This window comes from Mauremys reevesii, linkage group 20, assembly GCF_016161935.1.
Source record: "Mauremys reevesii isolate NIE-2019 linkage group 20, ASM1616193v1, whole genome shotgun sequence".
Lineage (NCBI taxonomy): Eukaryota > Metazoa > Chordata > Testudines > Geoemydidae > Mauremys > Mauremys reevesii.
In genome coordinates, this window is record NC_052642.1 from 1,633,964 (window position 1) to 1,703,741 (window position 69,778).

At 51.3% G+C, this 69,778-nt stretch overlaps 2 protein-coding genes across 5 annotated transcripts; both read right to left on the reverse strand.

Moving 5' to 3' along the window:
- Nucleotides 1–12,377: 12,377 nt before the first annotated feature.
- LOC120387118 (G2/M phase-specific E3 ubiquitin-protein ligase-like) lies at nt 12,378–33,937 on the reverse strand. Of its 4 annotated transcripts, XR_005590037.1 has the most exons (13): nt 33,864–33,937; nt 32,611–32,753; nt 31,962–32,005; nt 30,876–30,967; nt 28,344–28,445; nt 26,768–26,892; nt 24,833–24,998; nt 23,920–24,026; nt 19,651–19,764; nt 19,114–19,235; nt 17,305–17,494; nt 15,788–15,855; nt 12,557–12,615 (listed from the first exon to the last, which is right to left on the reverse strand). XR_005590037.1 is itself a non-coding variant. In XM_039507333.1 (12 exons), the coding sequence occupies exons 2-11, from the start codon at nt 32,682–32,684 to the stop codon at nt 15,808–15,810; spliced, it is 1,062 nt and encodes a 353-aa protein (XP_039363267.1). In that variant the 5' UTR covers nt 32,685–32,753; nt 33,864–33,937; the 3' UTR covers nt 12,480–12,615; nt 15,788–15,807. The 4 variants fall into 4 exon arrangements, 3 of the variants coding, with proteins under 3 accessions (XP_039363266.1, XP_039363268.1, XP_039363267.1); XM_039507333.1 differs by lacking the exon at nt 19,114–19,235 and having other exon boundaries at nt 12,480–12,615; XM_039507332.1 differs by lacking the exons at nt 17,305–17,494; nt 19,114–19,235 and having other exon boundaries at nt 12,378–12,615.
- Nucleotides 33,938–35,915: 1,978 nt separating this feature from the next.
- LOC120387116 (C-C motif chemokine 3-like) lies at nt 35,916–37,974 on the reverse strand. Its single transcript, XM_039507330.1, has 3 exons — nt 37,810–37,974; nt 37,377–37,491; nt 35,916–36,221 (listed from the first exon to the last, which is right to left on the reverse strand). The coding sequence occupies exons 1-3, from the start codon at nt 37,880–37,882 to the stop codon at nt 36,134–36,136; spliced, it is 276 nt and encodes a 91-aa protein (XP_039363264.1). The 5' UTR covers nt 37,883–37,974; the 3' UTR covers nt 35,916–36,133.
- Nucleotides 37,975–69,778: the final 31,804 nt, after the last annotated feature.

Below are 69,778 nucleotides of genomic sequence, written 5' to 3' on the forward strand. Positions count from 1 at the left end.
AGAAGAAAAGAGAGCCCTCTGTGCAAAGAGCAAAGATAGAGCACATGGTGAAATCAGAATGAGAGAGAGAGAAGCAGGCAGAGCCCGTTTGGTGAGCACAGGGTAAGAAAGTAACTAGAAAAGCATTCAGTATCAGGGTAGGTTAAGAAAAAAAGAGAGAGGTTAAAAGAAAGAAGAGGGCAAGAAAGAGAGCTCCCTCTGCAAAGGGCAAAGCTAGAGAGCACATGGTGGAATCAGAAAGAGAGCGAGAATACTCACCTTTGAAGTCTTTCTGTAGAATGAGGCAACTCTTCTGGTTCAGACCCTCTCAGACTCATTATCACCACCTTTGGATCGGCCCAGTCAGAGGTGGTTTTACAGCAGCGTCATAGAATTCATTTTCCTGAACCAATCCTAGAGTCCCAAGATTTTAAACAAGAGCCAACTCCCACCTTTCCCCCTCCCCTTTAACTGTTTTATTCTTATATAAAGAAACGGACCCCCCCCCTGCATTTTCCCACCATGTAGCCCTTTTACAGAGGAGTGTTTATAGAAGTTAAAACCATAAGCTTTAAGTAACACACCGTTTTAAACAGTTTTTTCCTAGGTTTTAGACTAACAGGTGTTATTTTTTAGTAAGCACAATGTGAAGCTGCAGCAAAGCTCCTGTTAGCAAGGCAGCCTCTGTGAGTCAGTGGATCAGAGATAAGAAGGCTGCTTCTTTCCCAACATTTTTAACAAACACAGGTTAAAGTTACATTAAGTTTTGCAAAGGGAGAATGACTTGAAAAGACAAACCTAAGACACATCCCTTTTGTAGGTGTTGTAATAAAAAAAGAGCAGGTAGAAGCAACCTAGGCTTAAAACCCCAGGATTTTAGTCACAGACAGTTTATAAACCCCTTATTTTGTAAACCATTGAATTAGAAAGAAGATTGCTTCTTCCCCCACTTTTTACCAAAGAGAGGTGAAAGGCTTTCAAGGGAATAAGCACTTGAAAAGACATGCCTAAAGGAAGACACTTTTTTTTATTTAACCCCCTTGGCATAAGTGTTTCAATGAAAAAGAACAGACAGAAACACCTTAGGTTTAAAACCCCAGGTTTTTAGTAACAGACAGTTTATAGACCCCTTATTTTGTAAACCAGTGGATTAGAAAGACAAAGAAGCAAAGCTCCTCTTAGCAAAGTAGCCTCTGTGAGTCAGTGGATCAGAGATAAGAAGGCTGCTTCTTTCCCAAACTTTTTAATAAACACAAGTTAAAGTTACTTTGAAAAGACAAACCTAAGACACATCCCTTTTGTAGGTGTTGTAATAAATAAATATGGAGAAGCACCCTAGGTTTAAAACCCCAGGTTTTTAGTGACAGTTTATATTCCCCTTATTTTGTAATCCAGTGGATCAGAGATAAGAAGATTGTGTCTTTTAACAAAAGAGGGAGGAAAGGCTTGTAAAGGAATAAACACTTGAAAAGACCAGCCTATTTGAAGACCCATAACCTTCATTTAGCCCCTTAGGCATAGGGGTTTCAATAACATGCAAGTCCGCAGAAACAACCCAGGCTTAAAAACACACAAAGCCTGTTTATAAACGTTTTTCCCTAGGTTTAGGCTCGCACTGGTCATAGGTGTTTTAATAAAAAAAAGAGCATGCAGGAACAGTCTAGGGTTATAAAAGTAATGAATAGTGACAACCCCCCCCCCCCAGGTTTTAGACTAGCTCTGGCTATTTTAGAGTAAACACTGTGAAGGTGCAGCAAAGCCCTGCTCTGCTCTTATGTAAACAACCAGGACCCTGTAACAACCCCCCCCCTCTTTTTAACGTATTAAATAAACACATGAATAACAAACCTACCTGAAGACACATTCCTTTATTTGTAGGGGTGTTTCAATAAAAAAAAGAGCATGCAGAAGCACCCCAGAGCTAAACCCACAAAACCCTTACTAAGAATAAGTTTCCCCCCAAGGTTTTTAGTGAGAACCACTTGAAACAGCCGTTTGAAAGTCGAGGATTAGAAAAGAAGACGACCCCTTTGAAAAACAGGCTCCCTGAAGACACTTGTTTTTTATTTAGCCCCCTTGGCGTAAGTGTTTCATTGAAATGTAACAGAGCAGGCAGAAGCACCCCAGGTTTGTAGGAACAGACGGTTTATATTCCCCTTCTTTTGTTAACCATTGGATTAGAGAGGAGAAGTTTGTTTCTTTTCCCACTTTTTAACAGAGAGAGGTGAAAGGCTTGGAAAGGAATAAACACTTGAAAAGACCAGCCTACCTGAAGAACCATAACCTTCATTTACCCCTTAGGCATAGGTGTTTCAATAACATGCAAGTCCGCAGAAACAACCCAGGCTTAAAAACACAGAAAGCCTGTTTATAAACATTTTTCCCTAGGTTTAGGCTCGCACTGGTCATTTTCTTAGCAGGCTTTTGCGGCAAAGCAGCTGTCAGCAAAAACAGCCTCTGTAAACCAGTGGGTCAGAGATAAGAAGGCTGCTTCTTTGCCTGCTTTTTAACACATACAAGTGAAAGTTATCAAGTTTTGTAGAGGAATAAACACTTTAAAAGACAAGGCTGTATGAATACAGAGCTCTTTATTTAACATTTTACATGAATGTTTTAATTAAAAAAAGAGAGCACGCAGAAAATACGCCAGAGTGAAAGCCACAGAACCTTAGTAAGAGCCAGTTTATATCCCCCTGATTTTGTAATCCAGTGGATTAGAGAGAAGTTTTTTTTCCCCTCCCCATATATTTGAAGCATTTTGGTTTTTTTAAAGTTTATTATGAAAAAGCAGTATTGCCTGAGCTGTAACAAAACAAGGCCCCTCTCAGGGATATTTTGTCGAAGTTTAGTGAACTAAAAAGGCTTTAGATACTAGCCTGTTCTTTTAAAAATAGTGTTTTTAAAGTACCAAAACAACAACTGGGTAAGAATATGAAAACTGGCAATTGAGGGGTGTTTACATATGTATTTTAATTTAAAAAACCCCAATATTGCTTTTTAAAGTTCGGATTTATACAAAAAACACAAGACAGAATAGCTTCTGTAAAAAAAGTTAACTGTTTTTTACAGGACCGGCTCTCGGTTTTTTGCCGCCCCAAGCAAAAAAAATTTTAGCTGCCCCCCATCCCAGCCATGGGCTCCCCCACGCACCCCCATGCTGCCACAGCCCTGGGCTCTCCCACCCACACCCCCTGCCGCCCCAGCGCTGGTCTTCCCCCTTTCCCCCCTACCTGTGTCCTCCCCCCACCCCGCTGCCGCACCAGCCCTGGGCTCCCCCTTTCCCCCCACCAGTGCCCCACACACACACCTCCTGCCACCCCAGCCCTGGGCTCTTCCCTCCCCCCGCACCCTCCTTCCGCTGCAGCCCTGGGTCACTGGTAACTCGCTCCCAGGGCGGGTCATTCAGCAGGAATTTTGGATGTGCACAAAACACTGACAGGTTTGGTTTCCATATGGTTACAGAGCTGCAGTAAAGTGGAACAATTTTCAGCTGGTGTGATTGGAGGATATCTGGATGCATATTATAAGACTCTCCTCCATAAAAGAGGAAAAGTTGAGCTGCCTTTATTATTCTTTTGTTCCACTCTTTCTTTCTATGGGGAATTTGCCAATGCAATATCACTGTCTTCCTTTTAAACAAACAAACAAACAAACAAACAAAAGTCAATGGCTGTTGAAAATAGCAATTCCAGTCCTGATAACCACTGGGAAGCATTTCTTGCTCAATTTTATCCTACTTTTTCTACAGCAAGTTACAGTGGATCAGTATATTTGAATTGGGAGAAATGAAGTAAGAGCTGCCCAAACTGAGCGGGAGCACTCCTGAATTTTGAGGTGTTCAAATCTGGAGGGCAGGTGCTGGGGTGAGGGTGGGGCTGTGGGCTCCGTGGGGGAGCACGGCAGGATGTATGCAGCAGCGTGTCTGGAGCTGCACGGAGCCAGACACGCTGGTCTGAGTGGCACGGTAAGGGGGCTGGGGGGTTGGAGAAGGGGTAGGAGGTTCCAGGAGGGCAGTCAAGGGACAGGGAAGGTTGGATGGGGCAGAGGTTCAGGGGGGCAGTCACCGGCAGGGAGGGGAGTTAGATGGGTCAGGGATGTGGGGGCAGTCAGGGGACAGGAGGCGGTTGGATAGGCATGGGAGTCCCGGGGTGGGGTTCTGGGGGCAGTTAGAGGCAGGGGTCCCAAGAGGGGGTGATCAGGGAGTGGCGGGGAGTTGGATGGGTTGGGGTTTCTGTGGGGGGGCAGTCAGAGGAAGTGGATGGTGGCAGGGTGGAGCTTCCCTCCCCCTGGAGTGTCCTGTTCTGTGAATGTTCAAATCTGGTCTCCCTGCCATCCACAGCACTCGCAGCACGCTGCCGCATGAGGTCCCCTCCTTCCTTTCCAGTTGGTAGTGGCCAAGGGAATGCTGGGAAATGTAGTTCTTTCCCTGCTCCAGGGCTGGCTCTATAGGCAGGGAGCTAACCAGGGAACTACAGCTCCCAGGGCCCCCTGTTGGTTCTCAGCTCCCATGCCGCCCCTGCTAATGGGCTGTCCCAAGCAGGTGCTTGCTTTGCTGGTGCCTTTTAGCCACCCCTGTTTTTTTACCAGAAATATGGAGCCTTCCTCACCCCCGCTCAACCTACACGCAAACGCACACACTTTTCTCCCCTTCCTTCCCTCTTTTTATTCTTCTTTTTCAAAAATGTTTTTTTTAAATCTAAACCAAGGACAAACATTTTTTTAAAAAAGCCAGAGCCACAGAGATCAGGCCATGGGGTAAGAAAGCTGTCCCGAGTTTTAGGGGGCATGTTGCTAACTCTTTTAGTGAAACGGTTTGTAGGCAGCCTGGCTGTGTACGTTGTTATGCTTTAGCATGGGCAAGCGTTTATTATTTGAAAACACTTTTCCATTTTATGAGGTATTATCTCCCCCCATCTTACGATCTATTAACAAAAACAAGCTAAAAGATACATTGTAGCAAGGACTGCAAAGGAATAGTTACAGTATTGTTCATTATTACCTTGTCTAAGCGCCTAGAGAATGTATTTTGTTTTGTTTTTATAAAACACTTTTATGCAAACTGTAACCCTGAAATCAGAGGGGCTATGATTAAGTCCCAATGCAGAGGGCCTTGGGGTGGAAAATGAAAAGGTACAGCCGAAAGGGAAGATGGTACGATTTAAGAGGGGTTCTGGGGCTGCTTTGCAATGGTGCATAGGGAGCCTATAACCCTCATGCACAAACACCAGTTAGAGGGTGTTTTGGGAATAAAATAGGCCGTGGTGTAAAATAAAATGTCAGTTGAAAATAACTGTGTAAAGCGTGTTTTTATGGAGTTCCAGGGATGTGGAATTGTGAAAAGGGCGGTAGGTTGCCCCCGTAGTATACGTGCAGTTAGCTTACAGTTTGTCAACAACAACAACAAAAGGTGTACGAAAGGCCTCTTCCTCTAACAAAGGCCCAACCACCTCACACAGCCCTGGTGTTTGTGCATGAGGGTTACAGGCTCCCTATGCACCATTGCAAAGCAGCCCCAGACCCCCTCTTAAATCATACCATCTTCCGCTTCAGCTGTACCTTCTCATCTTCCACCCCAAGGCCCTCTGCATTGGGACTTAATCATAGCCCCTCTGATTTCAACAATGTCTCAGGCCTCTCATCCACTGTTTCATATTATTTAATGCTGTACATCACCTGGGGTTACAGTTTGCATAAAAGTCTTTTATAAAAACAAAACAAAATACATTCTCCAGGCGCTTAGACAAGGTAATAATCAGCAATATTGTAACTATTCCTGTGCAGTCCTTGCTACAATGTATCTTTTAGCTTGTTTTTGTTAATTTTTCTGATAGGTCGTAAGATGGGGGGAGAGAATACCTCATAAAATGGAAAAGTGTTTTCAAATAATAAACGCTTGCCCATGCTAAAGCATAACAACTTACACAGCCAGGCTGCCTACAAAACCGTTTCACTAAAAGAGTTAGCAACATGCCCCCTAAAACTCGGGACAGCTTTCTTACCCCAGGGCCTGATCTCTGTGGCTCTGGCTTTTTTAAAAAAAGTTTGTTCTTGGTTTAGATTTTTAAAAACATTTTAAAAAAAGAAGAAAAAAAAGAGGGAAGGAGGGGAGAAAAGTGTGTGTGTGTGTGTAGGTAGTGCAGGGGTGAGGAAGGCTCCATATTTCTGGTAAAAAAAACAATGGGGTAGCTCTAGGCACCAGCAAAGCAAGCACCTGCTTGGGGCAGCCCATTTGCAGGGGCGGCATGGGAGCTGAGAACCAACAGGGGGCCCTGGGAGCTGTAGTTCCTTGGTGAGCTCCCTGCCTATAGAGCCAGCCCTGGAGCAGGGAAAGAACTACATTTCCCAGCGTTCCCTTGGCCACTACCAACTGGAAAGGAAGGAGGGGACCTCATGCGGCAGCGTGCTGCGAGTGCTGTGGATGGCAGGGAGACCAGATTTGAACATTCACAAAACAGGACACTCCAGGGGGAGGGAAGCCCCATCCTGCCACCATCCACTCCCTCTGACTGCCCCCCACAGAAACCCCAACCCATCCAACTCCACCCCCCCGCTCCCTGATCACCCCCTCCTGGGACCCCTGCCCTTAACTGCCCCCCAGTACCCCAACCCCTACCTGTCCCCTGACACACCCCTGGGACTCCCATGCCTGTCCAACCACTGCCTGTCCCCTGACTGCTCCCCCGCACCCCTGACCCATCTAACTCCCCCTCCCTGCCGCTGACTGCGCCCCTGAACCTCTGCCCCATCCAACCCCCCCTGCTCCCTGTCCCTTGACTGCCCCCCGGAACCTCCTACCCCCTCTCCAAGCCCCCAGTCCCCTTACCGTGCCACTCAGACCAGCGTGTCTGGCTCCGTGCAGCTCCAGACACGCTGCTGCACACATCCTGCCGTGCTCCCCCACGGCGCCCACAGTCCCGCCCCCACCCCAGCACCTGCCCTCCAGATTTGAACACCTCAAAATTCAGGACTGCTCCCGCTCAGTTTGGGCAGCTCTTACTTCATTTCTCCCAAATCAAATATACTGATCCACTGTAACTTGCTGTAGAAAAAGTAGGATAAAATTGAGCAAGAAATGCTTCCCAGTGGTTATCAGGACTGGAATTGCTATTTTCAACCGCCATTGCCTTTTGTTTGTTTGTTTGTTTAAAAGGAAGACAGTGATATTGCATTGGCAAATTCCCCATAGAAAGAAAGAGTGGAACAAAAGAATAATAAAGGCAGCTCAACTTTTCCTCATTTATGGAGGAGAGTCTTATAATATGCATCCAGATATCCTCCAATCACAGCAGCTGAAAATTGTTCCACTTTACTGCAGCTCTGTAACCATATGGAAACCAAACCTGTCAGTGTTTTGTGCACATCCAAAATTCCTGCTGAATGACCCGCCCTGGGAGCGAGTTACCAGTGACCCAGGGCTGCAGTGGAAGGAGGGTGCGGGGGGAGGGAAGAGCCCAGTGCTGGGGTGGCAGGAGGTGTGTGCGGGGCACTGGGGGGGGGGACACGGGGAGCCCAGGGCTGGTGTGGCAGCGGGGTGGGGGGAGGACACAGGTAGGGGGGAAAGGGGGAAGCCCAGCGCTGGGGCGGCAGGGGGTGTGGGGGGGAGAGCCCAGCGCTGGGGCGGCAGGGGGTGTGGGTGGGAGAGCCCAGCGCTGGGGCGGCAGGGGGGTGCATCGGGGAGTCCAGGGCTGGGACGGGGGGCAGCCAAAATTTTTTTTGCTTGGGGCGGCAAAAAACCGAGAGCCGGTCCTGATATGTTCTTTTGATATGTTCAGTTCCATGCAGCTATCCATTGTTATCGAGGGCACTATGCCCTGTTGGAGGCAGTGTGACCTAGTGGATACAGCCCTGGACTAAGCTGCAGGAGACCTGGGTTCTAGTCCTGGCGCTAGCCAGCTGTGTGACTTTGGGCAAGTCACTTCACTGCTGTGTGCCTTAGTTTCCCTGTTTGTACAAAGGGGATTCTGATCTCCACGATAAAGCGCTTAGCGATCTGGGGCTGAAACGTGCCATATCACAGCGAGGTGTTAGTATTCATTCCCTTTCTCTTCCTCCCAGCCGGGAGCCGCAACTACTGCCATAAAGACCACTGTGTTCCAGAAACAACGTCTACCCAATGCTTCCGAAGTGACCTACTCAGGGTGCCGCTTGCCCCCATCCGGCCAGGAGGTAAATATCCGTGTGATCGACGTAGCAGGTGACCAAAACCATCACTTCCCCTTATTCCACAAGCCTGATGATTCTCAGACCCAGTTTTTCATCTCCACCAACCCTCCCGCTTGGGAACAGAGTTTTAGTAGCAGAGGCTGTAGTGAGGACTCGCAGGGCTAAGATCATACTAAAAACGCTGTGGAGCATTCCTATATCAAGCTAAAGGAGCAGCGTGCATTGCGGGATATGGTGTTCTCACCAGGGCCGGCTACAGGCACCAGCTTAGCAAGCAGGTGCTTGGGGCAGCCACTCCGGAGCGGGGCGGCAGGTCCAGCTATTCGGTGGCAATTCAGCGGAGCGTCCCTCACTCCTGATCGGAGCGAAGGACCTCCCGCTGAAATGCCGCAGATCGCAATCGTGGCTTTTGTTGGGGGGGGCTGCTTGGGGCGGCAAAATCCCTGGAGCCGGCCCTGGTTCTCACCTATCTTTATCATGTGTGCAACTTGCTGGGGGATAGGGTGACCAGACAGCAAATGTGAAAAACCAGGATGGGGGGGGGGGTAATAGGAGCCTATATAAGAAAAAGACCCCACAATCGGGACTGTCCCTATAAAATCGGGACATCTGGTCACCCCACTGGGGGAGGGAGCAGGGGTTGTTTCAGGGCTGCCGTGGGGGGGGGGGCGGGCAAGTGGGGCAATTTGCCCCGGGCCCCACAGGGGCCCCATGGAATATAGTATTCTATAGTATAGTTTGGCCGGACAGTTACTAAGGCGCAGCTGGCGCTAGGTGGCGCTGTTGGCTAATGGCAATATCTGTTTCTGCCCATCCACAGCGCTGGGCGAGCAGGGACTGGGCCCTGCAGGCAGGTGCTTTGGCAGAGCTGGGGCAGGGAGCAGAACGGGACTGGCAGGGGATACTCCAGCCTAGGGCAGCAGTGCATTGGCAGAGCGGGTGGGAGCTGTGCTGGGGTAGCTGGGAGCACGGCAGGCCAAGATCGTGGTGCATTGACCGGGCTGCTTGGGGAGGCCACAGATTGCACTAGCACAGGATGTTGCAGGTCCGGATCGAGGTGTGTGTCAAAGCTGGGGGAGGCAGGTGCCCACAGCAACAGCCCCACAGCACCGTGCCTGGGCCCGGGCAGCTCTGTCAGCCTCCTGCGTTGAAGAGAACCGGTTTCACTCCAAAGAGGAGGCATTTTCGGGACAAGCGCCTTCGCTCACAGTAACTGCCCTGGCCGCATGGGTGCCGGCCGCGATCAGCGGCTGTGTGTGACGTTGCGTTTCTCAAGGGAACCTGGCTCACAGCTCTCTCTGTTCACAGGGGAGGTCGTTGGTACGGTTCGTGTCCAGACTGCGGGGCAGACCCAGCAGTAGCTGACCACATCCCCGTTCCTGTAGCATCGCTGGGTCCTTTGTTAAGGGCAGACGGCAGCAGCGGAAAAGGAGCTTTACATCTTGTGCCACAAGAATCTCATTCAAGCAGGAAGACCACGGAAGGCAGAAGGCAAACGCTGAGCCCCCTCTGAACTCTCCCTGGCGCTCTGAAGCAAAGCAGTCACGCTGAAGGCAACTATTCTCCAGTCTTCACTAGGGGCCCAATCCTGGGACGTGCTGAGGTCACTTAACGGCACTCGGGACCCTTCCCGGATCAGGCCCCATAATTCCATATGCCAGGCTGTTGTTATCACGTCGCATTTATACTGCACTGGTGCCTAGACGCCAGCCAGGCCTTGGGCCAGCTGTGCTGGGGACTCCAACAGACAGAGCAAGTGTCTTCCTGTATGCAAACCACACATGCCATGTGCTGAAATCAGAGCACGGGGAAAAGCTAACCTTAGCGTGGTATCAACGCACCACGCCAGCTGTCAGAGACACGGTGTCTGGTGCCCCTTTGTGACACGCTGCAGGCACAGAAGGGTCTGTGGGACTGTGAAGAACAGAGGAGACATGGGGATTTTTTTCAGGAATTGTCTCTCTGATTGCAATCGTGCCGCCTGCCCCAGGCTGCAAAGGGTTAACTCAGTCCTCGGTGGCTTTGTTCTGCGGGAACTGGCGTCAGGGCTCTAGACAGCCCCAGCCCCACTGCGTAACACACAGGACAGGGGCCAAGGCCTGGGACGTGTGGGCTCCATCCAAACTGGACACCACGTGCTGGTGGCTTGTGGCAAGAAGTGGGGCAGTGGGTGGATGCAGCCCAAAGGGCCTGGCTGGTTTTAGAGACGCTCCCTGCAGCTCCCAGAGAAGCAGGGTCTGCAGAGAAAGAGCCTGTCAGCTGCCCCAGAAGAGCAGGGGGACCAGGGCGCAGTCGGGCCTAGCTAATTCTGGAGAGAAATTCTAAACGTAGCTCAGACAGTGTGTGTGCTGGGAGGGGGAGGGGGAGACCTTTTGCCACTTGAACCCCTTTGCCATGGGTGGCAAATTCATAGAAATTTTGGCGGTGCCCAGAACCCGCCCCCCAACTCTGACCCCCCCAAACCCCACCCTCACCTGCCTAAGGCTCTGGGAGGGAGGTTGGGGGGGAGGTCTGGGATGCAGGAGGGGGTGAGGGGTGCAGGCTTTGGGACGGAGTTTGGGTGCAGGCTCTCAGCTGGGGGTGGGGGTGTAGGAGGGGTGAGGGTGCAGACTCTGGAAGGGAGTTTGGGGGTGGGAAGGGTGTGTGGGAAGGGGAGGGTGCATGCTCTGGGAGGGGGCGGGATCGGAGGGAGTGCAGGGGTGAGGGCTGTGGGGCTGAGGATGAGGGGTTCATGATGCAGGAGGGGCTCAGGGCTGGAGCAGAGGATTAGGGTGCAGGGGGATGAGGGGTGGGGCTGAGGATGAGGGGTTCATGATGCAGGAGGGGCTCAGGGCTGGAGCAGAGGATTAGGGTGCGGGGGGATGAGGGCTCTGGCTGGGGCTGAGGGGTTTGGGGCGTTGGAGAGGCTCAGGGCTACGGTGGAAGGGCAGGATAAGGGCAGCCTGCCTCGCCATTAGGGGTTGGGGGGTGCTAGGATCCTGGGGCAGCAGACAGCAGTTCTGCCGGGAGCCGCTCCGCATAGGAATGTGCTACACCGGCAGCACAAGCAGGCCCGGGAGAGGCAGGCGCCGCTTTCTTTCAGGCAGGGAATTGGCGGGGTGGGGGGAGACCCGCGGGGGCTGGGGCCCGATCCAGGCAGGGCCGGGGGAGAGACCCAGCTCCAAATATTGCTGGAGCAGGGCCCCCGGCTCTGAATATTCCTGGTGCTCGGGCACCTCGAGCCCATATGACCTGCCGCCTGTGCCCTTCGCTTCCCGTTTGCCATGTTCCTGTGCAGAACTAATCCTTGGCTGTGATGCAGCTGTTGGGTGTCGCTGTGTTTATCAGCTGCTGGCAGCTTCCCAGGGGAGTCTATAGACGGGGCCGAACCTGCTGGAGCTGCTGAGGGGAACAATGGTGCTGTGGGCTGGGGAGCCAGGGTCACAGTGGGGTGGAAGGCGAGATTCCCTCGCACAGAAGTGCCGGCGCCGGCTCATCGCTGGAAAGGGAGCCCCGGAGAGATGGACGTTTTGTCTCCCTGGTACGTTCGTGCGCAGCAAGTTCGCATGCTACAGCTTCACCCCCTGGCTTGCTGTGCACTAACTCGCCCTGTGGACAAGCCCTGAGAGAGGTGCAGCTCAGCCCTGACCTGCGACAGGAACAGAGTTTGGTTACAGAAACTATCAACTTCCTCCCTTTCAGTTTACCAACGCTGGTCCAACATTTTCCAGTGCAAGATTTTGGGGGGGCGGGGGTTTGCCAAAAACCAAAATTTTGGGTTTCCAGCAACTGAGAGCTCAACATTTTGGGGGTTTGGGAGTTCCTGTTTTTCAACAAAAGCCCCTGAAAACATCAAAGAAAGCAAAAAAAAAAAGTTTGTCTACGTTGTTGCCATTTCCTGAGCAGCTCTACAGATTAATCTTTGCTCTGAATGTCCTGGGTTTCTTAATGGGAGGTTTCCTGTTTAACTTTACCATTCCTGGAGGTAACATACCCATTGCTGCAGGCCTGCAATCTAACATCACCTGTAGGTACCCCACTGTCATCAGGTGATGACCTAGTAACCCCCCTTGGACACCCCACTGTCATCACTCAAGTGCAAATTTGGTGAAGGATACACAAGACCCCAGCTCCCCTCCTATGGGCACCTTGGCTCTGTAACAGGCAGTACAACAGGGTTTTAGACGCCTCGCAGCCGTGCCGCGGATCCACGCAGGACACTGAGCTGTGCAGCATTGACAGACACGTCTCAGAACAAAACTGTACTCCGATCTAATTTTCCGTGGGGGTTTCTCTGCTGCTATGGACTGCACAGACCTACAATGCCCAACAGCCATGAAATCCCTGGGGAGCTGGTCTTCCGGCAAAATAGTGATTTGTATCCATTCTGTGTGTTCTGGGGGGCAACCCCTTGCTCCGGCAGGGCTGGGATGTTACGGAGAGGAGCAGCAGCAGGGAAACCCTGGGGGTCCACAGCTCTTCCCAGCACTGGTGCTGTGAAAGAAAAGAGAGAGATTGCAGCGAACCCCCCAGGGAGCGTTCTCACCCAGCGTTATCTGCTTCCCCAGGGGATTCCATTTGCAGACAAGGCTGAGGGGGGCAGGCCATGTCTGCTACGGCCCTGCACACGTTTTCTCATCCCAGCTCTGGCTTCTCCTGGGAGCCTGCTGCTCTCGACAGGTGCCGCGTGAGACTGTGACGCTGGCAGAGCAGGTGCCCGCTCATGCCAAGGTCCCTGTCTCCGCTGAACAGTGCCAAATACAGAGCTGGAAACAGGCTTCCGCCCCTGTGTATTAGTGTTGTTAAAATAGGTATTTGAATTATAAGAATGTGTTTAGCGTTTAGACTGCATTAAATGCATGTGAGTTGCTGCAGCTTTAATCTAATGTAAATCTCTGTATACTATCTGGCAAAGTAGTATTTGGGCAGTTATATTGTAAGCCTCTGTAATTGTATAAATCACCCGACTGGAGAGAGAGATTAACTAGTGTGACGTACGGATCTGCACGTCCTGCTTAGCAGGACAGGCCCATCGACACCAGATGGACGATTGTGGAACGTTAAAAAGGACAAAAGACTTAGTTGCTCTGCCCCCCCCCCCTGCAATTGGATTCCTCACATCCCTTGAGTTTGCAGCTCAGCGCACGTGAGAGAGGGGGATAAAACCCCTAACAAGGAGGCACTGATTATCTTTGTGCTGCTTGGAGTCTGGGAGGGGGAGGGGGGCAAGGTTTGTTAGGCATAAGCAAGAGATCCCCAGTTGCTTAGTCTTAAAAGACACATAGAGCTTGTTTATTATAGACTTATGTTACCTTCTGAAACTTAAGATTGTAACTCATTTGTGTGTGTATGTTCACCTGCTTTAACCGTGTCAATACCGCTCTAGTTTCTTTTTCCTGTTAATAAATCCCTATAGAGTTTATTGTAGGATTGTCTACAAACATTGTCTTTGGTGTGAGATTTAAGGTGCCATTGACCTGGGGTAAGTGACTGGTCCTTTGGGACGGGGACTAACCTGAATCTTGCCTTGACCCCTGGTGTAAGGGACCATCCACCAGAGGGGTAGCTCCCCTGGGTGGCAAGACAGATCGGAGTATCTACAGGGACTGGCTGTGCCTCCGTGGTTAGGCTCTTTTAGTGCCTGAGGAGTTTGCACTGGTTTGGTTGGTGAAATCTAAGTGTAGAACTCACAGCCAGTGTGGGGTTTGTGCCCTGGGGTTGGTACGCACGCTCCTGCGTCCCGGCAGGCAGCGGGACAGAGATTAGCTGTAGGGGTAACAGTTTGCAGAGGTGCCCAGACAGGGTTTTTTAACCTTAGCAGTAGATGGGGCTGTAACCACAGCATTGCTCAGCCCAGGCATTCCAGGACCAGTAGTCAGCCTGGCTTCAAAACCCTGAGCTTTTTTCCTTAAAGTTACCCCAGTCTCCCATCCCCGTAGTGTTTGGGCATCCCCCAGTCAGCACCGCGTGAGGCAGGGCTGTTATCCCCACCGGGCAGCTGGGGAGATGAGGCTGAGAGAGACTAAGGCCCAGAAGCTCAAAGGTGCTCAGACTCAGTGGAAGTTAGGTCACACAGGGAGCCTGCGGCAGTGCGGGGCCTGAAGCCAGACTCCTGTGTCCCAGGCTAGAGCGCCGACCTTCTGGTGTTTGAACCTCGAGGGGTCACGCTTCAAAGAAAAACGAAAGCCGGGAGTCCCCTGGGAGCACAGGAGTCTGGGAGCTGGGGCTTTAAGCAAAAACACCAAAATCATGAGCTGCCCGTGCTGTGACACTGGGTTTGTAACGAATAGACCCTCTGGTGACATCTCCAGTTGGATTCTCACCCAAGCTTTGCCCCTGCTACGATCCTGCGTCCCAGCGATGTTCTTACACTACGTCATTGCACGGCTGCCCTGGGGTCTTCATTAAAGGGTTAAAAAAACCATTGCCAATTTGAGCTGAACCGCCCCAGTCATTGCCTGGCTGCAGGGCTGTGTGCCGCAAACCCTGCTGGTGCCCGACCCGCCGCAGCCTTGTCTGCACTATTGCTACCGTAACCCACATTGACACGGTGTCTCTGTCCCCCTCTAGTGGCCACGCTTTACGTCCCCTCCAGCGCTTGGGTTAACACAGCTGGGTTCTTTGGCATGAGAAGCGCCTGATCCTGCTTTTAGATCCAGAGGTCTCAAGTCACTACCAATGGTGCCCGTCCAGAGGGATCTCATTACACTGGCACTGCTCGGGCTCCACCTCTCTCAGACAGCAGCTACAGACACTGTTTTCAGCGCCCTCTCCATGATACCTACGTTGAGCAGGGACAGCTAACACGGTGTCTAATAAAAGCCAGCAGCCCACCTACCCTCAAGCTCCCATGGCCGCTATGACCCATGGGGCTGGCCCAGTGCTGGTGCTGGGGGGAAGTGTTTGCAAACTTTCCCTGGCTCAGACAGAGTTAAGGAAGTTCAGAAACCAGGATCTCGACATGAACGTCAATCCTGACCCATTGGGACTTAACCACACTCCTCGCAAAAACGTATTGGTGACCGGGGGAGCGGAAACCCCCCCCCCCCGACAGCTCGTGTCCTCGCAGCTAATGGCTGCTGCGTAAGGACCACAAAGGCAGCAGGCCCGGAAAGAATTTGTACCACTGGTGTCAGAGGTCATTGCACCTGGGAGGCAGCTGTGCCCGCAGACGTGCTGTATTTACACGTGCAGTCACTAGAGGGCGCTGGCGCCACTGTATTGGTGCCTTGCACCTGTTGCCCAAGCACCTTAGGCTTAGGCTGAGATTCATTTCTCCATTGCCACAGGCTGGGTCCTGCCATCTGGGCCCTGCGCTGCGTTGGGGCTGTGATGATTGTGATGCTGGAAGCAAACCCCTCCCAAGCAGCCTGGCACACAGCACGCTCCCTGCACCACCCAGCTGCCCACCCTGCCCCTCTGCAGACCAGCGGGTACAGCCAGGACCCGGTCCCTTCCCCACGCTGGTTGGGGGCTGTCTGCTTGGTCCATGTGCCTCTAGCCGAACAATCTGCTGCCCTAAGCCATCGTTCCTGGCAGCCTCCCCGTCCCCCCCGGGGGCGGACCCCGATCCAGTCCCTAATTAGCAGCCATAAATCAGTCCCCTTTCTAGCACACTGCTCCACTGGTGCTCCCGGGGGGGTCTGCGGCACACCGAGGGGATCACCTGAGCAGGCGACGCCGTTCTCACTCCTGCTGGCGTCGCTCACGCTGTGAGAGCTCGTGGGGACATTTCTGTAACACAGAACAGCCCATCCGTTAGTCCAGTAGCAACCCACGGGAAGCTAACGCCGCCGGGCCGCTCTTCAGCCCCAAAGATTTGAAAAGGACGTCCCGAACCCTTGAAAACCGCCACTGGGACTGGGTCACCTTAACCAACCGCTGGCAAAAGGCCAGTGAGAGGAACCGCGGGGAAGCTGGTCTGGATTACATACGAATCAGCATGTCTGGCCGGGGCATCCCAGCATGTTTAGAGATTAGCTACTGACTTTTTCAACCCAATGGCACGTGGCTGTGAAAAGCCAGAGGGGAAGTGAAGTCCTAGAGCTTGTCTGCAGGGGGAGATTTACTGGATCAGGATGTGAATTGAACTAAACTTGAATTAAGGCCAATTTTATTCCAAATGACAGTGTGAAAAAAGGGGATTAATCCAGTTTAATTAATCCAGTTTTAATTCACACCTTTACTGGATCCAGATTAATTTTCCTGTGTAGGCAAGGCCCAAGATAGAAGCAAATGAGCTGCCACTCTTCAAATACAGTAATGAGAGATCCTTAAAGTCCCTCCTGGAAAATCTAGCTTTGATTTCGAGTAAGAGAATGGCAGAAATAATGCGTGGAGGCCTCAGGAATGATGGGACCGTGAGCAAAGAACAGTGCTGGGGGCTAGGTGAGGCAGGCTGTGCCCGCAACTGAGGCGGTCAAGATTTCCTACAGTGACGAGTGATTTTGAGGGCCCATCTTCAGACACATGCAAGAGGCCTTATTTTCAGTGCTTATTCTCACCCTCTGAAAATCGGGCCTCTTTAAACTGTATTGAGTTGGGGCCCAAAAATCGAGGGACCCAAAATCGCTGGGCACTTTGGAAAGTCTTGGCTGGGTGCCTGAGCCAGTCGTGCCCAGGGCTCTCGTCCCTGCACTAAGGGGTGCCACAGCAGGGCGTGGCATCGAGGGAACCTCTGAACCACGGGGAAGTGCCACATTGTGACTTGCTCTCCCGCTCAGACACCAGTGGCAACATTAACCACCCCGAGCGAGTTCACAGGGTTCTATAGGGATGTGTATTGTCCAGCGTCGGGGCCCATCTCTTTCACCTCCCCCAGTGACACAGCGCAGGGGATAAACGGCAGGACACCACAGCAGCAGCGGGGGCCAAGCTGGGAGTGCTGGGTAGCCCCAGGGAGGAGAGAGAGCGGAAGGAGAGCTGGAGCCATGGGCAGAGAACTGAGATCCCGCCTGAGACAGTGAGCTCCGGCCAGCAGGGAATGCAGGGCGCGCTCTCAGGAGCTGCCCTGTCTCTCGAGGGACATCCACGCCTTGGCAGCTGTACAGCCGCCTTCTGCCAAAGCAGGTGAGCCGGCGGGTGCCAGGGAGAGCCCGGACGGCAGAGGTGGGAGAGGTGAGCGCTGGTGGGGGATGGAGGTTGCATTGCAATAAACCACCAGAGAATGACGGGCTCACAGACCTGTAGGTAGCAGAGCCAGGGACCGGGGCAGCGAAGGGTCTTCACTTCCGGGGACGGGAAAGTCTGGCTCTCGGGGTGAGTGTGGTGGGTCCTGGCCTCCTGCCTCTGGCAGACGCACCGGAGCTGCCCCTGGTTCCACACGCAGCCTGGCTGGTTGCTGGTCTCCCCGGGGCGGAGAGCTGGCGGGATGCTGGAATCAGAGGCAGATGGGTGACCGTCACCACCGTGCAGCCCCCTGCAGAGCCCAGGAAAGGCAGCAGTACCCGGCACTAGGGCAGGAGAGGCCAGTGGGAAGCTAGTGGCCCTGTGCTGGAGGAGCTGAGCTGAGCCGCAGCGTAGCAAACGCCCGATGGCTGGCCAGTGGTGGCAATGCTGCGGAGAGGCAGCGATGGGGCTCTCAGAGTCTGCTGCTCTGCCAGTCAGTCTCTCCAGGGGAGCAGAGCCGTGGATTGGGGACCTGGGTGGCACTTTCTGGCCAACATGGGGTCACTCATACCCCCCACTTCTCCACAGGGGCAGGCACCTCTGTGCATGGGGTTTGCCCCTCCCCCGTGCAGCGCTATCTTCCCACAAACCCCTGTAAAGGGGCACTGAAGACAGGCTTCTGTGGCAGTGGGGGCACAGAGCCCAAGGCAGGTGCCCCCCGTGTCCCACAGGAGCCCATGACCTGCGGGGACTGTCCCATGGAGGTGCTAACCCCGCCCCGACAGAGCAGGGCAGGAGCTGTTCCTCATGGGTGTGGTGCTGGGCTGTCTCCCCTCGGGGAGCGGGGTGATCCGGCCCAGCACTGCCCACTCCCCATGGCCACGTTTCTAACTGGACCCCTCAGGCGGGCGGCCGGGCACGTGTGTGCCCAGGTCTGAGCACACGCCACCTCCAGGCTGGCCGACAGCAATCGACAGAACAGCCAATGGGCCCCTAGAAAGGGACGGCTGAGGTTTTGGGCAGTGCTGCCGGCTGCGCTGCTGGGCGTGTTCTTCCGGCTCGGCCAGGGTGTCCCCGTGCCGCCCGGCTGCCTTCGCCGCAGCCGGCACCGCCCAGTGCACGCCTGGGAGCCCTGCGGCCCCCCCACGCCATTTCAAAGGGCCCAGGGCCATGGGCGGTGGGTCTCAACGGCAGGGGGAGGATGGACCTCCCCAAACAGCCTTGCGTGGCCCTGCCCACACTCAGGCTCCTTCCTGCTTCCTGGGCTGCGCTGCTGGGGGCTCTTCCCCCCAAGCTGGGGGCTAATGGGGGCCGGCCTGTGCTCCGGGGAGGGGGGTGGGGCGCGTCTCTCACTCACCCTCCCTCCCGGCGTTCCGGGACTGGCGGCACTCAGGCGGCCTGGGGGTGTGTATGGGGGGCTGGCTGCCACGCCGGGTGGGGGGCTCTGGCGGTTAAGGCGGGGCCTCAGGCAGAAGGGGGGTCTGGGCCGAGGGCGGCCTCCCCAAACCCGGGGTTCACTGGCCCCCATGCCCAGGGGGCCCCCAGGCCCTTGGGCAATTCCCCCTTTACCACCCCCTGTTGGTGGGCCTGGGGCCTGTCCCACGCTCCCAAGGGTTACAGAGCCCCCCACGGGGGAGGCGGCTCAGGGCCGGCCCAGGATTTAGCCCTTAGGAGCCAGCGTCCAGCCGGGAATCTCGCCGGCCCCGATCCCAAGGCCAGTGACGGACTCCCCTCGACTGCAATGGGCCTTGGGCCAGGCCCTCCCAGCACGGCGCCTTCTCCTCCCCGATGCCCAGCGAGGGAAACGGCCACAGTCGTCAGCCCTGAGCTCCCGCCAGACAAACCCAGGGCCCAGCACTTCCTTCCGTTCCAGAGGCACCTTACCCGCCCCTGCGGGCTCCGCGCAGTCCTCACACTCCCACGGGCCCCTGGTGGCCCCCAGCGAGGAGCAGCGGCGGTGGGTCCCCTGGGAGCCACACGAGCTGCACAGCAGCAGCTGCCACGGGCTGGGAAAGCAAAGAGGTCGGTGTCGGCACCTCTCAGCCGGAGGGCCGGGAACGGCCGGAGCGAAGGTGGGATGGTGGCCCAGATCCTCTGTGGTTCCCCAGGCTCCTAACTCCCTTGGGTTTCAGTGGCTGTTAGGAGCCTAAATACATCTGAGGATCTGGGCTGCAGCCCCGGCTCCTCCCTGCAATGAGATGGCAAAGACCAGAACAAAGGCACCCGCCTCCCTTCACGCCAGCGGGCCGGCACACCCCATCCGCCAATAGCCGGCCATTGCCGTGCAACGCCTGCTGGGCTACGGCTGAGCTGCCAATGGCCAGCAAGGGGCGGGACCTAGACTGAATCCAACCCCACCCCCTCCCCGGCACAGCATGGACCATGCGCCCGGGGCAAAGCCCTGGGAGGTTAACTGCCTACCCGTCGTCTGCGGATTGCTCTCTGCCGCCCACGTACAGGCAGCAGCCAGCATCACAGCGGCTGTGTCTGTGATACTGGTCGCTGAACGCGCCGTCTTCCTCCCAGGCGGCGTCCCTGAGGGAGCAATGGGGGGAATTAGTATTACTCTAGCAGGCATCCACAGGGTGCTGGCACTTCAAATGCTGGGTACCAGGCTGCAAGCTCCCTGGGGCAAGGACCATGTCTTTCATCTGTGTTTGTACAGCACCTAGCGTAATGGACTCCCAGTCCAGGACTGGGGCTGTGATGCTGGCAGGCCAGGTGCCAGCTCATGCCAGGTCCCCGTGTCCCAGCTGGGCACTGACAGTTACAGAGCTGGAATCTGTCTGGCTCACTTGTGGGTTAAAGTTGATAAAATAGGTATAAGAACGGCCATACTGGGTCAGACCAAAGGTCCATCTACCCAGTATCCTGTCTTCCGATAGTGGCCAATGCCAGGTGCCCCAGAGGGAATGAACAGAACAGGGAATCACCAAGTGATCCATCCCCTGTCGCCCATTCCCAGCTTCTGGCAACAGAGGCCGGGGACACCATCCCTGCCCAGCCTGGCTAATAGCCATTGATGAACCTGTCGTCCAAGAACTTATCTAGTTAGAACGATAAGAAAGTTGTTAGTGTTCGGAGTCTTTCACATGCTTGTGCGTTGCTGCCTGCATTAATCTGACTTGTGAGATCTGCGTTCCACACTGCAGTGTAACATTTGAGCGGGTGCCGTGTGAGCCTCTGCGAGTGTCTGAATCGCTAGACAGGAGAGGGACACTAAGTAGTGTGGAGAACTGCTCTTCTACAGAAATTGTGACACATCTCCCAAAAGAAGAGACCCATCCATCCCAGATGGGCTCTGGGTGGATCTTACAACACCCCACAGCTGGGTTGAGAAACCCTCAACAAAAGGACTCTAAGGATCTCCTCAGAGGTTTTTAAGGCCCGGCTTGACAAAGCCCTGGCTGGGATGATTTAGTTGGGGTTGGTCCTGCTTTGAGCAGGGGGTGGGACTAGGTGACCTCCTGAGGTCTCTTCCAGCCCTGATCTTCTATGATTCTAGGATTGAAGACTCTTCTTTGTTCTGCTCTCCTCCCCATGAAGATGAGCCATGGAGGTGGACTCCTATCAGCTGAGCTGGCACCTCAGAGCACATGGCAGGAGGGGGATAAAACCCCAAACCAAAGGAAGTAGGATCTCTATGTTGCTGGGACTCTGGGGTGGGGCAAGGGGCTTCTAAGCATTAGCAAGAGATCCCAGCTGCTTGGCCTGGGCTTGCCGTCAAGGACAAATAGAGCTTGCTCATTCTAGAAGCCTGTGTTACCTTTTAAAACCTAACACTGTAACTCATCAGCGTGTCTACAGTCACTTGTTTTAATCTTGCAAGCGGCTCTCTCATTTCCTTTTCCTATTTACTACATCTCTGTATAGTTTATTATTGCTTGCAAGTCTTGGCTTTGCTGTGAGATCTAAGGTGCAACTGACCTGGGGTAAGTGGCTGGTTCTTTGGGACTCAGAGGAACTGAACATTGCTGGGATCCTTGGTGTGAGGGGCCCTCTATCACACACCGGGAGGCAAAGCAGACTGGAGTACCCGGGGGACCGTCTGGGACTCTGTTCCTGAGGAGTTGGCACTCGCAACCACTTAGGGGTTTGTGCCCTGGTTGGTTACAGCCTGCCCTGGTGTTGGGACTTGTGCTCTTCTGCCACCATTGGAAGTGTCACAGGGACCCCTGTTCACACCTAATGAATCATCCACATAGTAACAATATACTGAGGCACAGTGACCCCAGGCTCTTCTGGGGCACATTCCCTCGGGTCGGTGTGAATCCCCCTCTTGCCACGGCAAACCTCACGCTGCGGGTTCAGCCAGACAAAATGACTCTGAGAACCATCCTGGAGTTTCCAAGGTCATCGGATGTGCTACCAAAATAGAGGTGGAAATATAACACTGCCCGTCAGCTCCCCAGCCACAGACTCAGCGTGCTTCCCAACAGATGGCAGTGCCGTTCGCCCCATTCTGCGGTGACTTGTCTGGGCTCGGCTAGTAGTGAAGCCGGGAGTGGAAGCCAAGTTTTGGAAATGCCAGACAGGGCCTCACCCGCCGGCCCATGGCAGCCTTAGCCCCTTTCCAAGCCCTGGAACAGCTGCACCCTTTCCCCTCGTCGCTTTCAGACCAGGGGAGGGGGCTGTTGTGTCCCTGTCTCTGCAGTCTAGGAGCTCGGGTTCTCTCCCAGTGTGGGGCAATTTACAGAGCTGAGGCTGGTGCAGCCTTTTAAAGGCCTGTTCTGTGTTACTAAGAGGAGCCCAGAGCTGGGAGCTGGAGTGGGGCCTGGAGCCCTCACCACAAGCCCCTGGCTTTTTTTCGCATTTCACAGCACATTTTCTAAGCAATTGAGGATGGCTGTGATCATCCAGCCTGAGCTCCTGCACCTCAGGGCAGAGCAGATCACATGGTGAGTCCTGCTTCAAGCCCATATCTTGTGGCTGAGCTAGTGAACAACGAGCACTAAGCTGGGGGGAGAGGTAGATACACTGGAGGGTAGGGACAAGGTCCAGTGTAACCTAGACAAATTAGAGGATTGGGCCAAAAGAGATCTGATGAGGTTCAACAAGGACAAGTGCAGAGTCCTGCACTTAGGACGGAAGAATCCCATGCACTGCTACAGACTAGGGACCGAATGGCTGGGCAGCAGTTCTGCAGAAAAGGACCTGGGGGTTACAGTGGATGAGAAGCTGGATATGAGTTGACAGTGTGTCCTTGTTGCCAAGGCTAACGGCATTTTGGGCTGTATAAGTAGGGGCATTGCCAGCAGATTGACGGAAGTGATTCTTCCCCTCTATTTGGCACTGGTGAGGCCAAACCTGAAGTATTGGACCCCCCACTACAGAAAGGATGTGGACAAATTGGAGAGAGTTCAGTGGAGGGCAACGAAAATGATTAGGGGGCTGGGGCACATGACTTACGAGGAGAGGCTGAGGGAACTGGGCTTATTTAGTCTGCAGAAGAGAAGAGTGAGGGGGGATTTGATAGCAGCCTTCAACTACCTGAAGGGGGGTTCCAAAGAGGATGGAGCTCGGCTGTTCTCAGTGGTGGCAGATGACAGAACAAGGAGCAATGGTCTCAAGTTGCAGTGTGGGAGGTCTAGGTTGGATATTAGGAAACACTATTTCACTAGGAGGGTGGTGAAGCACTGGATGGGGGCTAATTTAGCTACAATGAGTCAGGAAAAAGATCTTGGCGTCATTGTGGATAGTTCTCTGAAGATGTCCACACAGTGTGCAGAGGCGGTCAAAAAAGCAAACAGGATGTTAGGAATCATTAAAAATGGGATAGAGAATAAGACTGAGAATATATTATTGCCCTTATATAAATCCATGGTACGCCCACATCTCAAATACTGTGTACAGATGTGGTCTCCTCACCTCAAAAAAGATATTCTAGCACTAGAAAAGGTTCAGAAAAGGGCAACTAAAATGATTAGGGGTTTAGAGAGGGTCCCATATGAGGAAAGATTAAAGAGGCTAGGACTCTTCAGTTTGGAAAAGAGAAGACTAAGAGGGGACATGATAGAGGTATATAAAATCATGAGTGATGTTGAGAAAGTGGATAAGGAAAAGTTATTTACTTATTCCCATAATACAAAAACTAGGGGTCACCAAATGAAATTAATAGGCAGCAGGTTTAAAACAAATAAAAGGAAGTTCTTCTTCACGCAGCGCACAGTCAACTTGTGGAACTCCTTACCTGAGGAGGTTGTGAAGGCTAGGACTATAACAATGTTTAAAAGGGGACTGGATAAATTCATGGTGGCTAAGTCCATAAATGGCTATTAGCCAGAATGGGTAAGAATGGTGTCCCTAGCCTCTGTTCGTCAGAGGATGGAGATGGATGGCAGGAGAGAGATCACTTGATCATTGCCTGTTAGATTCACTCCCTCTGGGGCACCTGGCATTGGCCACTGTCGGTGGACAGATACTGGGCTAGATGGACCTTTGGTCTGACCCGGTACGGCCTTTCTTATGTTCTTATGTTCTTATGGAATGGGTTCCCTAGGGAAGTGGTGGAATCTCCATCCTTAGAGGTTTTTAAGGTCAGGCTTGACAAAGCCCTGGCTGGGATGATTTAGTTGGGGTTGGTCCTGCTTTGAGCAGGGGGTGGGACTAGATACCTCCTGAGGTCCCTTCCAACCCTGATATTCTATGATTCTGTAATTCACTCTTTGTGAAGGTACAAAGGGAACCAACCTGTCAGGGATTTTGATGCCCATTCGAAACATCTCTCTTTGGAATGTCCCCATGTCCCGGCACCTGGGGCATCGGAAATGGTACAAGGCAGCGCGGAGAGCGTGTCCCTGTGGGATAGACACAAACCGGGGAGCAGAGATCACATTCTGGCCGGGGAAAGGAGTAATCCCAGCTTGAGGAGGCAGGGCTGTGAATGAGCCATTGACGAGCAAAGAGCAAAAGCAACACACAACTAGCTCGTGTCGGCAAGTGCTGCTCGTGAACGAAACGAGACCGGGAATGCGAAAACCCCCCGGAGCAGGAGGTGGTGGTGCAAGTTCCCAGCCCCACGAGTTGTGCTCTAGGGTAGCAAATGGGCTGCCAGAAGGGTAGAAAATGGTTCTGGAAGTTACCTTCCAAGTAGGGAACCTGGCTCTGCCCCCCCATACTGGCCTGACAGCCCATAGCCTGCAGAGCAGTGGGGCCTGATTCACACAGTTTAGGCACCACGCAGCGCAGGGGAGAGGAGCTGCTGCTCAGGGTGGATATGGGAGTGATAGTAAGCTGCTGCCAGAAGCAAGGGGTCACTCTGGGTCCTAGGTGGCTTTCACCCCACCTTTGCCAAAGTGTTTCTCCAGATAGGGGTTCTAGCCTCCCCCACTGCTGGACTCTGTGGGGGCCCAGGGACCCTGAATGGGGCTTGTGATCCTAGAACTGCTCCATAAATACTCGCTGAGCCCTCCCCTGCCGTGTCTGTCCCTGCAGCAGCCAGGCAGATACCTCAGGCTGCGCCCCCAGGGACTGTCCCCAAACATTAATATCAGTCAGGGAACATCTAACAGCTACTGCCTGCGCATGGTTTGGCTCAAAGGGTTTCGTGGCCGTGGGGTTTCCGGCCCACCCCCAGGAAGCAGCGCGGGAAAGGGATTCGCACCTGGATGCAGTCTCGGTGGAACCAGGCGTGCTTGCAAGCCGGGCACACCATGGCGCTGTAGGAGGGTTTGCCTGGCATGGACTCCAAGCAGACGACGCAGATGGTTTCCGCCTGCTGCTGCCGCCGTCTCACTCGCTGCACTGGCCGGTGCTTCCAGCAGAAAGATCTGGGATAGGGACAGCACGAGGACAGAGCCGTTAGGCGCTACAGCCACTAGATCATGCCTGGGGCTGCAGAGGCCACGGGCTGCAGTGGCAGCTCCACTGCTCTGGGAGTAGGGTGGCCAATTTTCTATTTGCAGATAACCGAACACCCCTGCCCCTCCCCTGCCCCGCCCCTTTTCTGAGGCCACGCCCCCACTCACTCCATCCCCCTCCCTAGAGGTTAAAGGAAGCCGGCACAGTCTGGTACACTGTACTGGCAAGAAAGTGTTGACTGTGTCGGCAGGGCCGCTGATGGGGGGAAAAGGGGAAGCTGCCCCAGGACCTGGTGATTTAAAAGGGCCCTGGGCTCCCGGCAGTGATTCAAAGAGCCCAGGGCTCCAGCTGCAGGCACGGTAGCGGCAGCAGCATGCGGGAGCCCTGGGGCTCCGGCAGCGATTTAAAGGGCCTGGGGCTCCCAGCCACTGCTGCCACTGCCACGCCTGCGGCCGGCGCGCCGGGCCCTTTAAATCACCACTGAAGCCCTGGGCAGTGCGGGCCAGGCAGTGCTGAAGGGCCGGCTGGGGGACTTAGCCCCACCCACTCCCTTCCACCTGAGGCCCTGCCCCTTTCGCCTGAGGCCCCGCCCCTTTTGGGGGACAAGAGCCCCCCCGCCTTGCCCAGGACCCCGGCTGCTCTGAGAACTGTTAAGTCATTTAAGTTACTTTCACCCCTGCCCCTCCCTCCGTCCCTCACTCTATCCCACCCTTGCTCACTCGTTCCTTCTCACCAGGGTGGGCAGGAGGTTGGGGTGTGGCAGTGAGTGACGGTGAGGACTCCAGCTGCAGGTACAGGTAGGGGCTCTTGGGTGGGGCCGGAGATAAGGGGCTCAAGGTGCAGGAGCGGGATCCGGGCTGGGGAAGGGGGTTGAGGTGCAGGAGGGGGTGCAGGGTGCAGGTTCCAGGCAGCGCTTATCTCAGGTGGCTCCCGGGAAACTGCTGGCATCTCCCTCCAGCTCCTAAGCAGAGGGGCAACCCCGTGGCTCTCTGCACTGCCCGTGCCTGCAGGCACCGCCCCCTCAGCTCCCATTGGCCGCGGTTCCTGGCCAATGGGAGCAGCTGATCTGGTGCTGGGGGTGGGAGCAGCACACACAGAACCAGTGATCATCCCTCTGCCTAGGAGCCAGAGGGAGATGCCAGCAGCTTCCCCGGAGTCGCGCAGAGCCGGTAGGGAGCCTGCCTGCGCCACCAACCGGACTTTTAGCGGCCCAGTCAGTGGTGCTGATCGGAGCTGCCAGGGTCCCTTTACGACCGGGTGTTCTGCTCGAAAACCGGACACCTGGCAACTGGGAGCGGTTGCAGCATTTTAGAGCTCTTAATCTCCTTGTGCCTCTGGTGCAGGGGCAGGGACAGGAGCCAAGAATCCACACACCCAGGGAGTTTGGCTGCAATTGTATTCTTTTGGAAAAGAGGGGGAAAACCCCAAAGATTTTCCAACCCCTACACTCGGAATCCGTGCCAGGCCTTTGAAGGCTGCTCCTGATATCGGAATCTCTCAGTACTGGAGCCATCCCTTGGTTTGCCCCTGTAATGCCAGCTATGGGGCTCTGCCCTCCAGTGCCAGGGAAGGTCTGGAAGGGCCGCAGTGCCCCACAGTCGTGCTGTCACCTGCATTTTCACAAGCACCCGCTCTCCCAGGGGTGTCTTTGACCAGTGTGTTGTGTTCCCTGCAAATGCTGGCAGAGCCGAGAGGTACTAAGTAGGCTTCCGATCAGAGACTTTGCAGCCACACTTACCTAAACTCCCCAAAGAACTGATAGATGCAGCCTCTCTCGGAGCCGCAGGGGAAGTGGAAGTTCTTGGTGCACTTCCTGCCCTGGCAGGCGATGGACGCCCCTTTGCGGCCACACACACAGCAGGTCTGGAAACAATGGGACGGTGAGCAGAACAGGCCGCAGCTCCCAAGGTCCCTGCCACAGCCCTTCGGAGGCTAAGGGAATCCTCTGACCGGCTTCATGTCCTACAGCCACCCCTGGGGGATCGTGGTCCCTGCCATGCTAGGGGATCCGTGGAGATCACAAAGAGTCTCGGGGTGGGAATGTCACACAGAGCTGGGGGGAAACAGGCTCCCCCTCCCACCGGGAATGCTGAGATTTCTAAACGGCTTTTTGTCCCAGATTGGGAGGGGGAGTCGAAATCTCAGAATCATTCACAAAACTCAATCTTCCAAAAAGATTTCCTTGCCACTCTTAGATTGTATTGTAGGGTCACAGAAATACAGGACTGGAAGGGACCACCCCAGCCCAGCTTAGCCATTAACAAAAGTCAAACCAGGAGAGTCTAAGTGAAACGTTTTGATAATTGCCCGTCCAATAAGTGGGTGACATGGAGACGTTCCCACCAAACATGGTGCTTTTGTCAACTCAGCATTTCTCAGCCAACAAACGTGTTGTCAGACAACGTTCGCTCGGCTAACATCTGTGCTGGCAGGAGGGCTGGGAGCCAGGGGCCCACGGCCTACCTCAGTCTCTCTGCACACCTGCCCCTCGCAACTAGGGTTCCAACTTTCTAATCACACAAAACCAAACACGCTTGCCCCGCCCCCTGCCCCGCCCCTTCTCCGAGGCCCTGCCCCTGCTCACTCCATCTCCCCTGCCTCTGGCACTCACTCATTTCACTGGGCTGAGGCAGGGGCTTGGGGCGTGGGAGGGGGTGAGGGCTCCAGGCGGCGCTCACGTCAGGTGGCTCCCAGAAGCGGCGACATGTCCCTTGGCTCCTAGGTGGAGGTGTGGCCAGGCAGCTCTGTGCACTGCCCCCATCCGTAGGCGCTGCCCCCGCAGCTCCCATTGGCCGTGGTTCCCAGCCAATGGGAGCAGCGGAGCCAGCACTCGGGGCAGGGGAAGCACACAGACCCCCCCAGCCGCCCCTATGCCTAGGGGCTGCAGGGACATGCCAACTGCTTCCAGGAGCCACGTGGAGCCAGGTCGGGAGCCTGCCAACCCTGGACATTAAACGGCCCAGTCAGCACCACCGCCAGCGTCCCTTTTCAACTGGGTGTTCTGGTCGTAACCCTGGCAACCCTACTCAGAGCCTCCTCCTCTTCCCCTGCTCAGACCCCCACCCCTCTCCCTTCCCTGTGTAGCGAATCCCCTCCCAACTCACTCCAGCCCCCACGACAATATCACATTGTTCTCTCTGCTGGTGTGTGATACGCCGCCCCCCACCCTGGGCGTGTCCCGTCTGGTTAGTCGGTGCACTCCTGGGGACCGGCCACTCCCCTGGGTCCGTACAGCACCCAGACAGCAGGGCCCCGCTAGGCGCTACTGTAATAAACACGCCAGATAATAATAATACAGCACGGCTCAGCCTCACCTTCTGAACTGCCCGCTTCAGTTCCTGCCTGATGTCCGGATACAGGAACCCGTAAAATCCCTCCTCGTCCTTCCCCCTCTGGACCAGCCCGCTGGCGTGGTACTGGAACACAGGAGCGGTGGCACCCTGTAACCTCTCGCTCTTCCCCAGAAATTCCATCCCGCACCTGAGAACCCTCCGTAGCCAAATTTTCACCCCAAACCACAAGAAGCCGCCACAAAAAGTTTCCATTTCAACATAGCAGCATTTTCTGATGAATTTTTTTTGGTCAGAATAAATCCCCCCCCCCGCGCTCTAATTAACGACTCTAAATGAGCGGAGCTGCTTAATGGCTAGTAAGCCTGGGATTTGCAAGGGGCCTAAGGTTTACTTCTGCACCCGTCAAAAGCACAACTGCAGCTCAGCACCAACAAGCTCAGCTGGATGGGAGAACAGGGAGGAAAGGGAGCTGTGCTGAGGGGGTTTCTCCCAGGTGAACCAGGACACTTAACAATCTGATGCTGTTTAAGTTCATTATAAGATCCAGGCTCTCGGGATCTCATTATATATTTTGAATAAAACAGTGCATTCAACTGAAAATGCGACGTCCTTCATTTCGAGGGGTGTTGCCCCTCATTGTCCCTCATTCTAGAGTCTCTGCCCATCAGGGCTCACTTCAGAGTCCCGGGATTGAGAAGTCTGGAGCTGGCACAGTCCGAAGTGCGGAGGAAGGCGAAGACGGTGCTGGTTGTACTGGAATGCGAACCTGTGTGAGACTGGTCAGCAGCTAGGTGGCGCTGTGTGGGACATACCTTATCCAGGGCTAACCTGCCTGCGCATTAAAGGGTCCTCCGGCGAACACAGCTGGTGTCCCTCTCTGAGAAGGAAGCTCTGGCCTCAGTCTATAGCTGATGCAGAAGCCTGACCTGCTAGCAGCAGCCCTGCCATCTACCATGTACAAGCCGCCCATGACCCTGACCTTCGGAAAGCCGGAGCAACCCTGACAGTTTCTCTGTGGTAAACCTAATTTAAATCCCCAGTTATGCAAGAGGGCAAATGTGAGGAAGTTGGTAAGTGCAACCACGAGTAATAAGCGGCTTTGGGTGCCTTTCAGTGTAGGTCAGGGGTTTGTTACAGAAGTGGATGGGTGAGGTGCTGTGGCCTGCGTTGGGCAGGAGGTCAGACTAGATGATCCTAATGGTCCCTTCTGACCTTAAAGTCTAGGAGTCTATGATGCTAAAGCACTCAGGCATTTTTGAAAATTTTCCCTGGTCACCCTAGAAAACAGATCTGAGTAAAAACGCTGCCCTGGAAAGGAAGGGGTTAAATAGTGACGTTCAGTGTAATTAGCGAGGCAGTGACGAGAAGGGATTGCCGTCCCGGTTTGCATTCGACAAATCCTTTGACTCGGTGCCTCGCCATTCAAAAATCCACTTGAATCGGCTTGGGCATGAAAACAGGCAACTGGCGACAAAGGGGTATAATAGCAATGGGCAGCAGAACAAGCTGGGCAGAAATTCTAGGAGGCCAGGCGGCCTGGTGCGAAATAGGGTCCTTTAAACTGGGGCAGTTACCCTTTGGGTTGGCGGTCACTGACGGGTCTGTAATGCATGTTTCCAAGGACGGCACCTGCTGCACCTAGAAACTCGTGTGATCGACACGTCTGAGCAACGCTGCTCATGAGGACAGCGAAGGTCTAGGAACGTCCGTGAGGAGCAAGAGCTCAGGGCAGGAGAAGCCAGCCAGCATTATACAAAGGTCTGGGGTCACAGCACGAAGAGATGGTCGTTCCTCTCCGTACAGCCTCAGCGAGATCACAGCTGGAACACAACCCCAGGTCAGGGCAGCCCAGCTTCAGGCAGAGAGAGAAAAACTCTCTGCCTGGGGGTGATGCAGAGAAAAGCAGCCAATGGACTGGCTGGCTGCATTAGTGAGGTAAGATGAACAGAGCTTGGCTGAATGATACCGACGGGGGACTTAAGATACTGGGCTCTTCAGTCTAGCAGAGAAAGGCCTGAGCCCATCCAATGGCTGGAAGTTGAAGCTAAACAAATTCAGACTGGAAAAAAAGACGCAAAATTTTAAGTGAGGGTGATTAGCCATTGGAGCAACTTCCCAGGCTCTGGGATGGACTCTCCATCCCTGGGGATTTGAAAACCAAGACTGGACATGTTTCTACAAGATCTGCTCTAGTTCAAAAAGGGATTAACTCCGGGACATTTTCTGGCACACGGGAGGGCAGCCTAGAGATGATCACAAGGGTCCCGTGGAGAGGAGCAACCATCTCTCTGTGCTGCGGGATCCAGGACAGGGTTGAACGCACCCAAGCGGGAGTGTTGAGCGGTGGCCCAAGGAGGTGCAGTATAATAATAGCAGGTGAAGTCTTGGCTCTGGGGGAGGTTTGCCATGGACGTCAGTGGGGCCAGGACTCCACCCAGGGACCCTGCGAGATGAGTGGTGGGAGTCTCGTCGAGAGGGTCATTGAGATGCAGGCGGATCAGCCTGGCCCCTCGGGAGAACCATCAGCCCCCGGGGAAAGGGAGAGCTACTCACCAGGCAGTTCTCGTGCACACACAGCTTACCCCGCTGGCATTTCTGCCCATAGGTGTCGGGGTTGGAGTCAGCCCGGCGGCAGAGCCCGCACTCTGCAGGGGAGGGAAAGGAAACGCGCTGACTCAGACAGGCTGCTCCTGAGCACAGCAGTCCCGGCACAGCCATCCCGGGGTGGGGAGCAGCTGCCAGGGACCAGCAGCGACTCCCGCCGGCCAGCGCAGGAATCACACTGACGGGTTGCCGAGGGGAGGCCTGCCCACTCCCCGGCTGGCTGGGAAGCAGGGTCTCAGTGGGGCTGTCAGATGGAGTCAAACAGCAGCGTGGAAAGAGCAGCGGGATGTGTTGATAGGAATGTGGCCAGGTAAGCTCACCACTACCCAGGGTGTGCTGTGTACAGGGCGAGATACACGTTCCCGTGTGGGATTGTTACTTATCAGTGCTACTGCTCACAGCCAACCCAGAGCCCCCTAGATCCCCCCAATACCCATCCACACCAGATCTGGGTCCCCTCCTCACAGCCAACCCAGAGCCCCCTAGATCCCCCCAATACCCATCCACACCAGATCTGGGTCCCCTCCTCACAGCCAACCCAGAGCCCCCTAGATCCCCCCAATACCCATCCACACCAGATCTGGGTCCCCTCCTCACAGCCAACCCAGAGCCTCCTGGCCACCCCCACTGGCTCTGGAGCTCCCCCTACACCCCCACATACCAGATATAGGTCCCCACCTGTCACAGGGGGAATAATCTGGCTTGTTTTGGCGCTCCGTAAATCAGTGTCTCTGGCCTCTGCAGCTGCTACTCTGCACTCTAATGTGCCTTCCCCTTGCTTCACCCTCCGCTCCCTCTGCCCCTTCCCTTTGCTCACTGTCACCCCATGGAGTGCGCCCTTCCCTTCCCCCTGCATGGGCTCTGTTACAACAGCAGTTCCCTCCCAGAGGGGCAGGCCGACCCCGTGCATGGACCCCTTCCTCTGGCCCCCCAGCACCGCTTACAGCTAACGGCATTGGAACAGCGAGTGCCGCTGCTGAGGGATGCGCTCGCATTGCCCCTGCTACAGCCCACCACAAGGTAGTTTATTCTCACCCTCCTCCTTTAGCTTGAGGGCCCGGCAGTTCATTTCAGGAGCACTGAAAAAAACAAAGAAGGTTTCATAGAATCATAGAATCTCAGGGTTGGAAGGGACCTCAGGAGGTATCTAGCTCAAAGCAGGACCAACCCCAACTAAATCATCCCAGCCAGGGCTTTGTCAAGCCTGACCTTAAAAACCTCTAAGGAAGGAGATTCCACCACCTCCCTAGGGAACCCATTCCAGTGCTTCACCACCCTCCTAGTGAAATAGTGTTTCCTAATCTCCAACCTAGATCTTCCTCACTGCAACTTGAGACCATTGCTCCTTGTTCTGTCATCTGCTCCCTACATATTCTCCCCACACCCTTCCCCTTAGGGAGAAGGTTAGGCCCCTCACTTGGGTCTCAGGAGACAGGTTCAAGTCACTGCTTTGCCACAGACTTCTTATGTGACCTTGGCCAAGTCACTTGGTCTTTCTGAGCGTTGGTTCCCTGTCTGCATAACGGGGATTTTAGCACTGCCCTGCCGTGCGAGGTTGTGAGGCTAAATGAAGGTGTGTGAGGTGCTCAGACAGCGTGGTGAGAGGGGGACAGATAAATACCTCAGCTAGGTGGCTCTGAAAGGGGCTGTGACCTTATGAAAGTATAGGGTATCACATACTCACTTCAGACTGGTCTGTGGTCTGCTCTCCCCCCACTCCTGGTAGCTGCCCAGTGCTGTCTGGCTGTGGCATGTCATTTCATTATTCCAGGGCTTTGCATTCACTGGGGGGAAGGGCAGAGGCAGGGGCCCAGACCCCCGTCTTACCTAGGGAAAATGCAACATTTAGTTACGATTGCTCTAAATAAATTTTAAAAACATCACAGCCCAATCCAGGGCCGGCAAAACAAATCTGCCTTTTCCCTTTATTAACAGAAAGACCCAACCCTTCGGTCCCTGGGCAGATAAGGAACAAATCTTATGCAATAGAAACCAATTGGCTTCTAACAGCTAATGAAACAAAGCGAAGGAGCTCAAAGACCATGCAGCTGCCAGAATAATACTTCTAAGACACAGCTGACAGGAGCCAAACGCTGCAGGCCCCAGGAATCTCGAATCAGTGAAAACAGAGTATGACCCACCAATGACTACAGGGGACTCCATGAGACTATGATGTCCAGGGCTGGAGGGCCAGCACCTGCCGAGACTCATTTGGGGTTATACCCAGCAAGAGCCCAAGCTCCCAGGGCCCACACCACACAGTGGGGATGCACCACCCACTGCGTGCATCCCGGGGCTCAGCAAATCTGCCTTCCCCAGCAGTGGAGCTACCGCAGGGTCCTAGCAGTGGTGTCCCCATGGAGCGCTCCACCCAGCATCCCCCCGTCCATGCCCCCGCTGGGTTCTGAACGCTTTGTTCTCTGACTCCTGGAGGCGCCAGGCAGGCGCTAGCTGGATCCTTACAGGGAAGGGAGACACGTTGGTGTCTATAAGGGAGGTGTCTCTTGCTGAGTCTCACACTAGGTCTCCTCCGGGGAAATACTTATGTCCGTGTCCAGTGGATCTGGATCCAAATCCACGGTGGACACTCAGCAGGACTCCAGCCCTTTGCATGTGTAACCCAATCAGCGGGGAGCTCTGTCCCCGTCTCACAGGGGCATTGGAGCAGGCTTTATAGCGGGGGTGCTGAAAGCCACTGAGCAAAACTGTACACCCTGTGTATGATGGAATCTGCTTCAAGCCAGCCCCCCCAGCCCCCCTAGTTCCAGCACCCCAGCCATCTCACGGTGGTCGGGCCCCATACAGAGCTTGCTGAGCCTACTCCAGCCTTGACCACCAGCGGCGGGTCTTTGAGCTCAGGTCCCACCCTTGGACTCAGAGGTCTCAAGTTCAATGCCTGGCACAGGGGTGTAGAATTACACATCCGTGAACACTCACCTGCTTCCCTCTGGGAGCCTGGTCTTGCAAGGGTTAAGTCTGTTGCCATGTGCAACTCCTGTGGACTGCAATCTCCATAGCAACCAGGTAAAGACACAGCCCATTGACATGTCACCAGTGACCTAGGCAGGAATCCAGGTTCAAAGTGCCCCCTGCTGGATGGGACCAGAGCTACTCAGCTGCATGTCCCAGCACTGCCCTGATGACAGGCAGTGAAGCTTTGCCGTTCACTCCAGCGGTGAGGGCCTGTGCTTTCGGAGCAGGGCAGTCTGGTTCCTGTCCCCAGGATGTTACAAGCGGTGCAGCATGGGGACAGCTGTGTAGCTCCTATATAGACAGACATTATATTTATACCAGGGTAAAGTCATCCCTAAGATAACGCCAGTAACTTCAGTGGAATTACTCTGTGACTGATCCGGCCACTGTGTCTACGACATGGTGGGTTTCATGATGCTGCATGCTGGGGCCACGCAGAACTTCACAGCCACAGAGGAGCGAAAACTCAGAGCCTCCTGCTGCAAAAGCACCAGCCCCTACCACTGGTGCCAAAGGAAAATATCCCATAGCTCTTAGCAGTCCCAGACACACAGTCGGGCAGCTGTGATTCAGCCCTGTAGAGAGCAATGCACCGTTATAAACTAGCCAGGGTCACCCAGGTAGTCAGGGATAGACTGGCAATAAAACCCACCCATCTGCCATCCTTCAGAGCCAGGGCTAGAACCCAGGAGTCCGGGCGGCCAAACTCAGTCCAGAGGGTTAAGGCCAGAAGCAGCAGTCCACACCACTGGAACAGGTCCGAGCCGATGACCCGCACCAGGTCCGAGCCAAGGAGGTCAGCCAAGGCAGGGCAAGATGTCAGGAGCAGAGCAGGGGCCAAGGATCAGGAAGGAGGAGCAAGGCCGGGGTCAGAAGGAGGGCTGGGGCCAGGGGTCAGAAGGAGGGCTGGGGCCAGGACCCAGGAGCAGGGCTGGGGCCAGGAACAAGACAAGATATCAGGAGCACCCAGAAGGGTCTGGTGCAGCACCAAGCCAGAGATCCCCCTAGGTGCACAGCAGCCTCCAGGTGTTTTCCCTATGCCTTAAATAGCATGCCTGGGCCAATCAGGGAACACCGTGGGCACTGCCACTCAGGGCCTCTGTGGGTGGGACATCCCGTGGGGCAGGGCCGGCTTTATGAACTGCGGGGGCCGATTGGAATACCCGGCGGGGGTCCGGGGCTTCGGCGGCACTTCGGCAGCGGGGGGTCCTTGGGTGCCGCGGAAGACCTGGAGCAGACTCCCCACCACCGAAATTCCATCGAAGACCCCCAGAGCGGAGCCCCCGCCACCGGGTGAGTAAAAAAAAAAGATTAAAAAGGTGCCTAAGGCGCAGGGCCTGATTCCAGGGCATCGGGGGACTCGGCCTAAAGCCGGCCCTGCTGTGGGGCGTGAGCCAGTAGGACTCATAGGTTGCAGTTCTCCCATTTGCCAGAGGTGGCAGTATGGACACAGCAGCTGCCTAGGAGCCACCCAACCTGGGTTGCAGGCCTGTGGCTCCTCCCACCTGTTGGTTCTCAACTGGGGGTCCTGAGTCTTGGGAGGGGGTGTCATGAACAGGAATCAGGGGGTCACAACCACTCTCTCCATTCAAAGTTGCTAAGTCAGGGAGGGGGCCTAGTATTGGAAAGGTTCAGAGCCAATGTTCTAACCACCAGGCCATACTCCCTCCCCCGTCTTTGACAAGAGCTGTTCACTCGTGACTCCGAGCCCTGGCCCCACACTGCTCCACTGCAGGCAAATTTCACCCTTGTTTTATAAATATAACTTGGTTTTTCAACCTTATCCCTTTAACTTCCAGCTGTAAAGGGTTGGGGTGGATTATTTTAATTGGGAATTGATATCACCAGAGGTACGCTACTGAGACCCTCATCCCCCCAGATCAGGGATCACTCCTGCAAAAGCTTCAGAGAGATAGCCCAGAGCATTCAAAGGTGTGTAGGCCCAGAGATATTGGTTAACACCTCAAATTTTATGATTGTGAATCCTAAATCCTCATTACCAGGCACAGCCAAATATTTCAATTGCCTTTTTTTATTTTGTTCAATCAGAAAAAATGGACATTGATTTAACTTAAACACAAATAATTTAAATATAATAAATTGTTGTTCTAGTTCAAAAATAAACATTACAAATAATATATTAAAATAAATTCTTTGTGGGAGGAGCAATTGCCTCCCGCGACCTCGAAGGGCTTTCGGGACGGTTGCCAGCAGCTGTTGCCGTCAGGGTCTTGTCAGTTTTGTTTCACATGCTTGATGTACTCCTGGACCCATCGTGCATTGGGATCGGAGCAGACTTCCCGGCCTTTTTTAGTGGTAAAGCTGCAGAGATAAAAACTCAGTTCAGAATCTTCACAGGGAGAAGAAGGAAAGTGGATCCCCTGGGACACAAGCTACGGCAGAGTAGGTCGTGGAGACCAGATGGATTCTGTGTTGGCCAACAACACTGAGCATTTTTAAAGAATAATCAGCCAATGAGGACTCTGCTTTTCTAAAGGTGAAACCTTTGCTGAACCCTACTGCGGAGAAGCTGATCTGTGACTGGCTGCCACACATGTCAGGCCTATTGTCTCAGCCAGCCAGAATGCAGCAGGTCAATAACGTTACAGCGAGTGCTTGTCACTCAGCTGTAGCACCATCCCCCAGACAGAGGGATTTAAGCTGCCTCTGACCTTGGAGATCATGGGGATAAAATCCCAACGTCAGCATCTCCAGCTTTGACGTTACCACCTGGGCCTCACCCCAGCAGGTGACCTTTCCCTGGTGCAAAGTCCAGCCCTTGACATAAGGGACATCCTCCTAAATTCTGGTCCCACTGAGCCACTACCCTGGTTCCATGCCTATCACTTCTTCCTCCATGCCCATGCAAGGAGTATCAGTGATCATCTAAAATAGTGTGTATCCCTAACCTGAGTGACCCTGGGGGATCACTGCTGCAACCCTTCTTATTCCTCAGTCTGTCCCCTGCCAACCCTTTGTTACTCTCGCTAGTGGTGTGTTTGCAGGTTAGATCCGCAGCAGGTGTAGCTTTGCCCATTTACCCCAGCTGTGGCTCTGGCCTCGTCTGCCCCTACTGGAATGCTCAAGATACCCCGGCTTTCTTGCTGCCCGCTCAAAGAGAGCTGCATGCGAATGCTTTCCCAGCCCCCTGCTACTGAGTTACACCGGGAACTGAAAGCTGTGTCAGTCTCTGATGCAAGAACCCAGAGCAAGGGCTCAAGCATGAACCTTCTCTGTGGGTTTGCAAAACATCAATCTGTCCTTGTTCTCTGTAGCTACCTATTGTAGGTATTTTGAAGGCCTCTAGAGGCCACAGGGGAATGTGGAGAACTTTTGAATAATTGTCTTTTACCCAGGGGTTAAAAATGCCTGACATTTGTATTACAAGAGCCCTGCAGATTCCCTCCCACATCCGTTCATCCTATAGGGTTGTTTCTCTGCATGGACATAGAACATCTGCCCAAAAATCATACTCACATTACAGCCGGCAAGGAGCACTTGCTGCTGGTGTGCTGGTACTTCACCACAAGGCTCCGTGGGATTGGCTTGGAAACATAGCTGAAGCAGCAGGAAGTTGGGGTGTTGACGCCATCTGGAAGGAAAGAGGAGACGTGCATGATGATTCTCTAACCCATCGCTGATGGTGTCTGAGTATCTGAAGGCTTCTCCTGCAGGCCCAATAGGGTTAGCTGACCCTTAGCTCCACCCCTCGCTGTCACGGCTCACGGGCATCTCAGAGAAGGAAGACCCCTGACATTCTTCAGCTAGACCAACTGAAGTTTATGGCTGTTTCATGGGCTCCCTCACTACAAGCCTTCCTACGCCTGAAACCAGCCTTGACGTAGTCTGAACCCCAGTGAGAGTGAGAGCTCCGAGCGCCGCAGAAATGCAGAAGAGAAACAGGACTTACCAAGCTGAGAATGGGCCTGGGAGCAGAGGGCAGCGATGAGGAGAACAGCGAAGGCAGCCACACAGACCTTCATGCTTCTGCTGGGTGAGGAGGAGCGGCAGCAGCTGAACAAGAGCTGGAATTCTTTCAAGTTCTCCTCCTTTGTCTGATGCTGAACCACAGGCCTTTGTGCCAGCTTTATATAGTGGTGTTTTAGGGAAACGCATACATCAGACCAAGTAAATGATGACACACACACCCAAATTTTGCTGAGTTGAGAAATCAAAGAGGAAGTTGAAATCTAGAGTGACTCTCCAATTCCGTTTCGGTGTTTAGGTCATCAAAAGTCCTGGAAAAAAGGACAAAGGAAGCGAGGACTTGAGTCCATTGTGGTAACGGTGGCAGGTTTGTCTTTGAACTAACACACCTGCCTTTGTGGGGGACTAGGTGTGACACAAGACTCATAATGAAATCTGAAGTCTTGAGTCCCTAATTCAAATCCAGCCCAGGTCACTGGTGATTCAAGGTCATTACCTTAAGCTTCTGGGGACAGGAACCTACTGTCTGTGTGAAGCTCATTGGGGCAGGGGGCGTCTTTTTCTTCTCCACTGATGGGGATTCCACAACCTCCCTTGCAAACCTGTTCCAGAGCTTAACTACCCTTATAGCTAGAAAAAAATTCTCCCTTGCTGCCAATTACGCCCACTGCTTCTTGTCCTACCTCCAGCGGACCTGGAGAACAACTGATCACTGTCCTCTTGTAACACCCCTTAACATATTTCACGACTGTTATCCCATCCCCCCTCAGTCTTCTTTTCTCAAGGCTAAACATACCAGTTTTAAACATCTTTCCTCATACATCACATTTTCTAAGCCAGTTATTATTTGTGTTGCTTTCCAATTTGTCCACATCTTTCTTAAAGTGTAGTGCCCAACACCGGACACAGGACTCCAGCTGAGGTCTCACGAGTCCCGAGCAGAGTGGGACAATTACCTCCTGTGTCTTACATGCAACATTCCTATTAATACATCTCAGAACGATATTAGCCTGTTTTGCAACTGTTTCACATTGCTGACTCTTATTCAGTTTGTGATCCGCTATTAGCCCCAGATTCTTTTCAGCGGTATTGCCACGTAAGAGTTATTCCCCACTTTGTAATTGTGCATTTGATTTTTCCTCCCTAGATGTAGTAGCTGGCACTTTTCTTTACTACATTTCATCTTATTGATATCAGACTTTTCCAACTTCTCAAGATCATTTTGAATTCTAATCCTATCCTCCAAGTGCTTGCAATCCTTCCCCGCTTGGTGTCATTGCAAATTTTAGAAAGCATAACTGTCCCTCCATTGTCCGAGCAGGGCCGGCTCTAGGTGGCAAAAAACCTGGAGCTGGCCCTGTGTCCGAGTTGTCGATGCCCATGTTGAACGGCCGTCCACCAGTAGAATTGAAAATATTCTGTTTTCAGTGAAAAATTTCAAGTTTTCGTCCAAAAACCAAAACTTTAAGTTTGTTTGCAAGGGCGGGAGGGAACAAAAGCTGGTTCCCAGGCAGCTCTACCAATCACACTTCAATATGGAGCAGTGATATTCCGATGGCTGCCTAGTGACCCCATGTGAAATGAGTTAGGGGAGAGGCCCAGCCCCATTCCTGGTGGACAAGAGCCTGTGTCACGGGTAGGGTGACCAGATGACCTGATTTTATAGGGACAGTCCTGATTTTTGGGTCTTTTTCTTATATAGGCTCCTATTACCCCCCCACCCCCTGTCCTGATTTTTCAACTTGCTGTCTGGTCACCCTAATCACAGGAAATACTGTCACAATTCACACTTTCTTGATGGCAGCTTCTGCAGAGAAGCTGAGGACGGAATCGGCCACGTAGGCTGGTTCTCCTCCCAGCCCAAGATGCACTTTCTGCCGATCGGGGTCAAAGGCTCATTGGGGTGGCAGTTCTGGGACTTGTCCGGCAGCTCCTCATACTGTGCCTATTCTAGGCAAAGGCAGAGGATTTAGGGCTCTCAGTCCAGCACCTTTATTTTGAATTTAATTAAACATCTGACTGAAACACAAGGGACATGAATAGATTTGACCCACCTATGAGTTGTCCGGAGGCCATCAGTGCTGACAGGATAATGGCTGGATGCCGTGGGTGCCGGCTGATTAAAGGTACAAGCGCTAGAAGACTGGCAACATCCCTGGTTTTCTGTCCCCTTCCGGCACGGACGTTGGAACGAGAGGCCGATTGGCGGGCTTCGACCTGACACGTGACCCTGCTAGTGTCCATCGCCTGGCTTTCGGCCCTGGAGCTGTGGAATTTGAGTGGTTGTGACCCGGTCGGCTCTTCTGTCTGACAGCATGGAGCTAAGGATTCGGAGTGCTTGGGCTTTGATTGCATGTAGGGCTCTCCGGCTTTCACGCCTATTCCTGGCCTTTTTGTATTGGGGCACGCCGATGGATTTAACCCCTTTGAATTAGCCGCTGTGTTTTAATGTGTAGCCTGGCTCTGAAATGGGAAAAATCCGCATTCCTGGCTTCCCAGCTTAGTGTCTCTTGGAGCACAAAGAGACCTGAGTCCTGCAAACTCAGCCTGAGCTCCAAGAGAAGTGCTGGGCTGCCAGCGTGCAGAGATCATTGCCCACTGTGCTGACCAATACTGTCTCCTTGTTGCCTTGTTCTTCCCCATCTGTATCCAGCCACTGTCTCTTGTCTTGTACTTAGGGCAGGGACTGTCTTTTGCTCTGTGTTTGTACAGGGCCTTGCACTCTGGGGCCCTGGTCCAGGACTGGAGCTGCTAGACTGTTTAGTGATACCGATAATAATTCATACGGATAGGTTCTTTCCATGTTAGCCATCAGCACCCCCGGGAATAAAGGTCTTGTCATCAACTCTGCGCTCTGTGGCACATGATTGCCTTCAGTAGAGAGGGCAGGGGGGTAACTGTGTGCCAGTCTCTCTCTCGCAGCTGTATTGCCTAGGAAAGGTTAACAAGAGTGAAAAGCAGGAAAAACTCATTTTAGCATTGCAGTAAAATCTAGCATGGTCAAAAATTCAAGATTTCCTAAATAACCAGCTAATGGCCATTCGGAGTAATCTTGAGCACCAGGCTTGGCCCACTGCCCTTACAGACACATCAAAAGTACCATCTAATCTGTGGCCATAAAAACCTACTTGGAGACTTTCTGGGTAAAAGTATAGACATTCACAGTGCTCCTTCCAAGCATTGGGACCGGTTAGTGGGGTGTGGGCTCCCACATACCGAATCCTGCCGGGTCCATAAAAAAATGCCTGTAAAACTAAATTATTCACCGTGACATCTGGGAAATTAAACCACCTAATATGCCTAACTCATTTATAGTCAGTGCCCTTAAAATAACACCCAATATTTAAATAGGAATAAAAAGTCAATGGACATTTTGGCTGTTAAAACCCCCTCAGCTTCAGTGTATACGTAAACTAAAGCCAAAAAAAGTTGTCACTGTTCATGACAACGTTTGTTAAAAAAGTAAAAAACAAAAAACTACCCTAACAGGACACCTACTTTTTCAAGCTAATAATAGCTGTGTGTATGTTAAAGCCACCACAGTGCAAAATATACATATTAATCTTACCACTACTGCAGGCAATCATATTATTTACTGGCCTGCAGATAAAATTTTACAAGTAGCCCGTAAGTTTCAGGTATCCTTTAATTAAACTTGTTTAAAACCTAATTGGTTTCAAAATTTGCTTTCACTATTACCAAAAATTCAAAAAATCTCTAAAGTACAAGGGCAAATTCATATGCTTCAAAATATATATATATCAAGTTAAAAAAATGCCTTTCATACAACTTATGAAAGGTCTACTTTATGTACTAAATATAATGTATTGTGCTTTATAACTAAACCTGTACAACAACCCCATCATATTATTCTTATAAAAATGTTAATTTTTGTGTTGTTATTTAATTTAAAATTATGTTATTGTTGTTGTAAAAAATGTAATAATACCTTTCATGCCCATGCTAATAATACATTGTCATTGCATCCAATCAAAACCCCTAAGGTTAAAGCATCTGACCTAAAATCTGAAATTCATGGCTTAATGCAAATAGAGGTTGAAAAATATTTGTTGTACTAAAAGTACAAAAGGGGGGAAGTGTGGAAGTAGAGAAAGAACTGACAGGGATTTGGAGGGGATCTTAATGCATGACAGTCTCTGTTAGCAAGAGTCAGGCTAGCTGTAACCCTAATAACGTGAGATTTGTAGAAGCGAGGATTGTGTGAGGCGAGTGGAAAAGAACTGTGTGAGGAGTTGTTGCGACCTTGTGTCGATAATGAGGAACGTAGACTGGCGTCTAAATAGAAGTAAGAAAAATAAAATATCAAGATGGCCTATGTATAAACCAAATACAGCTGTTGCTTATTATTGTAGGTAACAAAAAGTATAAATGCTGCTGTAATTGTTTACCTGTGGAGAGACCTGCCTGGCACTGGGGCGACCCTGTCTCCTAGGGCACTCCCTCCCTCTGTGCAATTGTAAAGAGAAAATAAAGTGTCTGACTCTGCTGCACCCAACCAAAAAGTGAGAACTAAGTTTTTCTCCGACACTGATCTTTGAAAAATCCCCGGTCTGATTCTGATACAGCGCCAGATCTGCCAGGCAAGAAAGGGCCCCGTGTCGCTTTGAGTGGGTGGGTTGGTCATTTCTATTTCAGCCAGTCTCTTCTTATAGGCTTGGTATCGTTAATGAAGTAATTTGAATTTGATGGAGACGGAGTTCTGATTTGGGGTTCAGTAGGGTGGGGGGAATTCGTCAATAGTAAATTCTCTGTGCTAATAAAATTACACGGGACAAAGAATAGAGGAGGGGAAGGAGCTGAGTTTCTCAGCTGAGCTTTAAATGTGGCTAAATTTGATCCAGAGGCTGGAAGTTGAAGCGAGACAAATTCAGACTGGAATTTGGTGTCCATTTTTACCAGTGAGAGTCATTAACCACTGGGACAACTTGTAAATCAAGACTGGATGTTTTTCTAAAAGCTCGGCTCTAGGCAGGTTTTGGGGCTGTTCTCTGTGAATTCTTGGAAGGTTAAAACCCTCACAGAGTCACTGAGAGATTTCTCCTGACCTCAGCACTTCCTCTGCGTGCATTCAAACAGGCACGGGAATCGCAGGCAGGAGCTGAGGAAACCTCACATGCTTCTCAAATAACCTCTCCTGAGCTCATGGCTAATCAGCTCTGAGGCCAGGAGGCAGCTCGCCAGGTCCAAGACCTGCGGAGGTTTGGACCGGAGAACGTGCCATTGCTGCCTCCACCTGTCCTTGCCCCCACTGCCAGGGCCTCCACTGCTCTCCCCGTGCGTGTCAATTACAGCAGGACGTGGGAGCGGACATGGCAGCCACTCAGCAAGAGCAGAGCTGGTTGAGTCCCACCAAAAGCTGGGATGCTCATGGCTGGGAAACCGTGCAAGGAATCTGAGCCGCCTGACCGGGCCTGAGCACCAGGAGGTCTCACAAGGGGAGAGAAGGACCCTTTCTCTCTGGGAACAGGTCGGCATGCGGGTGGGGAGTGGGGAGGGACTCTGTGCAACTGACGAAGTGATGGGCAGGGGATCCAGCCTTGTTCTTCTCCCTTCACATCTGACACGCTTTGGGGTCTCCCTGAGCATGACACAGCCCTGGCTAGGGGGTTCCCAAAGCGTATGAGTCAGCCAGGGCCCCAGAGCCAAGCCCTGTGCCAGGATCATCAAAGGTTGGGCGACTCTCCGACACATACAGCCCAAGTGCTGCGTCTCTCCCGTTCAAGACCCATCCCTGCCTAGGGAGGCCACTGGAGCAGAAAAGATGACACTGTGGTTCCCAGATCCATTCCATGGCTGGAGCAGGGAGGACAGTCTCGTGCCAGGGCCCGTTCAGCAGTGGGGGGAATCTCAGGTAGCTGGTGTGAGGCCATTGTCCCAAAGGATCTCACAGGAATGCAGGACTGGAAGGGATCTCTTGAGTCATTGCTATTCCAGACCGCCCTGTCCTATCATCCCATTCAGGGCTGGTAGCCAGTGTTTCCATGGGGACAGGGGACATGCTGTGCTCTTGTTATTCCTAGAGCACAGAAGTGCACATGGAACGAATGCTCGCACTTGTAGAGCAGGGAGCATCTCTAGGGAGAGGCGTGTCCCCGTTTCACGTTGCGGGGGGGCGGAGGGGGTTAGCTGCATTCATTGGGGGGAAGGAGACCCTGCCATAAGTACTCGCTGGAGGCAGCTGGTGGTGAAGGTGGTCCAGGGAAAAGAGTAGAGACATGGCCACCAGGGGCCTAACCCCCTAACCACTAGGCAGCACCCCCAGTGAGCATCATCCCTCACAAAGGCCTCTGCCCCTCTGGCATGGCTGCAGGAGAGCAGAGTCTCGGGAGCTAGAGTTTCATCGCAGTGAAAGCCATGGTGATGGCTGATGCCGCCCGTGGTGCTGCAGTCTGCAAAGCCCCTCCTTAGCCCCCGCGGATGTGACTCAGGCTTCCTCAAACTGCGACCGTTTCCTATCAGGATATCCGGCCTCATCTGGCTCTGAGTCTAGTGCTCAGACAGCGCGACCCAGGCACCGACCCCACTGCATCCACAGGCGTGATCCCCCCGCCCCCCTATTGCAGGCTGAGCAGAAGTTCTCCCCAGCCTCCACTGGGAGCGCCCCCCAATCACTGCCCCACAGACAGGTCTCCGGCTGACACGGAGTCACTGCTCCATAGGATAGGTGTGGGTCGGAGGTCACCATTAGTCACCTTGCTGACAGCAGCAGTTCCCCATGCAGACCTCTGGTCTCCCCCAGGTCTGCAAGAGGACCCCACTTTTCCAGGCGAGTAACCATGCAAGGGGCCGTGAGAGAGGCAGGAGACAGAGCTAGGAAAGGAAAACCACCCTCGTTATTTATTAATTAGTCTTACCACAATGGCCCTGCAGAGGCTACTCAAGGACCAGAACCTCACTGTGCTAGGTGCAGCACAAAGAGACAGTCCCAGCCTCACCCGATGTTTAATTACAAACTCAGAATTCACGCCAGGTGGCTACGAAGTCTTTCAAGTGAATCTGGGGCTTGAGTCCCGAGTGGCTGGTGCAGAGGGGATGTGGGGCAGCGATCGAAGATAGGAAATCAGTACAGGGAGGTTAGTGGCAGTGAATATACATTAGAAGTTAGGAAGCGCAGGCCGGCAGTAAGGGCTTGTAGGTATCGTGAGATACCAGTGGCCAAGCGAGCTAAGGACAATGGGGAGGAAGTTTTTAAAATCCGTCAGGAACAAAAGGAATCCTACCAACTGTAAAGGTCCCTGGCCAGATGGAGATGGTAAAATTGTCTCTAGTGATGGAGCCGAGGCAGAAGTTTTCTGTTCTGCATTTGGAATGAAGCTGTGTCTCATATAATGATGATGAAATATTTTCCATCTGAATAGTAACTAAGGAGGATGTTGGACAGCTTCTATGAAAGTTAAATATTTTCAAATCAGTGGCCATGGATAATTATTTATTATCTGTCGTGCTGTATCACCGTGCTGTATCACCCACGTGTGGGCCAGGAACCCACTGTGCTAGGTGCAGGACAAACACAGACCAAAAAGACATTCCCTGCCCCGAGGAACTCACCATCTAAGTATATAGACACCAGATGGATACAGACAGACAGGGGAGGACAAGCCAACAAGGAGACGTTATCGATCAGCATGATATCCTGTGGTCTCTGAATGCCACATTTGCACACAAAGATGTTTAAAGGAGTTGGAAGTTTAAAGTAGCTCATAGTAGTTGGCCTTCCAAAGAAAAGTTGCAGAGGTGACTTGTTCATGGTCTGTAAGTGCCTCCACAAGGAGATGATTTCTGACAGTCGAGGGCTTGTTAATCTAGCAGACAAAGGCAGAACAAGGTTCAGTGGCTGGAAACTGAAATTAGAAAAAGTCAAACAGGGAATAAAACTCAGCGTGTTAACAAGGAAGGGAATTAATCATTGGAACAGCTTCCTAGGGAACGTGGCAGATTCTCCCTCACTTGGCGTCTTTAAACCAAGAATTGACGCCTTTCTAAAACCAGTGCAACAAACAGTTACTGGATTCAGTGCAGGAATCACTAGGTGAAATTCTTGAGCCTGGGCTACGCAGGAGGTCAGACTCAGCAGTTGTCAAACGTTTGCACTGGCGACCCCTTTCCTAAAGCAAGCCTCTGCGGGTGACCCCCACCCTTATAAATTAAAAACATATTTTTATATTTAACACTATTTTAAATGCCATTGTTTAAAATGAATTTACCTTTTCTCGCCACTTTTAAATTAAGACTAAAGTTTTAATTGAATTTTTGTTATAAGCAGAAAAGGGTTTATTTTAAATAGTTACTGTTTAATACAGGGAATGCAAAGAAACTTTGCCAATCGCACTTTTCCCAGCAGACTTTGCACTTCATTGCAGCCCTTACTTCAGCGCTGCTACTGCTGGCGGCAGCGTTGCCTTCAGAGCTGGGCAGACCCCCACATAATAACCTCATGACCCCCTGAGAGGTCGTGACCCCTAGTTTGAGAACCCCACCCTAGATTATCATAATTGTCCCTGCCAGCCTTAAAATATATTGACACGAAACCAGAAGACACTCAAGGATCTGGATCGGTGCAGACTCTCCGCAGAGTGAAAGCAGAGAAGTGAAACCTCTGAGTTAGCCACCGCACCGGGCCTTGCACAATGTGAGCAGCTGGCAACTGACACTGATCATTCATAAAAAGGAAGCCAGGGCCTCATGACTGCCTTTCCCCAGAGAGCAGAGACCAGCCAAGCAAAGTCACCACAGGCGCATCCCGCAGAATGTCATTAAAGCTTTTGCACATCGGTGACAAGCCGAGTGATTTCTCGTTGACAATTGTGACAGGGTCAGGCCAGATGCTACAGGAGAGTGATCGAAGGCAGATATATTAGCCCCAGGTTAAGTAGCTCCCCTTTCTCTGGGTAAGGTAACAGGGAAGGTTCCAGAACAATCAGGAGCTTTCTGGAAACAATTCAGGCAGACAGGCTGATTAGAACACCTGCAGCCAATCAAGAAGCTGCAAATCAATTAAGGCAGACTAATCAGGGCACCTGAGTTTAAAAAGGAGCTCACTTCAGTTTGTGGGGTGCATGTGAGGAACTGGGAGCAAGAGGTGCAAGGGGCTGAGAGGGAGAGGCTGTGCTGCTGGAGGACTTAGGAGTACAAGCGTCATCAGACACCAGGAGGGAGGTCCTGTGCTGAGGATAAAGAAGGTGTTTGGAGGCGGCCATGGGGAAGCATCCCAGGGAGTTGTAGCTGTCAGGCAGCTGTACCAGGAGGCACTATAGACAGCTGCAGTCCACAGGGCCCTGGGCTGGAACCCGGAGTAGAGGGTGGGCCTGGGTTCCCCCCAAACCTCCCAACTCCTGATCAGACACAGGAGGAGTTGACCTGGACTGTGGGTTCCACCAGAGGGGAAGATCACTGAGGTGAGCAAATCCACCAGTAAGCGCAGGACCCACCAAGGTAGAGGAGGAACTTTGTCACACAATCATGGTGGCTGTCTGGAAGAGGAGAACCCTCCACCAGACCTCTTGCTGCCTTTTAATTTAGACATCTAAATGCATGCGCACAATGAAGGAGGGATCCCAGCTCCACGAGGGGATTCCCACTGGACAAGAGATGCACACGTTTCAGGATAGGCTTATTAACTTGACCCCATATCAAGAAGAGCCCTGTGCCCTCAGTCTGAGTGAAAGAAACAATTAAACCAGCACAAAAAATAAATGCTCCAGGAGAGAGAGCACAGTGTGTGTGTCTCGTCTGTCTCACAAATTGGCAGCTCTTTAGAATTTAAAGGTACAGCTCACAGAAAACAAGGTCATAGCAGTTACCAGCTAGATATATCACGCTGTGAAAGATTTACTCAACTGGAGCTCTCTCTAAATCTGCCAGCTACAGATTTAGTCTGAGATACCTATCAGTATTTGATGGCATATGTCATGACCAGATGAATTAAAAATAAAACAGGGCAGAGATGCACAGTCTGCCTGATCAATGGCAGAAGTTATGCCGCCAGAATATTGAAAGATCACTTTCAAAGATCTTTCACGGGATGCAATGTTGGCACTATTTCTGCAGGAAATTATTTTCTGGGCCTACTGGGTACACAAGCCCAGAGCTAGTTGGTGTCATTTGATGACATTGTGGCAGAACAAAAGATTTCATACATTGCCCTGACAATACCCAGCTGACAAATACTGCGGTGATGAAAGGGGAACCAGTGTCATCATGATTTCAGTTTTCTATCCCCACTGACCAGTATGTGGGGGAGGTGATATTCCGGAGGTGGAAAAAATTGCAGCCTAAAGGGGAAGATTGTGCATTTGTTTCATGCGGGTGCAGAAGAGGGGGATCCTTCACCCACACCTTGTATCCCTGTGCTGGGGTCAATCACTGCTAAGGGAGGCAGTGTCTGCCTATGGCTAACACTGGTGGTCTGGTAGTGAAGACTGCGCCTTTAAGGGCTGAGCTTCCCAGACAGAGAGTCTGAGCAGGGCACGGTGAAGCTGCTGTTGTTAGCTCATGTTGAACACAGAATAAAGGAGAAACTGCTGAGCTTCAGTTCATCTGCAAATTTGACACCATCAGCTCAGGATTAAACACAGACTGTGAATGGCTAGCCAGCTACAAAAGCAGTTTCTCCTCCCTTGGTGTTCACACCTCAGCTGCTAGAAGAGGGCCTCAGCCTCCCTGATTGAACTAAACTCATTATCTCTAGCCTGATTCTTGCTTGCATATTTATACCTGCTTCTGGAAATTTCCACTGCATGCATCCGATGAAGTGGGTATTCACCCATGAAAGCTCATGCTCCAATATGTCTGTTAGTCTATAAGGTGCCACAAAGCTCTTTGCCGCTTTTACAGAATAAAGGAGAGATTTTGCCCGCACTTTAAGCACTGAGTGATCCCTGTGCACCACCGATGGTACTGTTAGTAGCATGGAGAGTGTTGGGACAGGGAGGGCTCCTCATGCAGTCAGGGCAGGATCAGTCCCTAGAGAAATGTGTCTTTGGGACTGTTGCATTTTGTGCAGTGATCTTTGCCGCCTGATCCCACATCCCTTCTGCTTTTCATGCTGAACAGATACTTTTCTTTAACCGCATAAGTAACTGAAGGGGGAACCCTGGGCTGTGCTGAGTCAGGGAAGATATGAGCCACTGCGATTATATATAGCAGGTTTCAGTGAGGAGAAACAAGAAAAGCTCATTAGGGAAAAGCCTAGTATTCCCTGGGAACTGAAAGTGCTTTGGCCAAGAGACTCGTCATCAATTTATGAATGAATTGAAGAGTGTCTCCGTTGTCCATGCCGTGCCTGCCCTGCCCCTGCCGACTGTGGGTGCCTCCTACTTACCCTGTGCCAGGTCCCTTGCCAGTGCCTGTCACCCCCATACTTTATCCCTGCTGCTTTCTGACAATGCCATCTGCCACTTCCCACCAAGCCCCACACGTAGTGCCCTTATCCCTGCCAGTTCCCACTGAGCCTTTCTCCCTGCAGCCGCACCCACCATGTCAATGCCAACTGCACAGGCACGGCCAGACGGGATCCAATCAGGAGTCTGGCTAGCTCGGTATCCAGTCGCCCACGGGGGCAGCACCAGAGCCTCCAGAGACAGATGTAAGCCCACCCTTATTGGCAATTGTGTATGAACCTGCCCCGGGGGAATTCTTTCCCCACCCTGGCAGTTAGAACATAAGAACGGCCATACTGGGTCAGACCAAAGGTCCATCCAGCCCAGTATCTGTCTACCGACAATGGCCAATGCCAGGTGCCCCAGAGGGAGTGAACCTAACAGGCAATGATCAAATGATCTCTCTCCTGCCATCCATCTCCACTCCCTGACAAACAGAGGCTAGGGACACCATTCCTTACCCATCCTGGATAACAGCCATTAATAGACTTAACCTCCATGAATTTATCCAGTTCTCTTTTAAACCCTGTTATAGTCCTAGCCTTCACAACCTCCTCAGGTTGACTGTACGCTGTGTGAAGAAGAACTTCCTTTTATTTGTTGTTAAACCTGCTGCCCATTAATTTAATTTTATGGCCCCTAGTTCTTATATTATGGGTACAAGTAAATAATTTTTCCTTATTCACTTTCTCCACACCACTCATGATTTTATAGACCTCTATCATATCCCCCCTTAATCCCCTCTTTTCCAAGCTGAAAAGTCCTAGCCTCTTTAATCTCTCCTCATATGGGACCTGTGCAAAACAGATTAGTGGCTGGTTTCTGCCCGGAAGCAGGAGGGTTTATCCTGTTTACAAAATAAATTAAACATTCGCCTACTTTATGTAAGTGGGGCTAGTCTCATTATCCATGTAAATGTCTATGCTGAGTTTTTTGCCTTCAGTTGATATCTGGTGGCAAGGAGTTCTGCAAGCTACTTATGCCCCATGTGCAAAACTTATGGCTTTCTATCTGTTTTAAACGTGTTGGCTTTAAATTTCATTGACTGCTCCTTTGCTCTATTATTACATGGAAGGGAAAAAAGGAGGGCCTCATTTACCTTCACTACGCTCTTCATTGTTTGAATTACCGCTACCATTTCCCCGCTCATCTGCTCTGTAAACTAAGCAGCACCTGTCTTTTCAGTCTTTCCTCTCATGGAAATCACTAACCACTTTCACTGCCTGTCCCTGACCTCGTCTCTCTCTCGCCGCACCAGCCTTTCCTGGGATGGGGGAACCGGAGCTAGACATGTTGGTCAGAGACCATCGGGCTGATTGACGGAATGGCATCATGATACTGTCAGTATTATTTTCTCTCCCGTTCTTTATGCCACCTCGTAATCTGTTTCCTCTTCCATCCACTGCTGCACACCGAGCGAAGGTTTTCGCTGAGCTGCCCATGGTGATGCCCAGGGGTAACATGCCTCAGTGACTTGGGACTCTAAGCCCCTGGGCAGGGCCGGCTCTAGGTTTTTTGCCACCCCAAGCAAAAAAAATTTTGGCTGCCCCCCGTCCCAGCCCTGGGCTTCCCCCCCCCCCCGCACCTCCCTGCCTCCCCAGCGCTGGGCTTCCCCCTTTCCCCCCCACCAGTGCCCCCCACACACACCTCCTGCCGCCCCAGCCCTGGGCTCTACCGCCCCGCACCCACCTTACGCCGCAGCCCTAGGTCACTGGTAACTCGCTCCCAGGGCGGGTCATTCAGCAGGAATTTTGGATGTGCACAAAACACTGAGTGGTTCCCATATGGTTACAGAGTTGCAGTAAAGTGGAACAATTTTCAGCTGGTGTGATTGGAGGATATCTGGATGCATATTATAAGACTCTCCTCCATAAATGAGGAAAAGTTGAGCTGCCTTTATTATTCTTTTGTTCCACTCTTTCTTTCTATGGGGAATTCGCCAATGCAATATCACTGTCTTCCTTTTAAACAAACAAACAAAAGTCAATGGCTGTTGAAAATAGCAATTCCAGTCCTGATAACCACTGGGAAGCATTTCTTACTCTATTTTATCCTACTTTTTCTACAGCAAGTTACAGTGGATCCGTGTATTTGATTTGGGAGAAATGAAGTAAGAGCTGCCCAAACTGAGCTGGAGCACTCCTGAATTTTGAGGTGTTCAAATCTGGAAGGCAGGTGGTGGGGTGGGGCTGTGGGCTCCGTGGGGGAGCACGGCAGGATGTATGCATCAGCACGTCGGGAGCTGCGCGGAGCCAGACACGCTGGTCTGAGGGGCACGGTAAGGGGGCTGGGGGGTTGAAGAAGGGGTAGGAGGTTCGGGGGCAGTCAAGGGACAGGGAGCAGGGGTTGGATGGGGCAGAGGTTCGGGGGCAGTCAGGGGCAGGGAGGGGAGTTAGATGGGTCAGAAGTGCGGGGGAGCAGTCAGGGGCCAGGCAGCGGTTGGACAGGCATGGGAGTCCCAGGGATGTGTCAGGGGACAGATAGGGGGTGGGGTACTGGGGGGCAGTTAGGGGCAGGGGTCCTGGGAGGGGGCGATCAGGGAATGGGGTGGAGTTGGATGGGTTGGGGTTTCTGTGGGGGGCAGTCGGAGGGAGTGGATGGTGGCAGGGTGGGGCTTCCCTCCCCCTGGAGTGTCCTGTTTTGTGAATGTTCAAATCTGGTCTCCCTGCCATCCACAGCACTCACAGCACGCTGCCGCATGAGGTCCCCCTCCTTCCTTTCCAGTTGGTAGTGGCCAAGGGAATGCTGGGAAGTGTAGTTCTTTCCCTGCTCCAGGGCTGGCTCTATAGGCAGGGAGCTCACCAAGGAACTACAGCTCCCAGGGCCCCCTGTTGGTTCTCAGCTCCCATGCTGGATCCCCGCCGCCCCTGCAAATGGGCTGCCCCAAGCAGGTGCTTGCTTTGCTGGTGTCTAGAGCCGCCCCTGCCCCTGGGGCAGGCCACTCGCTGCTGTGGTGCCCCCTTGCATCTGGGTGCAGCGATGCGGCGAGTCATTTGCCTGCTGGTGGGTTCAATCCTTGCATGAGGTAGGTTAGTTCCAGAGGGTCAGATAGTGCCTTACCCCTCTCGGGAGAAGCAAAGAGCCAGCAGTCAATAGTCTTAGGATCAGCCAAGGGGGTCTCCTGGCTTCCCGTGAGTCCATGTCTCTAGGTCCCTACTCAGCTTAGAAGAGGGGAGTCCGGGCCCACCCTCTCCACTGGGTTCCAACCCCAGGCCCTGCAGCAGACAGCAAAGGTCTGTGCCCAAAGTGCTTTACCACTGCTTCCTCCCAGCCCCCTTCTCCAGCAGAGCCAGGGAAAGCAGTAAAATAAATCAGAGGTAAATCACAGCCCTTCTGAGTGTCCGGAGCCCTTTCTCCACAGCAGGTCTGGTACAGTCCCCAGAGCCACAGGTCTCGGGCAGCTAGACCTTCCATAGTGCTCCCCCCAAGGAACTAAGGGCGCAGGTCTACTCATCGGCACTGGCTGCCTTCTGAGGAGTTCTGGTCCCCTCTCCACCTCCCTCGCCAGCCCCTACATGCTTTGCAGGTGCAGCACGGTGGGGCTGCCTGAGCCCAAAGTCACTATTTAACCCCTTCCTTTCCAGGGCAGAGTTTTTACTCTCCATCACAGATCTGTTTTCTAGGGTGACCAGGGAAAATTTTCAAAAATGCCTGAGTGCTTTAGCATCGGATGCCTCATTCTCTAAAGTAACACATAGACACATAGGAACCTAAATGTCATTGAACATCAATGGGACTTAGGCACCCAAGTCACTTTGGCTCAGCTCTACCAAGGTATTTAGCATGCCTAACACCCATGGGATATGAGCCTTACGCACTTTTGAAAATATGACCCCAGCTTTTTTCCTGAGTAGTGATAGTTCATTTACAACCCAGCTATACAGCTGAGTAGTTCAAATATTTCCTGCCAGTCACAGTGTGTACTTGCCAGCACTGGATTTCATCGTGCTGCCCGTTCACTTAGTTCAATTAGATCTCTCTGAACTTCCTCAGTCTTCTCCAGTCTTGATTAACCTAAATAATTTTGTGTCATTGGCAGATCTTTGCCCTTCACCATTCACTCTCTTTTCCACATCACTGATAAATGTATCAAACCATACGGGTCCTAGCATGGATTCTAGTGGCACTTGCTGTTAACCTTGTGCCAGCTAAATATGAGTCAATAGTGTGATGCTGTTGCAAAAAAAGCAAACATGATTCTGGGATGCATTAACAGGTGTGTTGTGAGCAAGACACAAGAAGTAATTCTTCCACTCTACTCTGCGCTGGTTAGGCCTCAACTGGAATATTGTGTCCAGTTCTGGGCACCGCATTTCAAGAAAGATGTGGAGAAATTAGAGAGAGTCCAGAGAAGAGCAACAAGAATGATTAAAGGTCTAGAGAACATGACCTATGAAGGAAGGCTGAAAGAATTGGGTTTGTTTAGTTTGGAAAAGAGAAGACTGAGAGGGGACATGATAGCAGTTTTCAGGTATCTAAAAGGGTGTCATCAGGAGGAGGGAGAAAACTTGTTCACCTTAGCCTCTAAGGATAGAACAAGAAGCAATGGGCTTAAACTGCAGCAAGGGAGGTTTAGGTTGGACATTAGGAAAAAGTTCCTAACTGTCAGGGTGGTTAAACACTGGAATAAACTGCCTAGGGAGGTTGTGGAATCTCCATCTCTAGAGATATTTAAGAGTAGGTTAGATAAATGTCTATCGGGGATGGTCTAGACAATATTTGGTCCTGCCATGAGGGCAGGGGACTGGACTCGATGACCTCTCGAGGTCCCTTCCAGTCCTAGAGTCTATGAATCTATGTTAAAAATTATGATTTATTCCTAATCTTTGTTTTCTGTCTCTTAGCCAGTTTCTGATTTACAAATGAACTTTACCTCTCCCCTTCCCATGCCTACAGTGTTCCCTTGTGAGCCTCTGTTCTACCCTGGTCTATGTAGGTGCTTATCCCGCATTCGTCACCAGAGTATCTGAGTGCCTTTCAGTCGCACATGAAGTGACGTGGCTCACAACTATCATGTTTGTTCTTTTGGGAGGCCACTCATCAAAGTCTTTCAAAAATCCATTACATTATGTCTGCTCATTCCCCTGTATTCGCTGTTTTGTTGGCACGCTCAAAGAGCCCTAGCGGATTAGAGAGGTGTGATTTTCCTTTTCAGAAGCCCCGCTAGTTAGTCCTTACAGTAGCATGTTCACAGGGGTCCTTTCTAATGTTTCACCCAGTTTTCCTGGTAATGTACCAAGACTCACTGTTCTGTAATTCCTGAGATCACCCAAGCCGCTCTTTACAAGCTAGATTTAAACAGTTAAGCTTTTAACCTTAACTATACCAAACCCGGCTCTCTGCTGTAATATAACATTTGCTGCCCTCCAGTATGAAGAGGTGTGGTGACAGTGTGGTTAAGGTGCTTACCTACCTTCCTGAAGATTGTGGGGTTCAATCTCACACTGGCAAAGGCCATGGCCAGTTCACCCAGCTGTAAAATGGACTCCTGGTCCCCCAGGCTAGGGCAGTTGAAAGCAGGCAGATGTGATGCTGGCCACAATACTCCCTTGTGTATGTTGGCTGTGGAACTGAGGAGCCATTGGCTGGGGGAACTTTGAATATAATAGCAGGGTTTAATGACTGCATGTTTTTGATACCTGCTCAGCCACTTAGTTCTGAAAGTCCTTCAGAACACTTGGGTAGCCCCTTCAGTTTTGGGGACCTGTTGCTCTGTAGTTTATTGGTTTCCTCCACAACCTCATTCTCTGATAGCTTCTCTTCTTTACTACCAGAAAAGAGCAAGTCTCAGGAAGGTGTCTTCCAATGTCCTCCATGGTGAAGACAGATGGTAACAAATAACTCGTCTCTGTCACAATGTGCGGACAATACTGCCTCCTAGCTCAGGGTACCCACCAATTCTCTTGTGAAATTTTCTGCTTCTGATATATATAAATAATTTCTGATTTGTTTTTTTGTCCTTAGCTCTTTGCTCTTCAATTTCCCTCAGCCGTCCATATTTCCATCTCACATCTGACCTGTCACACTTTTCATTTTCCTTTCTATTGACTCCACTAGGGTAGGATCTCCATTTCTGAAGAGATACCTGGTTGGCTCGAATAATTTATTGAATCATACTGAGGGTTTTTTCCCCTTGCCTTCCTATTTCCTCTGTGTCAAGGCTCGCCTTGTGCGAAGCTGTCATGGTTGCTGTGGAGAACTTAGGGGATGTCTATATTATTTTTATGAAGAATATGTGTGACTCAGTTTACCCCCTCACCTTTGCATTGTGACCTACTAGGACTGGAAGGGTTAATTTAATCTCTAAGTGCAGGAATGAGAGGTAGGTGCAGAAATGACTGGGTTGGTATGAGTGAACTAGCAAGAACTGGCAATAGATGGATGGAGCTACCTTAGAATACAATGAAGGATTAACGATCAGACAGTAACTTTAACACCTGGCAGCCAAGGGAGGGCAAACACAGTGGGAACAGAAGACTGAGGTGTCAGAACAGGTAAGAGGAATTTGGCTGCCCACGGCAGGTGGGGATGGAATCCTGGACACTTTGGGTGAGAGAGGCAGGTCCTGCTACCAGCATGGACGTGTGGATAAGATTTGCTTTTCCAATGTAAGCTAAGGACCTTACCCATTGCATCCCAGTTGGCTAACAAATGCTGACTTGGTTTAGAAAGTCTGCCCTGGGGTCCCTGCAAATGTCTGCTGGCTACATTGCTCCCAGGAGAGGTAAGTCTCCAACAGAGGGTCATTCTCGTTTGGACCCAGCTGAAGGAGCCATGCTGAGAAGCAGAGGTGCTAACGCCAGTCTCAGGATATTGGCGCTGCAGAGCCCCTCTTTATAAAGAGCGGAGCCCAGCGCCTAGCACTAAAGGAGACTGTGTAAAGACTGGAGGCACAGCATGCCCTGTGGGTCCATGCCAGCTGCCTAAGAAACTTCCATGCCGATTCTAATGTCATAACTTCACTTTAGGGTCTTTTGAATTAACTTCCTCCTTTTCTTGGAATCTCCCCTTCTGAATTTACTGACACAGTTCTGTGGTTTGGTAGCCTTCCTCCAGCCAGGATGCTGAGCTGAATTATATTTTTGGTTCAGCATTACATACTGGTTCAACTGCAGTTTTTCCCGTGTTGCATGGGTCACTTTCAGTAATAGCCCTTCTCTTGTGAGCTAAAGTTCCAAGAAGCGATCATTAAGCTGTTGCATAATTGTGGTCTCTCAGCCTTCCCCTTTTGTGACATTATCCGTTTGTACACAGGCCGTTGATGTCCCCCCCCCCCCAGGATTGCTGGGTTATTAGACTAAATTCCCCCTTTGATCTCTCTCAATATTGTTGTCTCTTTGGCACAAGCGTGTTAGCCAATATTTGGGGCCTTGAAGTGTTCTTTCCGTTAGGGGAGGAGAAATAGATGAGACGAGTCAGGTCTTGCCTTGGTGGGATCTTGTCCATTTACAAAGAATGTACCCAGAGCCCTGTTTCCACGGGCACAGTAGAAACAAAGAGCAACAGGCAGTTTCTGTGCTCAGAACTCCTCAAGTCTAGCCCTACAGCCAGCTCTGTGCCCAAGAAGCCCAGTCTCTCTGCATCTTCTCAGGGTTCTACTCACAACCCCTTCTCCAGGCTTTCTTCTGGCTTTCTGCTTCCAACACTCAGAGCCTGCAATCCCAGACTCCTAGCCCCTGCCCACATCGTTTAGCTCTGACCTGCCATACAGCCCTGTTGCCTTGGGCAATCGCACCCCATTGTTTCCAACTATCTTTACAAGACAAAGGAGCTTAATTGCTCCTTCTACTCAGCCTGAAAGAGAGCACCCTGCAAAGCTTTGGCTTTCATGAGTTCTGTGTTTGGTTTGGATTTGATGGCAGCCACCAACACATTCCGGCATAACGCTGTTCTACTCAGTAGCCAGTTCCTGATGTGGAGGCCAGTAGCATAACCCAGCTCGTAGACTGGGACTTCTTATGGCTCAGGATTTGTAACCATACAGATATTACAGTGTGGGCCTTCCCCCGCCTTGAAGCTGCTCATCTACTCAGCCCCCAACATTTCCAGAAGTGTCTGCAAGGGAAGGAGGAGTGCGTGCGTGCTGTTCATCACTCACAGAGGGCAGGGTGTGTAGTGGGGGGGGCATGTACCCAGGGCTGGTGCAACCACTAGGCAGCCAAGATTTGGGGGGTGCTGCCGCCAATCAAGACGCTGGCTGCAGATCGCAGGGAGGGAAGACGTATATGATAAGAACCACACTCCCAATGAATTGTTCTCCTGCCTTTAGGAGGTCAGTGAAGGCTTTTGATTTGATTGCTGTGTTGTAGGTACCTTTACATAGTAGCATAGAATTGGAAGGGACCTCAGGAGGTATCTAGTCCAACCCCCTACTCAAAGCAGGGCCAATCCCCAGACAGATTTTTGCCCCAGATCCCTAAATGGCCCCCTCAAGGATTGAACTCATAACCCTGGGTTTAGCAGGCTAACGCTCAAACCACTGAGCTACCCCAGTAATAGCTCCTTTGCCTTGTAGATTGCACAGCAGCCAGAAGGAGAGTGGAGCAGCTTGCGGTGGGAAGTGTAAGACCCCCGCTGGGGCTGAGCTGTGCTGTCAGTGCGGTGCAACTGGGCCGGCTTGCATGGCATGCTCGGAGAGCGGGCTGCAGGATTTGCAGACAGTGGCTCTGCTGCTCCCTGGGGAGAGAAGTGAGGGATGCCGTGGCTGGCAGCTCTGCGGGCTCTCTCGCGTGGAGGGGCGGCTAATCCGCTTTAACCCAGCTCCCTGCGCCCCAGCTTTCTACTCTCCCGACCCTGCTTTGGCGTGAGGGCCCCGCACTCTCTGCCTAACAGTCCTGCCTGCTCCACAGCCCCTGCCAGAGCGAGAGCCCAGCATTCAACTCCCCAGCCCGGGCGCAGGACGGACTTGCAAAGGCAAAGCAGGCGACACGCTCCCATTGCCCTGTTGCAATTGCACTTGGCCTGCTGCTGCATGCCAGGGACTGGAGAGGAGAGCGCCCATTTCACCTTGCAGCTCTTTGAATCCTACCCCACCCGCCACCCCCCGGCCAACCCCAGATTGCGCCTTCTCCCCTCTCCACACCCAGACCCTGTCTGCTTCCCTTCCCCTCCTCAGCCAAACCCGATCCTCCCAGTGACTGAACCCGTTCTGCTTCCCTTGCACTCCCCAGCCAAACCCAAACCCTCACTGACCGAACCCGGTCTGCTTCCCTTCCCCACCTAACCCGATACCCCACTGACCAAACCCAGTCTGCTTCCCTTCCCCACCTAACCTGATACCCCACTGACTTAACCCAGTCTGCTTCCCTTCCCTATCAAACCCAATTCCTGGCCAAACTCGAACCACCACTGTCACTGACCTAAACTGGTCTGCTCCTCTTCCCCTTCGCGGCCAAACCCAATCCCCCACTGACCGAACCCAGTCTGCTTCCTTCTTCTCCCAGCCAAACTCGAACTGTCATTGACCAAATCTGGTCTGCTTCTCTTCCCCTCCCCAGCCAAACCTGATCCTCCCAGTGACTGAACCCAGTCTGCTTCCCTTCCCCACCAAACCCAATCCCCCAGTATGATGGAGTATCTGCCATTCTAATTTTATAAAAACAAGGAGTTTGGTGGCACCTTAAAGACTAACAGATTTATTTAGGTATAAGCTTTCCTGGGTAAAAAACCCACTTCTTCAGATGCATGGAGTGAAAGTTACAGATGCAGGCATTATATAATGACACATGAAGAGAAGGGAGTTACCTCACAAGTGAAGAACCAGTGCTGACAGGGCCAATTCGATAAGGGTGGATGTGATCCACTCCCAATAACTGATGTGGAGGTGTCAATTCCAGGAGAAGCAAAGATGCTTCTGTAATGAGTCAGCCACTCCCAGGCCCTATTCAAGCCCAAATTAATGGTGTTAAATTTGCAAATGAATTTTAGTTCTGCTGTTTCTCTTTGAAGTCTGTTTCTGAAGTTTTTTTGTTCAAGAATCGTGACTTTTAAATCTGTTATAGAATGACCAGGGAGACTGAAATGTTCACCTACTGGCTTTTGAATGTTACTGTTCCTGATGTCCGATTTGTGTCCATTTATTCTTTTACGTAAGGACTCTCTGGTTTGGCCAATGTACCTGCCAGAGGGGCATTGCTGGCACATGATGGCATTTATCACATTGGTAGACGTGCAGGTGAATGAGCCCTTGATGGTGTGGCTGAGGTGGTTGGGTCCTCTGATGGTGTCGCCGGGGTAGATCTGGGGACAGAATAGGCAACAAGGTTTGCTACAGGGATTGCTTCCTGGGTTAGTGTTTCTGTGGTGTGGTGTGTAGTTGCTGGCGGACTCCTTGTTGTTTTTGTGGATACAGACTAACACGGCTACCCCCTGACACTTGACACCGTGCAAGGCTCTGATTTTATAAATTTTATTAATAACAATAATTGGATATTCTAAAGGTAGAATAAAATGTAGTAGATTTTGATATGAAAGAATGAAGGAAGGAAGGGACAGCGTATTGTGTATAATGTGTGTGATTTATTTTAAGATCCAGGCTATGTTGTGCAAAGTGAAAACAATAACAATGTCAACACTGTCAGGTTATTCATTTATTTTTATTAAATATGTAGACTAAACAATGAAATTAATACATTTTCATGCCGAATGTGTATTAATTATAATGAACAATGCCACATGCTGCAGTATTCATTTTTTAAAGTTTATAATAAGTGATGCTCTGGGAGGGAGGGGAGGTGGGGCGGGGATGGAAGGTGGAAGTTTCGCCTAGGGCGCAAAATATCCTTGCACCAGCTCTGCATGTAGCTCATCTCTTCATGCCCTGATTTTCAGAGGGTTACATGTGGTCATTCTCCACCTTCAGAAAGGGCAACCTGAGCTCTGCATTAACGATGTCTTGGAGCATTCAACGTTGGAGGCTAGGTGGGCTGCTGCAGGGTTACTTGCAGCGGGTTGCCATAGCTCGTACTGCGATACGAGGCGAGGACTCCGGGCCCCGCTGGCTCTGCACTGGGTTATGTGGGTAGTGCAGGAGCATAGCAGTCTGGTAGCAGACATGACAGTGCCCTACAGGGCAGGGGGACGTGGGTGATGTCCCAGGGGGCTCCTTATACAAGGGTCCTGGGGTGATAATATCTGGTGGCTTCCCGTGAGTCCATGTCTCTAGGTCTCTACTCAGCTTAGAGGAGGGGAGTCCGGGCCCACCCTCTCCACTGGGTTCCAACCCCAGGCCCTGCAGCAGACAGCAAAGGTCTGTGCCCAAAGTGCTTTACCACTGCTTCCTCCCAGCCCCCTTCTCCGAGAGAGCCAGGGAAAGCAGTAAAATAAATCAGAGGTAAATCACAGACCTTCTGAGTGTCCAGAGTCCTTAATGAGGACGTGGCCTGAGAGTTTCTCCTGCTGTCCCCATGGGCTGTGTCCCAGCCCGGCTCTGTATCACCTAGGAGAGAGTGCTAGTATGTCTGTCAGGGAGCCAGGCTGGCATGTCACTCACAGAAAGCAGAGGGCAGGGTGTGGGTTAGGGCTGGCGTGAACCTTACCTCCACGGTCCCCGGTTGTCAGAATACAGGTGCATCCGACATTCTGGAAGGGCATAGGAGAGCCCTGGGCAACTTTAGCTCTGCGAGAACAAAGCTTTTGGGCGGTGACAGAGTCAAGGGACTCAAGCAGGGAGTTATGGGTGTGTGGGGAAAGAGGGCTGGGCCATAGCAATAATCATAAAGGACCCAGCATGTAACTGTGGGTATGTCTGCACGGCACTAAAACACCCGCAACTGGCCCATGGCAGCTGCCTCAGACACAGGGTTGTAACATTGGAATGTTGACTTGGAGGCTCAGGTGAGAGCCTGGGCTCTGGATCCCGCAAGGGGGCGGGTCCCGGAGCCCGGCCGCCAACCTGAGCCCAGACATCTCCATTGCAGTTCTACAGCCAGCAGCCTGAGCCCTGCGAGCCCGAGTCAGCTGATGTGGCCAGTCACGGGTGCTTTACTGCAGTGAAGCCTTGTTGAGGGCGCAGGAACAAACCATCCCGATGTGCAGAAAGAACAACAAATATGGCAGGTGACCAGACTGGCTTAACAGCGAAATCTTCAGTGAGCTTAAACTCAAAGAGGAAGCTTACAAGAAGTGGAAACTTGGACAGATGACTAGGAGGGAGTATAAAAATATTGCTAGAGCATGCAGGGGTGTAATCAGGAAGGCCAAGGCACAACTGGAGTTGCAGCTAGCAAGAGATGTAACAAGAAGGGTTTCTACAGGTATGTTAGCAACAAGATGAAGATCAGGGAAAGTGTGGGACCTTTACTGAATGAGGGAGGCAGCATAGTGACAGAGAATGTGGAAAAAGCTGAAGTACTCAGTGCTTTTTTTGCCTTGGTCTTCACAGACAGGTTCAGCTCCCAGACTGCTGCACTGGGCAGCACAGTTTGGGGAGGAGGTGAGCAGCCCTCAGTGCTGAAAGAACAGGTTAAGGACTACCGGTACTTAGAAAAACTGGACATGCACAAGTCCATGGGGCCATATCTAATGCATATGAGGGTGCTGAGGGAGCTGGCTGATGTGATTGCAGAGCCATTGGCCATTATCTTTGAAAATTTGTGGGAATCGGGGGAGGTCCAGGAGGATTGGAAAAACACAAATCTAGTGCCTATATTTTAAAAAGGGAAGAAAGAGAACCTGGGGAACTACAGACTCACATCGGTCCCTAGCAAAATCATGGAGCAGGTCCTCAAGAATCCATTTTGAAGCACTTGGAGAAGAGGGAGGTGATCAGGAACAGTTAACATGGATTCATCAAGGGAAAGTCATGCCTGACCAACCTGACTGAGATAATTGGCTCTGTGGATATGGGGAAAGCAGTGGGCGTGGATATATCTTGACTTTAGCAAAGCTTTTGATACAGTCTCCCACAGTATTCTTGACAGCAAGTTAAAGAAGTATGGATTGGATGTGAGAGTGAGAACAGACGTTCCCATGGCACTTTTCTAGCCAGCATTGCAAGGTATTTACATTCCAGATCTGCTAAACATTCGTATGCCCCTTCATGCTTCGGCCACCATTCTATAGGACATGCTTCCATGCTGATGATGCTCATTAAAAAATAATGTGTTAATTACATTTGTGACAGAACTCTTTGGGGGAGAACTGTATGTCTCCTGTTCTGTTTTACCCGCATTCTGCCACATTTTTCATGTCATAGCAGTCTCGGATGATCACCCAGCACATGTTCATTTTAAGAACACTTTCACAGCAGATTTGACAAAACACAAAGAAGGTACCAATGTGAGATTTCTAAAAATAGCTACAGCACTCGACCCAAGGTTTAAGAATCTGAAGTGCCGTCCAAAATCTGAGAGGGACGAGGTGTGGAGCATACTTTCTGAAGTCTTAAAAGAGCAACACTCAGATACGAAAACTACAGAACCCGAACCACCAAAAAAGAAAATCAACCTTCTGCTGGTGGAATCTGACTCAGATGATGAAAATGAAATGCGTTGGTCCACAGTGCTGGATTGTTATCAAGCAAAACCCATCATCAGCATGGACACATGTCCTCTGTAATGGTGGTTGAAGATGAAGGGACCTATGAATCTTTAGCGCACCTGGCATGTAAATATCTTGTGGCGCCAGCTACAACAGTGCCATGTGAACGCCTGTTCTCACTTACAGGTGAGATTGTAAAGAAAAAAGTGGGCAGTGTTATCTCCTGCAAATTGTAACCAAACTTGTTTGTCTGGGCGATTGGCTGGGCAAGAAGTAGGCCTGAGTGGACTTGTAGGCTCTAAAGTTTTACACTCTTTTATTTTTCAATGGTTATTTTTTTGTACACAGATTCTACATTTGTAAGTTCAACTTTCATGACAAAGAGATTGCACTACAGTACTTGTATGAGGTGAATTGAAAAAATACTATTTCTTTTGTTTTTTACAGTGCAAATATTTATAATAAAAAATAAATATAAAGTGAGCACTGTACACTTTGTCTTCTGTGTTGTAATTGAAATCAATATATTTGAAAATGTAGAAAACATCCAAAAATATTTCATAAATTTCAATTGGCATTCTATTGTTTAACAGCGCGATTCATCGCGATTAATTTTTTTGAGTTAATTGCGTTAGTTAACTGTGATTAATTGACAGTCCTAATTATAACCTTTGGTTAAAGATACAGAAACAGAAGGAAAAGCAGTTAAAGCCTTTGAAACGGGAAATATTAAGTCAGGTTTTCACTGTAACCGCATCCCTCGTTCCCTTTCCCTCTGTCCACAGAGAACTGCTGTAAAAAAACCCCAGTTGGACAGCCTGTCAAAGGGCAGTGAAGATAACATAACTGTCCTTTGGGGAAGTTAGCTGAGATGGGCTGGAGTTGCTGCTGCTGTTAAAGTCCGATCTTGTTTTCTTTAAGACGAAACTAGACAAACACACGCAAAAGGGGAGAGAAAAGAATAGCAAAGAGTGAATATGCCGCTTCTGTCTCTGTTGCTAACTTTCACGTACAGTTTCACTGCTGGAGAAGCACAGGCCAAGCACACAGCCTGATCAGCCACCCTGAGACCTGGGAAACTCATACCAGCACTGGGCTGTTTCGGACATTGCCTTTAGTTGGCGTACTGGTCACAGGCTCACAGCAGTGTTGTGAAAGAGACAGTGTTGGCCGGCTAAGCCAGACAGAAGGCAGAAGGAGGCAGACAGGAAAGAGAAGAAATAAAATGGGGAAGAAAATAACACACAGCAGGGGTGGAAGGGTGACAGAGAGAACCAAAGTCGCACGTCCCAGGTGGTGGTTGGGATTTAGCCAGGACAGGCGGAGGTGGCAAAGTCAGCTGGGGCCCTCTGTCTGGCCCGGTCTGGTCGGGACATCTCTCAGGATGAGGAAGGTCCAGCAGTGTCATGGTGGATCCTGGGGCCCTATGAGCTGGTGGTGGCGGCGGCAGCCATGATGGTGAAGCTCACTCCGTCCATCAGCCATTTTGATCCTCCCCATCAAAATCTCTTGTTAAGGACCCCAAAAGGGGAGTGCTGGGTGCAATAGCCCAACCCCTCATTACTTCATTGACCAATCAGGTCTAATTTCTGACCCACCCATTTTGGCTCATTGATCTCCAGTTCCATTCTCCTTTGGTTTACCACACATGATCTGAACACAGGTTCCCAGTGACAACAAAAGGCCTTTTGGTTTGGACCAATCCTGTCTTTCTGTCTTAACTTTTGCTGACATTTATGAACAATTTTATGGAACGAGCTGAGTTGGACTTTTGTTACCTTGGGACTTAGCGTCCAGGCCTCTGCTCTGCCTGGCCTGGGGCTGCAGGGCTCTGAGCTCAGCGATGGACAATTCAGCGCCTGCCTTTGACGTTGTACCCATGTAGGGGAAGGGAAGGTGCCAGGTTCTCGGCGTGGTGGGGTTCCCAGAAGGCTGGAGACACCACAGTGACAGAGGGGCTCCTCGTGAGCCCAGCCCGGGGTGGAAAGAGACCTCAGAACCACTGGTGGGGTCAAAGGCTGGGTCGGAGGCTTTGGGTTTGCCCTGACTGGGCCTCAAGGGTCTCAGCTCCAATCAGCCTCTCAGTGAAAATTTCTGGGGCTCCCCCTGTGATGGGTTGCCCCCCTTCTAGGGTACCACTGAGCTCACCTATTCCACCAACCTTGTGCTCCCTTACACTGTCCTGCTGAGCCAGGCCCTCAAGCCTCCTCCATCACACACCCGGGTAGGGACACACCCAGCTGCAGAGAGACACAGACACTGAGATCAGCTCTGCCTGGGAAGACTCAGCTGTGGAATTCCCCAGCACTGAAATGCACTCCCCCTCTGGGGTGCAAACCCAAAACTGTATCATCTTGTGCTGCACAGAGACCTGTACAGTGTAAGCTCATGAAATCCGCCCCCTCCCTCAATATGGGAGAGGTCTGCACAGCGTTCCCCCCCCCCCCAGTTATGAATTCCACAAACTGGTTTTAGAGAAGACAAAAACAAGTTCATTAACTATACAAGATAGATTTTAAGTGATTATAAAGGATAGCAAACAGATCAAAGCAGATTACCCAGCAAATAAAACAAAAACTGCAATGAAAGTTTAATACATTAAAGAAACTAGTTACAAGTAGTAATTTCTCACCCTAAACATTATTTTAGGCATTTCTTTCACAGGCCAGACACCTTTTACAGCCTGGGCCCAGCTCTTCTCCTCCCATTTTGTCTTTGTTTCTCAGATATTTCCAGCAGTTATCCTGGGCAGGGATTCAGTGAAGAATGAAGTCAATCCCTGTCTTAAATAGGCTTTATATATAGCAGGAACCTCTTGTTTGCCAGTGTGACTCCCTTCCCCATCAGTGGAAAAATACTGGTATTCTATCATGGAATCCAGTACCAGGTGACTTAATCACATGACCCTGTGGTGTCAAAGCAGCCATGAGTCAAAAGTTGTCTATAGCATCCCAGGAAGCTTTGCAAAAAGGTGGGAGATTAGCATCTTCAAAGTCATCAAATCATAGGATTGGAAGAGACCTCAGGAGGTATCTAGTCCAACGTCCTGTTCAAAGCAGGACCAACACCAACTAAATCATCCCAGCCAGGGCTTTGTCAAGCCAGGCCTTAAAAACCTCTAAGGATGGAGATTCTATCACCTCCCTAGGTAACCCATTCCAGTGCTTCAACACTCTCCTAGTGAAATAGTGTTTCCTAATATCCAGCCTAGACCTCCCACACTGTAACTTGAGACCATTGCTCCTTGTTCTGTCATCTGCCACCACTGAGAACAGCCGAGCTCCATCCTCTTTGGAACCCCCTTTCAGGTAGTTGAAGGCTGCTATCAAATCCCCCCTCACTCTTCTCTTCTGTAGACTAAATAAGCCCAGATCCCTCAGCCTCTCCTCATAAGTCATGTGCCCCAGCCCCCTAATCATTTTTGTTGCCCTCTGCTGGCCTCTCAAGCACTATATCTACATCTTTCTTGTTAAAAGCAACAAAGAGTCCTGTGACACCTTATAGACTAACAGATGTATTGGAGCATGAGCTTTCGTGGGTGAATACCCACTTCATCAGACTTTCTTATCTTTCTTGTTGTAATTTTTCACAACTCCGTTAATTAACTTCTCGAATGCAGTGTGTTCATTTTTGGTGGCTTCTCATATGTCTGATACTTTCAGTCCTTCATGACATGCACATGATCAGGCAGAAGGCGACTTCTTTCAGAACACAAAATTCTATTCAATGAAGAAAAAGAACGCTCAACTGTAGCTGTTGTAACTGGGCCTAGAAAGAGATGAATTCCTACTTCTTTCATCCCAGGAGATATAGCACAAAAATTGGGTCAAACCACTAGTGATGATAAAGAAGAAGTTGAAGTCAAACCTTCCTTTGTTCATCATATGATATTCCATTCTGTGTTCAAATTCTCTCCTCTGTCCTTATCACATGGCAGCCCCAATGCTGGTAGTGCCTCGCTCCACTCAACAGTAAGTGTGACGTTGCACCCCATAATGCTTTATGGAAATATGCTTATGAATGTATATATGACATAACTGGAATATGTTTTATGCTACATATGCCATATAACATATCTCTGCAAAGGAATATATTCATCCTATTTGTACGCATGTGTCATTTTTGTACTCGAAGTTATGAATATTGGCTGTATATTTGTTTAATTTTAAATAGCCTCAGTGAAGCACTTGGTCGGGTTCCTGAGAAAAGACTATTCTCAGTAAGTGCCCAGTCAAGAAGCCCTTAAGCCAACAATTAACTTTGTGACACCAATCCACATCTGAGCTTTCCCAGGAATGTGGCTTGGCTGGTAAGGAACTCAGTCATGCATGGACAGGTGACTTGCTTATGTGACTCCAAAACTCCATTTTGTAGCTGGATTCTACCAAGGGAGAGGGAGGGGTGTCCACCCACAAGAGAAAGTCTATTTAAACCCCTGGGAGACCCCTCCATTTTGTCTTCAGCTGGCTAAAGAGAGAGCCTGTCCACCCCCAAGGATACCTGAAAGAAACTGGAACAAAGGACAGTATCTACAGGGGGTGTGAGTGATTGCTGGACCCAGACTAGAAGGAGACTAGTCTGTAAAAGGAAGCTTACTGGAACACCTCTGAGGGTGAGGTTTTATCTGTATTCAGTTTTCTTACTGAATTAGGCATAGACTTGCATGTTCTATTTTATTTTGCTTGGTAATTCACTTTCTTCTGTCTGTTATTACTTGGAACCACTTAAATCCTACTTTTTGTATTTAATAAAATCACTTTTTACTGATTATTTAACCCAGAGACTGTATTAATACCGGGAGTGGGGGCAAACAGCTGTGCATATCTCTATCAGTGTTATAGAGGGCAAACAGTTTATGAGTTTACTCTGCATAAGCTTTATACAGGGTAAAACGGATTTATTTGGGGTCTGGACCCCATTGGAAGTTGGGCATCTGAGTGTTAGAGACAAGAACACTTCTTAAACTGCTTTCAGTTAAGCCTGCAGTTTGTGGGACGGGTTCAGACCTGGGTCTGTGTTTGTGTCTGGCACAACCAGGCAGGGTTCTGGAGACTCAGGCTGGCAGGGAAAGCAGGAGCAGAAGTAGTCTTGGCACATCAGTTGGCAGCTCCCATGGGGGGTTTCTGTGATTCAACCTGTCACAGTAGATGTTTTATAAGACAGGGATCTGTAAAAGCTACTTAGAGGTTGTTAGAATCCAGACATTGCTGTTGTAGAGATGTAGGAATCAAGTCTGTGTACTTTACTTTTTCAGCTGGCTTAACAAACACTTCTTATCCTCTTCATTTAAGGAGTCAATATAAGTCCCCTAATTAGTCAACTTCTGAACTGAAGTCTTTGCTTCTTCCAGTACTTTTTCTATGGATCTCTCTCTGATTGATCCAAGTGTAGCTTTGATTGCTGGACAAAGATCTACCACTGTTGTAGCAGATGCCTGGATGACATTGTATAATGACCCAAGTGGTTTCAACAGCAGACTTATAAGAGAGAGAATGGTGACTGTCTTCTCTGAACTTATTAGTAAAAGTAGACCACCATCCTCACTACTTAGATCCGTCCCAGCTTGGTAGATACTTGCCAGTACCTGTAATAATCATTGCAGTAATTTTAAGACAACAGCCAAGGATCGCTCATGAGAAAGCCGGCAGGTTTTCCCAGCCAGCAGGTTTTCCTATTCAGTCCTTTTGGACTCTTTCTGAAAAGAGAGTATAATGAAGACATATAACTTCAGGATTAACAAATGACAATGCACTAAACATTGGCCTCCAAGTTGTAGTGTGTGGTAGCTCTTGCTTAAAGGGAAAGTATTATGCGATAGCCAGGTTTGTTTGAATAAACTGTGTTGTGTCTCCAGCATTTGTAAAAGCCTCGTTAAGTACTTCTAATATTGGCTTTGACAATGACTGGCTTATAAGGCTTTCTGCATGTCTATTCAGTCCAGAGGATTGGTGTTTTGCAGCCTTTTTACATAGTTTGTCAGTACAGTAACTCCTCACTTAAAGTCGTCCCGATTAACGTTGTTTCATTGTTATGTTAATGATCAATTCGAGAACATGCTCGTTGAAAGTTGTGTAATGCTCCCTTATAACATTGTTTGGCAGCCGCCTGCTTTGTCCACTGCTTGCAGAAAGAGCAGCCCGTTGGAGCTAGCTGGGGGGGCTAGGAACCAGGATAGACCTGCAACCCCCCTATCAGCTCCCCACTCCCCTAAGTTCCCTGTGCAGCTGCCGCCCAGCAGGCTATCAATTGCCGGCAGTTCAGCTGCCCTCCCCGCACTGCCGTGTGCTGCTCCTGCCCTCTGCCTCGGAGCTGCTCCCAGGAGCCTCCTGCCAGCTGTGCTAATGTCAGGGTGTCCCCCTCCCCCTGTTCCTGCCCCCCCCACTTACCCCGTCTCCATAGAGCAATGTGGGACACGACATGGCTCAGGACAGAGGGAGTTCGTTGGCAAAAGCTGCTGTCTCAGCTTGCTGATCTACTTTAAAAGGCAATGTACTTAGAGTGGGGTCTGCGTGCTTAAAGAGGCAATGTGCATCTCTCACACACACACACACACACACACACACACACACACACGGTGTGTGTGTCTTTGTCTCTCTCTGCCATGCTATCTCCCCTCCCTCCATTTGTGCTGCCTTGTAGAGTGTGAGGCTACATTAGCAACGTGTTAACCCTTGAGGGCTCAGCCGATTGCTAGTTCATCATGTAGCAGTAAGGCATGTCCCACTCTCTTTCACCCTCTGACTCCACCACCTCAACCAAACTTCACAATCATCATTGCTGGGTACAGTATCAAATTGCTTGTTTAGAACTTGTATTGTGTGTATATATAATATTGTCTTTTGTCTGGTGAAAAAAATTTCCCTGGAACCTAATGCCCCCTATTTACATTAATTCTTATGAGGAAATTGGATTCACTTAATATGATTTCACTTAAAGTCGCATTTTTCAGGACCATAACTACAACGTTAAGCAAGGAGTTACTGTATTGGCTTTGCTGATCAGTCTGGCAAACCAAACTCTTCCACCTTTTACTATATAAATCCATGGTACGCCCACATCTTGAATACTGCATGC

What these genes read in the sequence shown, in the direction of transcription:
- LOC120387118 (XM_039507332.1), bottom strand. Translation starts at nt 32,684, where the DNA reads ATGACATGCCACAGCCAGACAGCACTGGGCAGCTACCAGGAGTGGGGG. An exon ending in TGAAGCGGGCAGTTCAGAAG is followed by an intron (nt 26,893 to 28,343) that starts GTGAGGCTGAGC and finishes CATTGTTTCCAG; the next exon opens with ACCTGCTGTGTGTGTGGCCG. An exon ending in GGCATCAAAATCCCTGACAG is followed by an intron (nt 19,765 to 23,919) that starts GTTGGTTCCCTT and finishes TTGCTCCCTCAG; the next exon opens with GGACGCCGCCTGGGAGGAAG.
- LOC120387116 (XM_039507330.1), bottom strand. Translation starts at nt 37,882, where the DNA reads ATGAAGGTCTGTGTGGCTGCCTTCGCTGTTCTCCTCATCGCTGCCCTC. An exon ending in CCAGGCCCATTCTCAGCTTG is followed by an intron (nt 37,492 to 37,809) that starts GTAAGTCCTGTT and finishes CTTTCCTTCCAG; the next exon opens with ATGGCGTCAACACCCCAACT. An exon ending in TGCTCCTTGCCGGCTGTAAT is followed by an intron (nt 36,222 to 37,376) that starts GTGAGTATGATT and finishes TTATCTCTGCAG; the next exon opens with CTTTACCACTAAAAAAGGCC.